Source organism: Argiope bruennichi, chromosome 10 (genome assembly GCF_947563725.1).
Source record: "Argiope bruennichi chromosome 10, qqArgBrue1.1, whole genome shotgun sequence".
NCBI lineage: Eukaryota > Metazoa > Arthropoda > Arachnida > Araneae > Araneidae > Argiope > Argiope bruennichi.
In genome coordinates, this window is record NC_079160.1 from 24,604,541 (window position 1) to 24,669,045 (window position 64,505).

Sequence of the window (64,505 nt, forward strand, 5' to 3'; positions counted from 1 at the left end):
ATTTTTTTGAAAGTAACTGACAAAAACGGGTGGTAAAAAAATTTGGTACAGAAAATTTTCGTTTTAATACTCTTTAAATACTTCTGTTTTAACAACATTTTTTTTTTTTTTTTTTTTTTTTTTTTTTTTTTTTGCATTTCTTATTATCTATTTCGATATTTCTTTTACTGATCTCTTAAATATTTATTTTTATTTTTAATATTAAATTTTTTTTAATTTTTGGACTATATCTGCTTTTTAACAACATATGGAGACCTTATCAATACGGCTGGTTTTTAACGCCTTGCTCTTTCATATATTTTCCGTTTCTCTGTGTTTCTTTTATTTCTCATTTTACCATAAACAGAACAAAATCTCTTAAAATTCAGAAAATGGAAAAGCAACAGTTTGGAATTTTAACTGCAAATGAAAATTTTCATAAGCTTTTAATTATTAATCTCTCATTTCATCATATTAAGGCAAGGTAAATTTTTGAACATTTAATAATTGCTTAGTGAAATATATAATGTTTCATTCTTCCAATAGATGGCGACAGTATAGGTGGAAATATTTGCAAGAATAGCCGAAATTTTCTTTTCGGAATGGATAGTTTTTAATTTCTCGCCAGAGAGAAAAATGGAATTTTAACTCATGGAATAATTTATTACAGTGTGATATTTTTTTTAATTCCAGGAAATTAATAATACTTTATTAGGAATTCTAAAATTAATTAAATTTATTTTCTGTGATAATTAAGAAGGAGTCTAGGATGCAAATTGTAGTACTTTTGTATATTTTCAGAGATATCAATTTTCGTCATTGAATTGAAAGTTGGATACTTATTTTTTCGGATTCGCGGGACTTTTAATTGATTATTTGCTTCATTTATATAAAAAAAAAACCTTTCCTTAAAACAAGAGTTAAGATTGTATCTTTTTGAAATGTAAGATTTCAAACTTATGTGTCATTTACATTAAAGCAAATTCCAAACTTTTTCGTGAGGTTTAAATCTATTCACAGCTAAAACTTTAGGTTTTCTGTATAATTTAATAAATTATGATCTTCTTGAAAATCATAGTATTTTTAGTATTCTCATCTCAGATGATACTAAGGAGAACCTGAGTTTTTTTAAAATTGTATAGACTCAGTTTTTTTTTTTTTTTTCCCCAAAAGTAAATTTTATATTTTATTTATTTTTCCATTTTCAAGTTTTAATTTATAATTGTTATAAATGTTATGAAAATTGAAGTTATTTTTTATTAATTCATTTCATAAGCTGCCGCTTGTATTGGTTCGTGTTATAATTCAATAAATCATTTAACCGATAAATTAATTTCTGCAATTAATCAAATAATATATTATCATCAAGAATACATAAATCTACCAAATTTGAAAAATTTAACATATTGAGAAGTGAATGAAAAACAGAATACAAAATTTTATCTTTATAAATAAGAAACAAGGCAAGTTAAAATAAATGCAAAACAATTTGGAGAAATACAATATAAAAATAATTCCGTTAAATAATAAAATGAGAAATTATCCATTGACGTTTTAAATTTTTTTTAAAAATTTAAAACATAATTTCAGAAAAAAACATTAGAATTATTCAAAGAGCTAAATAATATCAATAGCCTTATAAAAATTAATATCACTCCTTCTGAATCTAAATATTTAAATTCATTTATATATTGCCAATTTTTTTTAATTTTTTTTTTTTTTTTTTTTTAATTTTGAAAATCCGAAAAGAAATTATGTATTTTTTAAGAAATAGGGAGATACCACTGCTATCAAATTTCAAAATATATATAGGTCCTTACAAAAGGCCATCGCTAACGTTTATACACACGCTTATCAGGTCATATTTTTTCATACTTGGCTGTGTGTGATTCTTGGTTTAAAGAAATTTAAATATAATAGCGAGTCTACGTATACCTATTGGATTTACTGTATCATCATATGCTTTTATGCCTCCTGGTGATTGCATTATTTGTTTGGAATTGATTCCACAGCCTGAATACCATTTTTGGTCCCACTTATAACTATTCACTACCTCTGGTCAATACTGCTTGATGTCAATTTTGACGGTTGTCCATCTCAATGAAATACCAGAAAAATTATGAAAACGCATCATTCATTCAGATTTGCAGGTTTTGATACAATATTGACTACACTGCAGCCAAAATTTATCGATGATTAGGCGAATAAATTTCACCTTCTGCAACAAAACTTAAGTTGATTTTTTTTTTTTCATAACTGCATTATAACATTTTGCTGCACGTTCTTCAAAATATACACATCACAGATTTTATTAACAAGTAGCAATTTTCAATTATAGTGAAAAACATATTTGTAAGCTTTGAATTTGAATACTTGCGTACTTATCAGTCTTTAAGTTTCCCTTGATTGCATACTGGGGAGGTAACCACAAATTGGCTACTCCGACCTGTTACTAAGACACACGAAAGAATCTGAAAGACAGGACCGCCGCAACGACAGGAACTAAGGTTGAGTCCTTAGGGTCATCACCGTACAAAGTACAACCCTTCTCGTGGGAAGCACGCCCCATCATCGGTAAAGGGTAGTCAACCCCACATCATCTCTATACTCACTTGGGTGGCGAGAATAAATCACCATACCGGAAGCTTTTCTTTCTCATATTTGAGGTGCCTCCTGATGGGAGGCTTTGGAGAGGTAAGTAGACAACATACAAAAAGTAATTTTGTATGTTGTTATGAATGATTTTAAAATAAGTCAGTGTTTGCCGTTCGAAGAGGGCGCACCATCCACCTTTCTGACATTTAACAGTTTTTTATGGTGTTATTTATTTTTTTAACGAGAAAATATCTTAATTAAGGACTTGTGTTCCTGCATGGAGATATCCTCAAGAAAAATTACAAGCATGGCCCCTAACATGGGCAACAAATTAAAACGTGTGACTTGAATAGTATTTTACGTAGCTATTTTCACTATGCTCGAATCACCTCGGTTAGAAATAGTGATACATCATTGGTGCATTACTTGGTGAGAAGTAGCGATTTACACATGTAACATCCACTCTGGTCAGACCAATCCAAATAGAATTTAAGATTTAAATATAGGACAGAGAGAGAAACCACTCACGTAGCATGAGGGTGGTTAAAGGTCCTTTCTCCAGATTGGTGTATTCAGTTCATGACATTCCGGTGGACAACCTGAATAATGTATCGCTACTTCTCACCGAAGTGGATAGAACATGGTAGCGAAAAGAACAATGTAAAATAGTATTCTGACCAGTCGATGTTTTTATATGTTGCCCGTGTTAGAAGCCATGTCTGTGACTTTTTTTGAGACTCAATAAATCCTCTTCAATGAGCTTCGTTGAGCAGGCGGGCCTTCTCATGCTACGTGAGCGGTTTCTCTCTCTGGCCTATATTTAAACCTTAAATTATATTTGGATTGGTCTGACCAGAGTGGGTATTACATGTGTAAATCGCTACTTCTCACCAAGTAATGCACCAATGATGTATTACTACTTCTAACCGAGGTGATTCAAGGTGTTATAGCGAAAACAGCTACATAAAATACTATTCAAGTCAGACGTTTTTATTTGTTGCCCATGTTAGAAGCCATGTCTGTGACTTTTCTTGAGACTCAATAAACCCTCTCCAATGAGCTTCGTTGAGCAGGCGGACCTTCTGGTGCTACGTGAGGGGTTTCTCTCTCTGGCCTATATTTAAACCTTAAATTATATTTGGATTGGTCTGACCAGAGTAGATATTACATGTGTAAATCGCTACTTCTCACCAAGTAATGCACCAATGATGTATTACTACTTCTAACCGAGGTGATTCAAGGTGTTATAGCGAAAACAGCTACATAAAATACTATTCAAGTCAGACGTTTTTATTTGTTGCCCATGTTAGAAGCCATGTCTGTGACTTTTCTTGAGACTCAATAAACCCTCTCCAATGAGCTTCGTTGAGCAGGCGAACCTTCTGGTGCTACGTGAGGGGTTTCTCTCTCTGGCCTATATTTAAACCTTAAATTATATTTGGATTGGTCTGACCAGAGTGGGTATTACATGTGTAAATCGCTACTTCTCACCAAGTAATGCACCAATGATGTATTACTACTTCTAACCGAGGTGATTCAAGGTGTTATAGCGAAAACAGCTACATAAAATACTATTCAAGTGACACGTTTTTATTTGTTTCCCATGTTTGGGGCCATGCTTGTAATTTTTCTCGAGACTCAATAATTCCTCTCCTATGGGCTGGCTGAGTAGGAGGCCTTCACGTGCTGCCAGAGTGGTTCTTTTTCTGAGCTATCTTAAATCTTATATTTTACTTTTGCAGATCAGGCCAGAGTGAGTATAAAAACTCAAATGTTTCACAATGAAATTAGTGAAATTTTTTCAGAATGTGATTGTTATAGAAAAGAAAAAAGCGTATCAAATGAATTCTAACATACTAAAATAAATCATCAAATAAATCTTTATTTTCTCCATATTGTATTTTTACGAATTTTTTTAAAAACAATTATTACATTATAATTAATTATATCACATTTTTGAAAAGTGACATGTTACTCAAATCCAAAATACGATCTAAAAAAATTGCAATTTTCTTGATGGAAGCCGTTTTGATCCGTTTGCTGATTTGCTCCGGCTCCCAGAACTTTAACTCGTGGGTTTTGTTTAGAGTATTCAGGCCAAAGAATATTGGGTCTCCTGTAATACGAAAATATTTCTTTAAATAACGTTTTACTAAACGTATTAACATTTTTACAAAATATATATTATATAATCAGAAGATTCTCGATTACAATAAAATCAATTTTACTAAAGAAACAATGGATTATATTTATAAAAATCCGCTAATAATACAAAGTGAAGATTCTGGATTTTAACGACATCAGTTTTACGTTTAAAAACAATAGATTAAGTTTGTAATTTTTTTAAAATAGCATCAAGTGAAGATTGTGGATAAAAAATAAGTTTTTCTACATTAGAAACAGTAGTAGATCTTGCTTATAAATATATGGCATAATGCTAAAAGGATATTCTGGATTATGTTAGAAACTTTAGATCATGTTTATAAATGTCCAATATAATGTTAAGTAAACTTTCTGGATTGCAATTTTTTTACGTTAGAAACAGCAAATTGTTACTATATATTTAAGAAAATGATAAGAGAAGATATGAATGATAACATTAAACTATTTTTAAAAAAACCCGATTGTTTACGTAATTATACATGATTTGTAAAAAAAGAAATTCTTAATTTTAAAATATATTAACAATTAATAAGAGGATCTTTAGTGCGATTTTTCTCTTACAAAATAATTTCTTCCTCTATTTTGGCATCTCTTATAAAGTATCTTTTATTGCATGTACGACTTTTGGGAATTCTATTTTGAAGTCAATTAATATGTTTTGCAAGGTTGTTGTATATCTTTTTATTAATATGTTATTTATCTTTTTTTCTTTATTATTATGTGAGAACATGATGTTGTTTAGGTTTTAGAAACCTCAAAATGCGTAGGCAACAAATTGGCGATTCATCGCTTTTGAGGCATTAATTTTTCGCTTTTAGGGTTATTAGAAAATAATGCAGAAGATTGTCACATTTGGCGATTTATCGCCAACTTAAGTTACAACTTGATTTCCAAATTATTCATTCTCTGAATTCTTATGAATTGTCAATTAATTCAAGTCATTAACCAGTTTAAACCGGTTTGAAATAATCACAAAATATTAGATTACGCATGCGTCCATATTTAGAAAAACGATGATTTTTTTTCCCCCCCATTTCAAAATCGGTTGAGCTCCAAAACTTTGTTTGCCAGCTAGAAAAATTAAACTGGTTAATGACTTAAATTACTTACGACAAATAATGACTTAAAAATAACAATGTTCTCACATGATAACTTGAAATTTGCGATAATAAATTTCATTTTTTTTATATTTATTTCTATTTAAAAATCTTTTGCTTTGGAAACAAAAAGAATGATAGAAGAATATTTCAGTTACCGCGTTTGCACGATGCTGAAGTTACAGACTGACAGACGATCAACTTCTTATTGGATTATCCTCAATATTTGATAGGCGTCTACGCCATAAATGTTAAATTTGTGCACCGAATTTTATCCTTTTTGTCTTCTTCAGTTTGTAATTATTGTATTAATTTATATTCCAACAGCCGGACGGATTTATTCAAATTTTCTCTGCATAGAGTTTACTCAAGATTTGATATAAATATGCAAATTTATAAAAACCAGAATTTCAAATATTTCAAGCTCAAAACGTTTTTGAGTTAGTTATCTTTGCTGCAGACATAATGCCAAAAATATGTTTCTCGAACTTATAGAGGTCTAAAACGTAAAGATTTGTCAAAATCCCGAGTTCGAATTTCTTGACAATTACAATACCTTTTGTCTTGATAACATTTACGAGAAAGTAAACAGTGAAGTTTTACCTCCAGAATGGATCAGAAAAGCTATCGAATAATAGAAACTGTTGAAGAACGGTTGAACCAAGTGTTTACAACACAAAATAAGTTCGAAGTTTTAAAATATATTTGAAAAAAATGGGCTCGTGAATTATTTCTTAACCAGTAGATTATGAATAATGTTCTGTCTTTATAATTAATTTTTATGTTATATGAAATTTTCAAGAAAACCATTCAGTTCAATTTTGGTCGATCCATTTATGAGCCAAATTAACCAAACTTAAAAACTTTTTTTTTAATTATGTCTTTTAAGCATATTCTTTCGTACAAGAATTAATACCCAGAACAATATTCCATAATGAATAAATTGTTCATTAAAATGTGGAAAGAATGTACGGACACGATACTTTCCGTTCTTTCTCAAATGTATTCATTTTTCATTATAGAACTTTGCTGAGTACTCCAAATCGCCCGATGGAACACAGAACATTCTTTATCACTGATGACTGCGACAGCATTGGCGGGAATTAATAAGTCCTAAGACCCACCTCTTTCCACGGTGTAAACCCTCCAGTAGGATGTGTATCCCGTTGTCGGTAAAGTTTTTAGTATGGAAGATAAATATTTATACATGATGTATGAGGTGTTATATTTATATATGTGTATATATTTATGTGATGAGGTTAGCAAAACCTTATGGCTCTTATTCCTGTTAATTTTTGAGTATCTTATTCAATTATCCTTTAAAATTTAACTATTAATTAATTGTGGTTTATCCAGCATTATTTTGAATTGGAAAAAATATTTCAACTTGATTTAAATTAGTCTAACAAGAAATACTTACCCGTCTCTTGCGAAGCTGGCCCATATATCAATGATATTCTTACTCAACGTCGCTTCATCTGGTAGGAAAGTGTATGGATGCAACAGTGGCAAACCAAATACAAATTCAACTTCAGTGCCATGCGCTACGCCCATCCATGGGAACCATACGGAATTGGTTGGCCTGTGATTCCATATATAGTAATATACATCGCCACCCATCTTAGCACATTGCTCTGCATAAAACATTTCTGGACAAACCACTGTAGCATCGCCCAAGGCCGTGTAAACTTGTGTACGAACGGTGCCGTCCTCGTTTTCTGGAAGCGACTCAGGCAAATAATGTTGAGCAATGGCATTTCGATCGTTGAATTCTGACAATATACCTTTGATCTGTCTTTTACCAAGTGTCTTGTTGATACTTGGCACCAGAGCGCCGAAAAATCCGTAAACAGTAGGATATTGAGTTGTGAGCTAAAAAAGATATAACATATATATATATGTAATGAAATTTTAACTCTAATTTCAATTTAATTAATTTTCACGATTTTATCTTAATTTAGCCCATAGTCACTTCATTCTAAAATATTCTCTTATTTCGTGATCCAATTCCACTGTCTCTACTTAATTAATTCAAGAGAAGCTTTGTTAAATTGTTGAATCAGCTAAAATCTAATTTTCCCACACTGCGCGTGAAGAGATAAAATACCGCTGATCAGGCAAATTCTTTTTTAAAATCTCCCTGTGTCTCCCCTGCCTTGTTCACGCGTGTGACGAAAATCCCTATTGAAATCTCATAATACATTAGCACTGTAAAGAAATATTTTCCCTATCAAAGTCATAGGTTATATAAGACCAGGGATAAAATGTCCAAGAGCTTTTTCCTTATTCCTTTTCTGTGTCGTTCTGTGTGCTCATCGCTTGTACGTATGCCTGCTTCTTCAAAATGAAATAAAACGACGTCACAAAATTAAAAGTATCTTCATTGTCTTCAAACTATATATATATATAGTTTGAAGACAAATGTTTACAACAAATACTATTAGAAGTCATGTAAAGTATGAGCCGGCTTTTCCATGTCTCATTTTCTTATTCAAAAGCACTTGAAATGAGATTTCTTTTTAGTTCGTATTGTTTTTAAAATCGTTTTGATGGATGTACGTTGAAAGAAATACAGAACCACTAGAAAGAAGTAGATTTACTAAAATCACAGCACTTGGAGATGCTAATAATGCAAGCGGACAATAAATATCGAAAAACAAAAATAACGTTCAACATAAATATTTAGAGAACTCACAAAAGGAAGAAATAATAAACTACTTCAATTTGTTGAATTTATCTGATTTTCTAAAAAGACGTGATGTCACATGGAATTGTGTCGAAGGTTCTTCAAATCTCTGTATTTAACCCGTAAGTGGAGACATGAATTGGCTGGCGCAGCCAGAGACATGGTGTAAAAATGACTCCATTGTTATTTTTCTTATTCGTCTTTTGCAAACAACATTTGAATTTATTTTGGAAACGCAATACATTTTATAAATCATGTAGTTACCAAAACAGTTTAAAATGTTCATGTTATAATATTCAATGCTGGAGAGATGCTATAAGAAAAACCTAAACAATCTTTTAATGAGTATTTACTTAGTTTCGATATTACGAAATTACACTAATGTTAATAACTATTAGAAATTGATAAACAAAAATGTAGAATACAATATTTTAAAATATTATTTTAAGAATATTTCTTTATTCTTTGTGCATTATTCAAATTAAATCGGTTTCAGAGATATGGAGTTAGTGCTCCATAAATAACAAGAAAAACTTTGAAAAAGAATATCTCGATTATCGTGTTCATACTTAGACTTTTGCCAACATGCTGCTGAAAGGACAACTTGAAGGTACTGAGGAGATGATTGTATTCAATGACAATATACCATGTGATAACCAGAGCTAATGAACTATGTGCAGTCATTTTGACTCCCATCTCCAGTTACTAGTTAAGAGAGATGAAATCATAATTCGTACATTTTTTTCAGAACCATCATTTTTGTCGCCAAGTTTATCTCCTATTTTTGGAGGTTGGGGTTGTGAGAGGGTCACTGATTTCGTATTGTTCTGTATTCATTAAAAACCTCAAAAAATCTCTCCTTCCATAGATGAAACTGACTTTACTGAAAAGCAATGTTAAAGATTGGAAATAGTATTATTTTTTTTATAGAACAAGAGATGTGTTTTAGCTTCTGTCATTAAAATTTCTTTTTGGTTGATGACCTCTCCGTTTAATCATCTGCTTGAGATATTGATGAAATGATTGTTATAAAAACATTGTTGAGTGGTAAAAAATAGAATTTGTGAAGATTGCGAACCTAATTGATTCTTTTAGATAAGAAAGAAAATTAGTTGATTTCCTATGATAGTTTAAGAGATATTGGGAGAACTCCTCACAAAAATTTTCAGACTTCTTTAATAAAATAAGGAAATATTTTTTTTTGAAAAATTTCTTCATCAAACAAAGTCACAATTTTGGAAGTTTCATAGGGAAAATTGATAGCTTGAATCGTTGAAACAGTAGATCAGCAGTTCTCAAAAACAGATGATTTTAGCCGATGGAATTCGATTTTCGATACAAGTTAAAATCGTGAATGCCTACCAATTAATTTTTGAATTTTAAATGAGCAATACACAAATAACTTTTGCAACACATATATGTTTATAAGTATTTTTATTAGTGACATTTTTTCTTTCATTAAAAAAATACTATTTCTTGCCTGCTAATTTTTTTTTCTGTAGGTTTGAGTCTGAATTTCGGAATTGGAGTCTCACAGGTTTGCGAACCAAATTTACCACAGATCTGCTGATATATGCAACAGCACATATTTTGACGTTTATTGCACAAAGGTCAAACATTTTTTCTGTGATTGACACATAAATTTTGAGATGTAGGTATTGGCTTGGGATCTGTCCTTCGTATTTGCTCATGATTGGAAATTGAAATCATTGTTAATATGTAGTCATCTTTCCTTTAACTTCGAAATGGGGCATAAATGTTAGGGTTTTTAAAAATTTAATTTTCTTACATCTTTTTTAGACAAGATACCGGTCTATTGTTTATTATTTTATAACATTTTAAATCGGTGATTAATCCTTACAGTGCTACAAACCGCTGCAATAATCAATGAGTGCAACTTTGTTGGGCGTCCATCCGTTACAAAATTATTCGTTATTAACTCCCTCTTGAGCAATTGAACTACAATATATTGTGCACGAAAAGAAAACCAATTATCTTTTATTTAAAAACATGTTTAATTTAATACCTAATGCACAACTTTAGCTTTACTCGTAATAAAAATGAATGCATATGTATATGTATTGGCTCACTGGCCAGATCATTTGATTTAGATATTTGGGCCATACGTACCTTAGAAGGGAGGGATGTGCACCAAGTTATCTATATTTATATTTAGAATTTTAATCAAACGTTATACAAAATTTTGACATCTTTCCGCCATAACTTTTGAAATAATTATACTATAAAAATATTTTTATAGAATCTGAAAATTTAAAAATGTATCTTTTCAGTGATAATTTATTGTATAAATATTTTTCTACATTTAGTCAATTTTTTTAAAAAAATATTTTCAGCAGCAGCAATTTGTGCATTTTCCTAGAATTATAAGAATTCTACACGAATAGTAAACAACTCACGAAAGATAACACAAAGATAAAAAAAATTATGAATTCTGAAAAAAAAATTGAAAATTACTATTAAATTTGTAAATATATTTGCTTTTATAATCCGAATTACTATCATGTTCTTAACACAAATCAATGACGGCAAAGCTGATTTCAGGAAGTCAAGCAATACATTTACTTTAATCAGGGAAGAATCTGTAAAAGATTAAAATCTACATTTAAAATACTATTAAAATGAAGAAAAAATGACAAATTTTATATTGTCTCAGGTTACATTATGAAAGTGTACCCATTTTTTATAAATTTTAAGTGATTTGAGAAAAATAATAAAAAGGTATAGTAAACGGCATAAGGCTTCCAAGTATGAATTATATATTCATTAAAATGTGAAGTTTAAAAATATCTTAACTATGATAAAGTATGCAAAGCTTAAACTCCGCATGTAGTGTTGCCGGGTAATTTTAACTAGAAGAATTATTCAAAATCTAAAAGGCTGAATTTCATATAGATTCAAATGTCAAAAGTTTTATATTAAATTATACGCAAAACTATTCAGAATTATGAAGGTTAATCTACATATATATAACTATGCTAAAGTATGAAACGGTTAAACTCAGCGGATAATCTTAACTAAAAGAATTATGCAGAATCCATTCAGAATTTTTTTGAAACCTCTTAAGAGTTTTGCGGCAAATTGAGAAATATATAAACAATTCTTACAATATAAGAACCTTCATCACGGGTATTTCCGATAAGAAGATCAGTGCAGGTGAAATTTTCTTTTTGAATAGCTTTTAGAGGATCCTGTGGCAGCAGCTCGCCACCAAATTGCGGAATATAGAGTTCACTCGACAAAGGATGCATGCTCGCAGTGACATCTGTTAGCATTTGTGGACTAACACCTGAAACAAGTCGAAATTGTCTTAAAACATTGCAGTGGTATAAGAAATGGAAGTGGTCAACACTGACAGTGCTGCAATTTTGAAACACCCTGTTTCGTGAATTAAAATAAGCGCTTGTTAATAATAGTTCCAAATGATTATGCGATTAATGACTATTAAGCATTTGCTTTTAGAAACAATGAATCTTACGTTTCTTAAACATATATAAATAAGAATGGTAAAATTTTGTTTTTAGTGTACATTTTTATGAAAATAGATGCGAACTTGCAAATATTAAGTAACCACAAATGAAGCACTCCATCCGCTATTAGGTAACCACGAAAGTCGACTCTACCCACCTAAGGCACACGGAAAAGGCTGAATGATCGATCCTCCCGACAGCACTGGTGAAAACTAAAGTCTTAAGAACCATCACCGGCCATGGTACAACCCATCCCGTAGAAGACATGTCCCTTCATCTGCTGGGGGTAGGCCACCATTTCTGTATCCCCCAGGGCAGCGAGAACTAACCATTATGCCAGAAGTTTCTCATCCTTATTTTTGAGATGCTCTAGGGTTGGGATTCTCTTGTAGTGAAAGCTTATAAGTCAGTTAACAGCTACACTACACGAGCAACTGCTTTTGTATTGTGGTCATGTTACTCGGTTGCGAACTATAAGGTCCCAAGTTCTATCCTCGCTCAAACAATCCATCACATTTAATTAGTATATTGGGTAGCCATTTCTATATGTATTTTTTTATTTTTCTATCCCATCCATTTGGAGTTTTGATGATATATTATAGTTTTTCCTCCCTTAATATTCACGCATGCTGAATTTTGACCTTTACTGTATATACACGATAGAGAGAAACCTTGCCAAATCTTTTATAAATGGAAAATTTCTTTTCATCGTGATTTCTGTTTTCATCTTTTTATATATGGAAAATTTAGATCAAAGTTTAGGTTTTTCTTTCTTTGTTGTAAATTTATCTACATATTTTGTACAACTGGGAGTTCTTCTACTAAGATGTAAGCAGAAAACTTTAGATATCTGAACACTTTACTACAAGATTCGAACTTTAATGCGCTGTTTTTTTTTTTTTTTTCATTTAATCTTTTTTATTTAAAAGAGGATTCTTGTACAACGCGGAGGATATATTTTACTTAATAAGAAATCTTACGTTTGCAAACAACATCAGATGAATTTTTGCAAGTGCAACACATGTCTCTAAATTTTAACATAGCATATTTCTTGTGAAATGTGCGTCCTCTCAGTAAGAAATCAGTTTGAATTAATTGTTTCATTACTAACAGACTTATCATCTCCCAGGAGAATCAACTCGTCCCTTTAATTTTAAAGCATGCTATTAGCGTTATTAACTTGTTTTAAGAATATATAAAATTATCTGTAAATAACAGACGACTAAAAATATTTTCCTTCTTTTCTTAAATAAAAGACGACTAAAAATACTTTCCTTCTTTTTTTTTTTAAATAACCGAAAACTAAAAATACTTCCCTCCTTTTTTTAAATAATAGAAGACTAAAAATACTTTCCTTCTTTTTTTAAATGTCCGTTTTATCTTTAAGGCTTATCTGGCCAAATTTGTTGGAAAGACGATAAGCGATCTAATGGGAAAGCAGTGGATTCTATTCAGCACATTATCAAAGGATATCTTTTGGAATATTCAAAGAGTAATGATCTGCTGGTTATCAGGAAATGGATCTGAAAATCTTAATGAAACTTTAGCTTATCAGGCACTTCGCTATCTTGATTGCTGAGACACTTTACACTTTACATCTACACTTTACATTGTTTGAGATTGGACGATGTTTAGTCATTAATTATTATGGGTTTAATTTTGATTTACTCACGTACTCTACTGTTTTATATTTTCAATTTTTTATATATTTATTATTATTTATTTTATAATTTACTACTTTATTGGGGGTGGTCCGTAGTATATAGGGGGTGGTCCGTAAATATAAATAAATCGGCTTCAGAGTCGTTTAGGCTTCTTTTGGTTGAATTTTGGATGGTATACTTCGCGACTCACCTTCTCTTTTAGGTTTGGCATGGGTGGATTTTGGATTTTCTATGCCTTTGTTCTTTTATATAATCGTTGTCTTTTTAAACTGCCACATTCGCTATTCATATATCAGCAATAATTAAATTCGCATTCGCTTTTCTAAACAAAAGTGAAAGCAGAGGGAGATTTTACTCCGAAACTTTCACGCACATTTTCTGATAAATGTACTTATGTATTGTTAATCGAAAAGAATTGGCGAGAAATAATTACGCAAGAGAATATTAGAGTGCAACGTTTGGCGGTTTATCGCCGAGATGCAATTAATATACAAATAACAAAAAGAAACTGAATTTGATTTCTTATGTTTACATCATTGCATTATTGAATTATCGCATCTATGCGTATGAAAGTATAAAATTGACAGATGGTCAATCCCTTTCCAAACTTGATATGCATCTACACTTTACATGTTGAATCGATGTATCAATTTTTATTCATCTAGCCCTAGTTGTTTTATAACTATTGTGTTCATTTATGTTTGGACAACAGGATGGATAGGTTTCTTCTGAAAGGATTTTTTTTACAGATTGATCGAAATCTACAAATTTGGTGTAGAGATTATGTTCCAAATTTCATCAGTTAAAATCAAAATGTTTTTGCGATGTCCTGTTGAGAGAGAGAGACAGACATATAGTCATTTTTTAAAGTGTTTTTTGGATTCAGGAAGATCTGAAACACGGCAATTTGTCAGAATCTCGACTTCGAGTTTTTTTTTTTTTTTTGATGTTTGGAATACTTTCTCTTTGTATAGTTCGTATAAGAGAAAGTGAAAAGAAATTGTTAGCCTAATCTTACGTCTTATTTATTGAAAAAGTGAATTGTTAGCCAATTCTTACGCTTATTTATTGAAAAAGTGAATTGTTGGCCTATTCTTACAGGAGGATTCACCACGCTGTATGAGAAATAGTTATAATTTTTCGTTACTTGATAGGAAATCATGTTATATAACAATCCAATGTATTAAATTACTGTTCTTTGATATTTATGAGAAAAAGAAACACTTCTTGTTGTGTGCAGCCGACCACCCCGCCCCACTGAATGAAACAGTATCGACATATTTTGTTTGTTGTGGTTGACTGCTGTTTTAACCATAATCCGTCCATAACACTAGCCGTTCTTCCCCAACTGAAATCCTCTTCGATTCGGTTGACCTCCGCCCACAAAGTGGTCAATCTTTGACCTTCCTTCTCATCTTTCCATACACCTATCAACCTGTTAAAAGAGGAGTAGGACATAACTTTAAGAAAGTCTCCTCAAAATTCTCAATATTCCTCCAAAATCTCTTCAATGACAAAAGAAAGGCAAACAATTTGAAATTTTCAATTAGATGGTAAGTCAGCCATCTGACTCTCTGACCCGCCACGAAGGCACGCGGATTAAACCATAAAACTGAATGACCGGATCGCCGCAACAGCAACACTGGCGGGAACTGTGGTTGAGTCCTAATGGCCACCACCGGCCACGGTACAATCCTCCCCGAAAAAAGTACGCCCCTTCATCGATGGGAGGAGTTAGATCCCCCACCTATTTGGGTACCCTCCAATGTGGCGAGATCCAACCACCATGCCGGAAGCATCTCATTCCCATTTCGAGGTGCCCTGGGGGGCACCTCGATCAATTAGATGGTGAAAAAACTGTCAAGCTTTAACGCCGTGTCTTTCAATGTTTTGAGATTTTCTTACGTCATCAGTACTGTACTTAAGTCATTATTTTCAATTTTTACATTCTTTGTAAATTGTTTTCTATTTTTACATTCTCCCCACAAAAATCTTTTTAAATTTTTAAAAGAAATTGGTTTATATCATCTTATTTAAAGCTTCGTTACCATTTTTTATTCTCGTTTCTAATTTCAAGAGACATTGCCAAGTATTTTTTAATCGGTTTCTAATTTTACATAAAGACACGCTTTTTCTATTCTAACCATATGTCTGGCGCCGTATAGTCATCTATGCCTCTTGCGCCTTTAAATCCCACAATCCATCCAATCCATCCGAGACCTCTATGCATTCTTTTAAACAATTATAAGCTGAAAAAGAAACACTAATAAGAAAATAAAGCATATACTCTTCAGATATTTCAAAACTTTCTCAGGGTTATATGAGAATCCACTGCTTTAAATTACTACTTATTAATATTTATGAGAGAAAGAAACATTAATGAGGAAAACAAACTACATACTCCTCAGACATTTCAACACTTCATCGGGGTTCGTTTGGATGGTGTGTGTTCTATTGGCGCAGTACAGACGTTCTGCAACCTTCTGACTGATATCCAAGTTCGTTTTAATGCTGTCTTTGTCTGGGTAAGCCGGAGATCCACTTTCCATGATGACTCTTTGGAACAGGCCTTCGGCGAGAGGAGAGGTGGTCAGTATGCCAGCAGCAGTGGATCCGGCTCCTTGACCAGCGAGTGTAATTCTGGATGAGTCACCACCGAAAGCTTCAATGTTTTTATTGACCCATTTTAGGCCTTCCAGTATATCGTATAGTCCTGTAAAAAAAGAGGGGAAAAATGAAATCTCCAGCATTACGAACTATTTTATAATTTTGAATCACACACATGAGGATTATGTTCTTATACCAATATTTATAAATTCATTTCAGAACAAAATATCGATCTCTGGAATGACTATAGAGCCGCGGTGGCCTGGCGGTAAGGTCTCGGCATCGGAAACGGAGGGTTTCAGGTTCGAGATCCGATTCCACCGAAAAGCTGTTGTGTAAGGTGGTCTGTTGCACGTTAAATCAGTCCTGACCAAATGTCCTCCCGCTGGTGTGGAGAGGGGTGTGCCAGCTCAGGTGTCGTCCTCGTCATCTGACCGCGATTCAAAATGACGAGGTCCGTCCCAAAATAGCCCTAGTGCTGCTTCAAATGGGACGTTAATATAACTAAACTAAACTAACTGAACTGGAGTGAATATAGAATTTTTACTCAATTAAATGTGCGATTTTTGGCGATTTTCCTTCGATCAATCGCTGTATGCAGTTAATATACGAAAAACAGAAAACTGAATATGCATTTTGGATTTCTTTTTTTTTTCAATCGATTGAAACTTGAATTTGATATAGACCTAGCATTTCAGTCTCAAGATTATATATCAGTTTTCATTTATTTACTTTATTGCGTGATTGAGTTATCGCTTTTAAAAACATGAAAAAGTACAGACCGATAAATAGTGAACCCCTTGATGGAATCCGGCTCCAAATTTGAGCCGGATTTCCAATTTTAACTTATGTTCCAAAGTTTGCTCAAAATTGGATTTTAAAAAATCTACAAATGTGCAGTAAAGACCAGGATGCCAAATTTCGTCATCTCAAAGTGTCTTGAGTAATCGTATTCACATATAGACAAACATAATTCCAAAAATATTTTTGGGGGGATTCAAGAAAGTGTAGTGAAAGCTTATAAGCCAGTTAACAGCTATGCTACCCGAGCAATTGCTTTTGTATCATGGTCATGTTACTGGACTGCGAACCACAAGGTCCCAGGTTTTATTCTCACTGATACCAATCCGTCACAAAGGTCTAAAACGAGGAGATTCGTTACAATATGGAGTTTTCTGAATTGAAAAACTTTCATTCTTATGTTATTATTTTAAGAAAAAAAGCTTCTAATAAATTTCTTCTTTCATCCACAAATATATATATATATATGTGTAACAAAGCTTAACATGAAGTTATAAAATAAAATATATACTCACATGAGGTGACACAACCCCCCCCCTCAAAGTTTTTAATTAGTTAGTTATGCTGATTAGTTATGCTAAACACCATTCATGTTATTCATCATTTTAGTAGAACAGAAACAAAAAATGGAGGAAAAATTTAAAAAGGTTATATTAAAAATAGGTAAATAAAAATCACATGATCTTTATTGAAATTTAAAAAATCACGTAATCGCCTTACTTCAGTCAAAAGTTGCTTCAGTCTCGTTAATAAAGACAATTTACATGTTAAATACAACAAATTTTTGTTTGTGTATCAAATTAACATTTCTGATTTTTTTCTGCTAAGCAAAGTTTATAAAGTAATATTGTAATCTCCAGAAAATTCTATCATATAACTTTGATAAATCTCCATATTTTAGATCTCCACGAGTGTTCCAAACATTTATTTGGGAATTATATATAATAGCAAATACGATAAATGAAAAACGAAACAAGCTAGATGGGAGAAAATTTTATATTTGCAATAAAATGTGTTTTATCATGTTTTAAATGAAATTCTTGTACCAGAAATTTCTATATTCGTCCTCCAGTATGCATGTTAGTATGTTTAGTTTAAAACCCAACATGCGAGTAGATGAGCATTGACGTATTTTTCTTTTATCAGAGAATACAAATATTTGTCAGATTTTGAGTTATATTCCAAAACAAGTATATTTAATGTCGACTTGTCTGTCTGTGTTTATGAGTTGTTGTTGTTTCTTGTGACACTTACCATAGATAAGCCCGTTGTTACGAAGACAGCGATTTTAAGCCAGTGGAGGAGCTTCTCTTGTTTTAATAGCAGCGCCATCTAGGGCCAGGAGAACGACTTAGCTACACACACGTCACAGCTCTTTTTACGGGGCTCTTTTTACTCTTTATTCACAGATCATAATTTAGACCTGAATCAGAGAAAGATCACCCCTGATCCAGTACCCCCCATCGGTATTACTCTCAACAAGGAGGACTTTGTGACCAGGACAGATTTATACGCGCGTCAGCCACCAAGCATGCGGGGAATCCTCGGCCGGCGAGGTTGGAACTCGCAACCTAACGGACGCGAATCCAACGCTCTACCAACCAGGCTATCTCAGCCCTTATGTGAATGTGTGTTTATCTGAATGCAATAACTAAACGACACAACAATAGTGAATTTTAGCACAAGAGTTTTGTTCTGAAACAGTAGGTTTTTGTCTAATTGCAGCTTAAATCCATCAAAACAAAGATTGCTAATTTCCCTGCAAAAAAAACAATCCGAAAGTACGCTAACACGGTAACTAAAAAGTTAGATAAATGAAGCATGGTATAATGAAATTTATTATTCAATTACATTCACAATAACTAAATTAATCGAATTTACACTCTTTGACCAAAAAGTAAGAAAATATAAAAACTCAGAAATTAATTTCTGTTTTCCATTAACTGTTAGAAAATATGAGCATGATTCTGCAATTTGATTCAGACTCAGTGGACGTGTTTTATTTCTACAAAGTTGATGCAAGCATTATACGCTAAAGGAAACAGTGTGTTTCATAACTGCGATCTAAAATCCGCCTTTCAGGTAGAATATAGAAGTCGTCAAAGAGGTTTTTCCAGTACTTTGATGGCGAATATGATAAACATGATTTACGGCTCAGAGGGTCATATATTGCATAAAATCGGGAGCAATAAATATTGACATGATGATGGTATTTTTTTAGTCTCATGGAATATTCTATCTTGATTTTATGATGTTTGACAAGCTATTTTTAAAAGTTGCCTGGTAAGATTTCTTTTTTTAACAATGACTTGGTTATAAGTTCTCGCAATCTATTGTCAATTCTTCTTTAAAACAGGTGTTAAACATCTTTTTTTATTGCTACTCATTATGTTTATTTCGAAGAAAAACGTATATATGTATAAAGAAAACTTTCTCATTTTTTAAATTTTTGATAAGCAATCTGAAGAGAACAAAACAGAGTAACAAAAAACAAATTCAAGAAATTTAAAAGAGTCAACTTGTTTTATGTGAGTTAATTAGAAGTTTAGCCTTTTAAGTGAATCAAAATATTCTTCGTTCATCTAACGCAGAAATAAATGGACAAGAATTTTTAATTTTTTTAAAAGAATTAATAGAAATATTTAAACGAAAAAGTAATTCCTAATAAAAAGAAAGAGCATAAAAAGTACAATATTTAAATGATTCATATTTCTGTTGCCTATATTTTGAAATTTCAAAATTAATTCTGTGTGACTTATTAATTTATTTTTAAAGCATTTATTTTATTTTTGAAATGAGAAATGAAATTTTTAATTAATATATTTTCAACGCGTATCACAAATTTTAATTTCGTATAAAAATGTTTAATTAATTTTTATGTGTTTCTGATTCTTATTAATATAGATTAACACATTTGAATTCGATAAATAAAAATTTATCTAATACGTTTAAATGGTTTTCTTTTTCAAATAATCATTTCCTACTTTAAAAAAAAAACACTACAATCTATTATTAAAATATGAGAGATAATAAAAATAAATAATCATAACTTTATATTTTCCGATTTTAAAACATAAAATCTTTAATGAATAACTCATACTAGATTTTCCTTTTCCTTTTGTTTAACAAGGAATTATTCACAGATATGAATCATTCACTTTTGATGAGAAGAAAATAGAATTGTGTTCTTGAAAATTCTTCCGACTTTCCTCATCAGAATTACTTTTTTGAACTAAGTCATAAATATTCTGATTAAACGAAAAAAAGTTTATAACAGGAACTTTCTTTGATTTAACATGTCAATCAAAATTCTCGATTCTTATTTCTCTACGTCGTACATTATTTGCTGAGAACTCTTTTCTTTTCTGAATGACACGGGCAATCTTTATCACTTGATTAGCAGTACGTCATTTGCAATTCATCATTAAGATAATTAAGTTACATTTAAATGCAGATTAGAAAATGTATTTTTTGACTGAAATAAATGTTTTCATTAGATTAGACAAAAACGTAAGAATGAGTACTGAAAGTACCTCTGTCCTTGAAGTTCACTTCAGTTCTGAAATGTTTTAATTTATGAAAATATAAATTAGAATTTTGAAGTCTATCAAGAAAAGACTTTTGCTTATTTCAAACACTTTTTAGTTGGATTTAGTTTTTAATTATCTCTAATTAATATTGTCGACTTTGAGATAAATTTAATAAAAAGAATCCCCTTAATTGCACTTGAAGTTAAGTTTAAAAAGTAATAAATAGTGTTCTTAAAATATGTTTTGAATTCAAACGCCATATTGAAATTTGTTAATGGAAATTTATCATTTTTTTTCTTCTGAAATTAAATTAGTTTCTTTATCTAATATAAGTTATACAAATAGATATAAACTCAATATATGTTTTGAATATATATAAAACAATAAGATGCCTGAAAATGCAATAAAATAATTGATTATACAAAGAATTTTTTATCTTTTTTTATGAATGCAGAACATGAACAACTATATTGAAAAAAGAAATGTTAACATTTAGTTTCTTCTACTTTCCATTATGGTATAAATAACAAGACCATATATTCCTGTTAGCGATACAGTTCCAAATTTTGACTTCTTATACAGTATCTTGGAATCATTCTGAATTGTGACTCTAGTTAAATAGCACTACCTATTTTGATTATATATATCAAAATAAGTTTCTTAAAAAATTTAGATAAAAATATTAATTGCGAATTCCCAACTCTTGTTATACGCATAAATCTTATGTATAAAACAAAAGTTTAACGAATTTAAAGTTTCAGATTATTTAGGACAATTCTAAATTTTTAGTTTTTATTTCAAACTTAAATTAATTATCCTAAAGTCCCTTGTTTTTGTATTTGAATAAAGAAAATTATTATTTATAATAAATAATTATTTATAAAAAATAATTATTTATATTTTTTTTGAGAATTAATTTCTCAGTATTTAATTCACCTAATCAATTTCATTATCAAAAATTTGCGTAGTAAGTCAATGTAGATGTTTATTCAAATTGACAAAGCAGTAGCAAATTGTATAATATGTAATGTTCGTCTTTCACTAATTAAAATTTTTTTAAATAACTATTATTTAATTTAATTAAGAATTAAAAGGTTATTATTTTACTAATTTCCAATACTATTTTATTTAATAAACCATTTATAATGTTTTTATAATAAAATTATGCAGAATCTATAAAGCTCTCAGTTGTTATATGCAATTATTAACTGAACTGATAAGGTAAAACATGTCTAAAATATCAGATGTCATTAGATTTGATTGCAGAGAAAACAAAACAGTTGGGATAAATAAGTAATATTAGAATTCTAATTCTGCAAATAGATTGATTCAATAGGCTATTTGTTTTGACTATTTGAGTTTCTTTTTTTATCAGTTTACTGGCAGTATTTTCTAGTATTTTTCTAGATTATTGGCAGTTTTGGTTGTGCTTAGTTTGATCTAATCTCTTACATAAAACTAGGTACTAAAACTTTCATATGAATGCCGCTATCTCGTAGTAAATTTTTTAAAAAATGACTGCAATGCTCCATATTATTTATAACGATGAATTATTAAGAATACTAAATAGTAAAATGTATAAAATAATAGAAAATAAATTTCTTTGATCAATGTATTAAAACATAGAAAGCTTCTTTATTCCTAAAAATGAATATGAAACAAAGTAATAAAAATGTTTGAAGCTAAAAGTAATCTTATAGCAAATTTACAATATAATGCAGATCACAACACAAGAAATCAATTCCTAAATATTCACAAAAAAATTTAAATATGCCATTAAATGGGATTAAAATTCCAATTTTCTGAATTAATTTATATCGGTTATGGGCATCTTTTCGATTTTATTTTGAAATTTGTATATGTAATAAAAATATTTTCGATTTTTCAATAAGTTAATAAGAACTTTTTTCTGAACATTTATCATTGTTTCATTCAACTTTTGTAAAAATCTATTTCTTCCAACAAATATAACAATTGTATTTAGAATATTCTTATTTATTATATGCTGCTTTTTAATATATGTTATTTAAATAAATGTTTAATATGTATATTTATTTAATATACATTATTTATTAATATACAAATTTTATAATCATTTGTATTTAGTAAATCCTCATTTTATGTGTAGAGAAAAATAGGTTTGGTTTGGCTATAATAACGTCTCTTTTGAAGCAACACTAGGGCTATTTTGGGACGGACCTCGTCATTTTGAACCGCGGTTAGATAACGAGGACAACACCTGAGCTGGCACCCCCTCTCCACACCACACCACACCACACCAGCGGGAGGATGTTTGGTCATGACGGATTTAACGTGCAACAGACCCCCTTACACGACGGTTCTTCGGTGGAATCGGGTCACGAACCTGAAACCTTTTGGTTCCGTAGTCGAGACCTTACCACCAGGCCACCTCGGCCTTAGCATAGAGAAAAATATAGAAATGCAGAGGTTAAGATAACTGCAGAAAAAAATATAACATAATTTATATAAAATATGCTTTTAGTAGCACACTAAAAGAAAAATAATTTTTTTTTATCAATAAGAACAGAAATTAACAAAATCGTAAAAGCACGATCGTAAAACAAAATCGTAAAAGCACGAGACATTGAAGTTAATATCATTATAAAATTAGCCATAAGGAACATTATAAGGACGATAGTCACCGGTATTCATTATTAAAGCTAAAAGGATATTATAAATCTGATTGAAATTTTGATTCACTTAAAGAATTTCTATTATAACCTTAATCTTGTATCATTTTATTTCTAACTCTATGCTTTTGATTAAAAAATCTAATTGATAGTACGCTAATAAAAATGCATTTCTAAAAATATCTATTTTTAATTCTTAAAAAATTTTATTATTATTTTTATACGAAATATAATAAGAATATGCGCTTACCAATGTTACCAGGCGCATCTTCAGTGCCAGATGTCAAAAACCCGAAAGATCCCACTCGGTAATTAACAGTCACTACAACTACATCACCGTGAGCAGCTAAACCTGCCGCATTGTAGTCACTCTGTCTAATTGATCCAAATCTGAATCCACCCCCGTGGATGAAGTAGATCACTGCCTTCTTATTGGTGGAACTAGCGTGTTCTGGAACCCAAATATTGAGGTACAGGCAGTCTTCGTCCTTGTATGGCGAGGCATCATACCAAGGAAATGGGTACATGGATTTTTGCCAGCATGCTGGAGGTTGGTTAAAAGCATAGTACAAATCTGGAAGATATCTGCGGGGAACGGGTTTCTTGAAGCGCAATGATCCAGTGGGTGCTTCAGCATAAGGTACTGCCAAAAACTGGTTTACAATCCTTTCGCCAGCATAAACGGTTTGTCCAACGATTTGGGTTTCGCCAACATTTACGACTGAACTGCAGTCAGCTTTCCCGAAGAAGTAAAGAGTGAAACAGGATATTAAAAGGATTCGGAAAGCACCCGTTGATTGACTCTAGAAAAGAAAAGTAAAGTGTTCAGTTGCTTAATTTCCACTTAAAAGTCATTGACAAAAGCCAAAATATTTTAAAGATAATACCTCATTAAAATATTCACGAATAAATACATATTGTCACAAATTTGTAATATTGACTCCAGGTTACTTATTATATAATCAATAACGTGGTAAGAAAAATAATTTTAATAAGGGTTGCTGATTGAAACCAAGTCAACGACCTCAGGTCTTAAAGACAAACTTGGTGACCATCAAAAATGAAGGATCTCGAACATTCGAGAATCTTTACGCTAGCTCCTTCAGTATTCGACGTCTGTTCTAAAATATTCACTGGAGTTATCCTGTCATAGGAACTGTAAAAATCGGAATCGAGTTTAGGAAAGTCAGGAGTCAGCTGTCGAATCAAAAGAAACAGTAGCTGAGTGAAATCTCACTTTGAAATGTTGATCATTAGCGAAATATCTCTCTGAGTGCTTTGTGTTGTTATGGTTGTTTATTAACGATCTGCTGATCGCATGTTGTTGATTTCTGCAAATGCTGTTTTGCATATACTTCATCTGTTTTTTTTTGTTTGTTTGTTTTTTACCAATGTCTTGCGTTTTTGTGTTGAATAAAGTGTCATTATGAATTATAGAGCTTATTAGACTTCACTCCTCATACGTAACGAGTAAATTTTGATTTTTTTTCTTAACAATATTCTAGTTTATTAGCAAAACCAGAGAGTTTTAAAATTAACATTCACAAATTCATTAAAATATTCACGAAGAAATGCATATTGTTACGATATTGTAGCATTGCATCTCTGCAAAATAAGTCTCCTGGTAAGGAAGACAGTTTTACAGATATAATAATGGCTGCTAAATGGATTAACTTTTGTGCTAAAAACGAAGGACCTATAATATTCGAGAATCTTAATAACAGCTCCATTAAGACTCGATATTTGTTCTAGAATACCATTAAGATTTGTAAATATCTCAAAAGACCATTTGCAAATCTCAAGGATCTTTGAAGTAAGAAAAACCCAAGTCATGACTGCAATAATGAAGGGAGGGATTAACTGAATGAATGATTACACCATGTATCACTTTCACAAAGAATTGACTGTATTTGCAAGTGAATCTTAATTATCGATGAAAAAATATCAAAAATGAATCCAAAATAGAGACTATACTTGGTTTGATCGACATGAATATATTATAAAGCACGTGACACTAATATATTTATTGATTCAGTGATGAGTCATATTTATATTGATGATAGGCTGTACATCAAACATTTTTGAAAAAAGTGGAATATTTTTATTTCATTATCTTACCTTTAGCATATGTACCCTCGTGTTTGGTTGCATAATACGCATATTCTAATTTGAGCCTATCTAGTATTTCAAGAAAATTTTACAAATAATTAAAACAAAATTATTAAATCGTTATCTTTCATCCGCCCGTTCAAGCACATAAAATCTTTTTTTTTCCTTCGTTCTACATTTTTCTTTGATCGATTCTGTGATATTAAACATAATGATAATATTTTAAAAATAAATAACAAATTTTTAAAAACGAATATTTAAGAAACAGTGAATAATTTATAAAATCAAATAACGCCAAACTTAAAAATAAAATCTTTTGATAAAACATTATAACACTGATAATATTACTTTTAAAAACGAAAATTATTTCTATAACGAAAAACAAATAATATATACTAACTGTACCAGTATACCGATGAAGTTGTTGCAAAACTAGAAAATAAAATCTATTAAAAAAGTACTACAAAATAACAATAAAATGGAAGTAAAGAGAAATCCTGAAACTGATTGTAATAAAACACAAGACAGCATAAAAACAGGGTATTGGAAACTGCACGAATAACCGCAAATGGTTTTTATAGAAAACGATAACTTTGATGTGTTTATTTTTGTTTTGGCTGATACGCATTAAATTTTGCTTTTCAATATTTTTAACTGTATTATCCTGGTAGCAAGAATGTAGCAACAATGAGATATTGAATAAAACGTTTAAAAAGATTTATTTTGAGGAGTTAGAAGTAAAATTGCATTTAAAACCAGTTGAGTGCTCTCCTCAAAACCTTCTTGCATACTCTCTAATAAACTTGGCTTGCCAGAGAACGCCTTACATAGCATTGGCGAACAATAGTTACGAAATATTAACCAGTTGAGTGCTCTCCTCAAAACTTTCTTGCATACTCTCTAATAAACTTGGCTTGCCAGAGAATGCCTTGCATAACATTGGCGAACAATAGTTACGAAATATTAACCAGTTGAGTGCTCTCCTCAAAACTTTCTTGCATACTCTCTAATAAACTTGGCTTACCAGAGAACGCCTTACATAGCATTGGCGAACAATAGTTACGAAATATTAACCAGTTGAGTGCTCTCCTCAAAACTTTCTTGCATACTCTCTAATAAACTTGGCTTGCCAGAGAACGCCTTGCATAGCATTGGCGAAAAATAGTTACGAAATATTAACCTTTGGTGTGAATTTAGCATTTTTACTGAATCTATCGTATCTTCCTCGAAGAGTTTATTTGTTTTTTTCCCAATTGATTGAAACAAAAATTCGATAGAAAATACACTTGTAATCACAAATTCCCAAACCAAATTTGATATATTTAAATCATTGTGTTTTTGAATTGTCATGCTTATATGTTTTTGAAAGTACAGACCGACAGACAAAGGGTTTTGTTGGATTTTGCTCAAAATTTGACAGGTAAATTTGTGTACAGAATTCTACAAATTTGATTTAAAAATTGTATACCAAATTTCATTCTTCTAACTCAACGCGTTTCTGATTTATCTTAATGATAGACAGATGGACGGATGGACATTTTCCAGGAATATGTTTTTCGTACTCAGGGAGATCTAAAACGTGGAGACTAGACAAAATCCTGAATTCGAATTTTTTGATGATTTCTGTTACTTTCTCTATACTTCGTATACGAAAAAGTAAAAATTACCCATAGTTCAATTTGCTAATATGATAATAATAAATATGCTTTATAGCTCAATTGATATAATTTATAAGATCTCCATTGATTTTTTTCATAAATAGAGAAAGAAATATTTAAAACAAAACTGCAAATAATAATGTTTTTCAAAATTGCAAATTAAATTAATTTCGATTTTTCTGAAAAATAAACTAATTTTAACGAAATGTTTTGTTACAAAATTTTTTCTACAAATGCCGCCAATCAATCGTAATAATGCAGCGCATTTAATCACTAGTTCAACAGCTTGCTTGCTGTCTAATCCTCTAATCATTTTACTTGTCGGCAACTCCGACTACTCTCACACACGAATTCCACAGCTTGAGAGTGCCTGAGTCTTTTAAAGTACCGGGAGGCGGGGCTAGAATCTTCCAGACCAATCAGGTAGTATCTGGGTGTATCTCGGTTCCTACTCGATGGATCGTGAAAATTCTCGAACTTTCCAGTATTATCCATTTTGTCACCAAATTCATCGCCAAGTCGCCAAATGGTCGCCAAGCTCAGCACGCACAGGACAGATCTTACAACTGTTTTAAAGGTTTTTCCCACGATGACGCTATTCGTGCCGGGTAGCAAAATTACAGATTTGTAACAGTATATTATAAATAAAATTTTATTTAATACTGAAAAACGTAACATATTATTATTATTATTGCATTTATAATGAAATTTATTTTTGTAACGAGAACAAAGAGACATTGATTCCTTAAAAGACAAAAATTAATTTTTTTCAAAGTGTCTTTTAAAAACACACTTCTATTAGAGCGTTCAAATAAGGAATTTTTTTTAAATTTTTAATTTCTAATCTTTAATAGATAATTAATATAGATATTTTGTAATATTAAAATAGTTTTTTGATTCCATGTTTGATATTACCAATTATTTTAAACAAAATTTAATTAAATTTATCTATGACCAATAAATAAGTTCTGAAATTATTAAAGAGTGCAGTGTTATTAAAAATATAGAAGAGTACAGAACTTCAAAACTCTAGAGCATTATGAAATAAATAAAAAAAGATAGATTTCGAATTTACACCGGTACAAAGTTGTAGCAAGTCAAATCAAATAAAAGTCCTAAATTTTCCGATGCTCTTTCTGTGTTATCGTACGCTTATTTCCTCATAAGGGTTTTTTTTTACTTATGATATGCGAGTTCACTTGAGATTGAAAATTAAAAAATATATATTTTCAAATAAGAATTACATTGTAATTTTATTCAATTTAGAAATCTGATAAATTATATGTATGTTGTATTTCACATCATGCAGATTAGAACAAATGTGAAATCTTTTTTTAAATGAACAAATAAATTATTCAATAATTCAAAAGCTGCTTTATACATTGAAAAAGTATTATATCAAGCTTGAAAAAATATTCAATATTCATTGGATTCTGATTTATAAATGTTTTTTTTTTTTTTTTTTTGTAAGAACGATTTAAACCAAATTTCGAATTTGAGAAAATGGCATTAAGCATAAGTAAGTAAACTGTAATGTAACAAAATAAAATAAAATAATCAATGTAACTTCACAAAGAATGAAGAGTGATACATAACCCAGTCAATTTATTAAAAAAAAAAAATATTTCGAGATTAAGAATATGAAATAAAAAAAGTAGTCAATTGTTTTTAACAAAAATCATTTTTTTTTCAACATGGTCAATTGTTTTAAAATGAGACAAAAATTTTATAATAGATTTTCTCGATTGGCATTAAAAAAAAAATCTAACAACATCCAAAATTTCCATATCTACGAACAATTTGACAAAATCTTATTCCCCTTTTGTCATAAAATTAAGATTTTTGGAATTTTTACGTAGATCATCATTATTTATTTAACTCCGTTTCAGCAATTTATTGACTCTGCAGTTAATACCAATCTCCTTTTTAACGGCGCAGTAAATTTTCCATTAAAGACGTTTATGGCGAAGTAATTTTATCACCTACTGTCGCCTTATTGAGTGGTTGACAAATATGTCTTCAAAATTAATAGAATTCTACTGATAAGATCTGCAGATTTTAACCATTATTGTTATTGAACGATTAAAATTAATAAAATTTTACTGATAAGATCTACCGGTGATTTTAACTACTTTTGATTCTAGAAGAGATAAAATTAATTCGATTTTACTGATAAGATCTGAGAGAGATTTTAACTGCCATTGTTTACTGAACAGCTAAAACTAACTAAATATCGGGACACAGTTTTGCGATGGTAAATCATACTCACACACACACATATTTTTACAGAGCTCGTAGTGCAGTAATTAAATAAAAAATGGTGGAATTGGATCAGGAAGTAAAGGGCCATTTTAGAATTAAGTTAGTATCGGTTAAATTAAGATAAACATTTGGAAAGTAATTAAGATTTAATTTAGATTTAGAGATATGTACATGAATTTGCTATATCTTTTAACCCTTTCTAGGGCCGTGGGAAGTATGCTTCCCAACAAATTTTCCAATCTTTGTATGAAATTATGTAGGTGGCATAAGTCCTGACACATTTTTTTAGTAAATCAGAAACTTAGATGATTCAGTTTTTTATCTCAGACAAAATGATGTGTCTTGATTTGTTACTTAATTATTAATTAACCAAATTAATTAATGAATCAAATTAAATTGATCTAATAAGCCAAATGAATCTCTTTTCTTATTCTAAGTTTGAGCCTAAAAATATTTTAACATAATATGACTAGAAAAAAAATGGCCCTTTAAAGGGTTAAGCACTTTTTCGTAAATACAATAATTCGAAAATGGGAAGAATTTTAGGAACGGAAGGAAATGTGAGGATGCAGTGCTATCATCAGAATTCTAGAATTTTATCAAATTTGAGAATACTATCAACAAAAAGTCTGTATTTCTATCTAATCACATTGTCAATGTGAAGAATTGCATCGAGATAAGTACAGAATATGTACAACTTTTCATAAAATTTTTGATCTGCTCAAAATGTTGGGTCAAATCCACTTATAGATTGGTTGTATAATTCTTTTTATTCATGTGAAAATGATGACTGAAACACTCAACAGGTTATGTTAATGAAACTGGGTATGTCATCTTGACTTAGATTTTAGAATTGTATCAAATTTTATTAGCAATAGACGAAAAAGAAGAAATACAAAGTAATATTTCACGTAAGTTTCCCCATAATGTGTAAGTAAACGAGAATTTCGAAAGGAAAATTCTCCCAATGGTTTAACAGTGCGAGAATTTTCCGACAAGCTCATAATTACATAGTTACGCCTTTTTTTTAGTATAAAAAAGTAGACAAATACTACTCCGAACTAGTCTAAGCTGTATGTAATTTAACGATCAATCGCTGCAAAGCAGTCTGTTTAACACATACTGACACGGAATGACGGCATTTTCACATAGACTCTTGTGAAATCTGTAGTTTAGAAATCGGCATTAGTGCAGCGAGCACCAACCTATAGATTGGAAAACACTCGTTCTGCTACCTTTGGATGCTAATTCGATATGAATTCAATTATGTCAGCAAATAAAGATATCAAATTGCGATGTGGATTGTGTTCTTTAAAGGTACAATTTTACAATATTGTTACGAAATTCCCGGGGTTCGTTTGGATAGTGGGGGTTATATGGTGTGAAGAACGCTCAATCCCCAGGCGGCAGTAGAAAATAAAACAACGACGTTTATGTACGTGACGAGCAGAGCGTGACGTGCAGCATACAACAGCATACAAAACAGCATAAACCGCAGCATACAACAGATTCTATTGAAGACAGTAGCACACAGCTTAGTTCAGTACTAGCTTCACTCCGTCTCTGCTCCGCTTAAATCAGGAAGACCAGTTCTTTACCGTCGACCCCGACTACTCTGCCCTAGCAGCTGCAGCCGCCTCCTTTTATAGATCCCAGGAGGCGGGGCTAGAAGCCTCTGAACCAATCAGGAACGTTCGAGGCGTATCTCAGTTCCTACTGGACGGATCGGGAAAATTCTCAATGTTTCGCGTATAAGCTATTTTTGCGCCAAAGTCGCCAAATGGTCGCCAAGTTTGTCGCCAAGCTCTGGAACCCTCGACGCGACCATGGACTTCGTCCAGTACAGATGACTGTAAAACATTCTTTCCGAGGGTAGAACCAACTATGCTGGGAAGCAGCTTTACAGATTCGTAACAATATATTCAATTCAGAAAAAATCATGTTTCTGAGTGTATGAAGCAAGCAATGACCTGATAGTAAAATCATTATTTGTGAATACAACTGCGGTGACATCAATTTTTGTATTCTAGTTACTGCTACTGTCTTAAAAGCAAGAAAATAAATCAAACCTGAAAATTGCTTATTAACTTATTCTTTAGCGAAATACACCTCTTATTGCCCCATATTTTACATTTCACTAAAACAAATGTCAAATTATTTCATTCAATTCTCCCCAAGGGCATTCATTCTCTTTCTTAAATAAGAAATAAAAAAAAGTCTATGTGTAAATTACAAAACTGGTAATTGAAATTATGGTATAAAAGATTATTGTATTACGTCAAAATTGATTGAAAAAAAATGAAATGTTTGGATGTATAAATAAATATAGGAGTTTTCAAAGTAATGGAAAGACATAAAAATTAAAAATCAATCACAAAAAAATTAGTTTCAAATCAAGATTTAAAACATTTTTCTATATATGCAAAAAAGTACATCAATTTGATGAAAAGAATATACAAAACTATTGGTCAAATAATATACAAACGTATTCTAAACAATTAAACAATAAAAAATTATGCATTCAGATATTAAAATTATGGCAAAAGCATTGTTGTATATACAAAGAATGTGTTAAGAAGAAAAAATAATTTAAATATAGAAAATTGGAAGTTCGTTTTTTCTAAATACAACTCCCCCCCCCCCCCATCCTTCATTCACAGATTGGAATGAAATCTTTCCCACATTTTTCTTAGCATTTAGAATGATTAACTACACTTTTAACAAGCTTCGTTAAAGGATTGAAATGGGGATTGAAAGATTTATGTCCAACAGTGAAAGATTTGAATGTACACACATTCGATTTCATGCCAAACTCTGTGAATAAATTGATGATTCGCGTTGGATAGTCACATGCGTGTTCCGAATATGATTATTTAAATATGCTAAGATTATTTCTTGTGTTATTATTTCACCGTGATGTAGCATATGCTCTTTACCAAAGCTCTCCATATTTGTGTGTAAAAGTGAACTAACTAAAAGTTTGCACAGAAAATGCTTCAAGTAATAATTTCAAGTGCGACCAAAAGAAATTCCATGGACAGGTTATTAGGTACGCAAAATAAATCTTAAACCTACCCTTTTTCTTCCTACCATTATTTGTAAGAAATTTATAACGATTTTCAACCAGTACAGTTGTTTTGAATCATCCTGCATTTCAATACAATCCCTAAATCAATAATTTGAATTACCTGCAATAGTATTTTACTATCAAACACTGAATTAATTTAACTTATTTGATTAATTTTGTTCAAATGAAACTGATTCTACAGACAAAATTATTATTGCATCAGAATATATAAAGAGATTCAAAATCAAATTCAGTTTTAACTCATCTCTTTGTTGGGTCATTTCTAATATTTTTCAACCTTTATTTCATTTCTGACTCAAATGCTTCAAATTTCTTTTCATAATTTCGATAATTATTTTGTTTTATCATTCAATAATTTCAATACTATTTTGTTTAAATTATGGAAAGTCTCATAGAAGAATCTTAGTCAGTTTTGATTTAATGTTTTATCCAATGTTGGTTCTGAATCAGTTGACAATTCGTTTTATCCGATAGCGTGTCTGAATAAAGTCTATGTGTATGTGTAAAGTCTATGTGTAAATTACAAAACTGGTAATTGAAATTACGGTATAAAAGTATTAAATTGTAATAAATTGACATTCATTTTAAACAACAACGTTCCTAAATTAATTGTTATTTGGTTTTAATTGGCGATGATTTCGATTTAACTGAATTTTCAGTTTAACAGACGTCGAAACTGAATAAATTTGCATTCCGTTTTAGGCAATATCATTTCTGAATTAATTGGCATTTTAACCAATTGCACTTTTGAAAGGATTGACAGTCCTATTTAATCGATATTAAACTTTAATTAATTGGTATTCCAATCACCCACCTCGATACCGAATAAATCTATGTATTAAATTACAATTTTGCAGACATCGATTCTGAATTAATTTTAATTTATAAATCTAAACATAAGCAATTTCGCTTTTGTTATGTGGATTTTTATTTTGCTATCTCTAAGTCTTCGAGACACCGAGATTACGGTGCAGCAAATATTGCTTGAGATTCTAAGTCAATTATTTAAGAATGGCAATGCGAATCCTCCTTTAAATTCTTTCGTGAATGAATATTTAAAATTTATTTCTTATACCATGTTCCATCCCAGAATGGTTTTAATATTTTATTTTCTTATATTCCTGCTCCTGTTGATATCGAGGGAAATGAGAAAGTCTCTGGCTGTTGTAAAATCTGCAAATGAATTTTATATGCAGCCTCTTCCTTTTGTTAATGTGCGAATATGTATTCGTGACATGTGGATGAATACGTAGATTTTTCAAAATTCATAGATGACAAAACCCAATGGCATTTAATTATAGAAAATAAATTATATAATGTAAAATTCTTGATTATACCATAGATAATCACTCTAAACCGTAGATATAATGTTACCTTAACGCATTTAATAATTTGGAATTCAAGGCTAACTCACGAATATTTAATTTTCTCAGAGTTTCCACTATCTTGCAATCGTTGTAGGAGTATTTTAGTATTTTAACAATAAGACATATTTTAACAGATTGTTAAGTCTTGCACTTTAAGAAGAAGAGGGCATTTATTTAACTTGCTATTTTATTTTAATTACATATACTGTCTTAGCTTCTAATCATTCCTGGTTAAACCAAGCTAACCAGCCTGGTTTTATTCTTTATTATTATTGTTTTAATTTTACATTCTGAACGGAATTATAGTCTGAATTTAACCTACAAAAGAATATTGCTACGAAATAGTACCCACATCATCATCATATTTATGAATGAATGAATGTTAATGAAGTTCGTCTCATCATAATTCATGAATAATGACAGGTGGAGCTTGAAGAAGAGCCACATTAGATGAGTGACATTAAAATGAATCGTAAGAATAAAATGAGCGTTGAAATAACGAAGTGATACTGAGCTGAAAGAAACGATCTCACAGTATGGGATGATGTGCTATTTGAAATATTACAATAAAAATATTAATAAACATTTATTTACAAGAAAGTAATAAACTAATTCACATTTATATATAATTTTAATATGATCAGCTTAAATTATCTGTTTGTTGGATTTTATGGATAGAACGAATATTTCATTGCCTTAGATGATTAGTTTGCTAATTTTCGTTGATTTAGATGGGTATTTTTTTTTACTTAGATTATGCGTTGCTATGTATTTTTTTAATAATTCTTTTTAATAAAATAAGCCTAGATAATTAGGATGAGGATTTTGTTTTTATTTTAAAAAAGATTTGTTTACAATGGGAGTTTCACATTAAAAGATAGTGCGCCTTATTTTCCTTTTATTACTATCCAATATTTGCAATGTATATATGAAGAATAAAACTTATTCCAATAGTATTTTTATCATTCTTTTCAGCCGTTATTTATAGTTCTTTTCTTTTTAAAATACTAAAAATTTTTCAAAGCTCTCAGTCATTTACATTAAAATATGTTTCGTTTTTTTTTTTTAATTTTTTAGGCCATAATCTTGAATGCAGATGATTTTATAGCTAATATTTATACAGTAATCATCCTTTGAGACCATTTAGTTCACCAGAATTATTGGCCGAGTTTAATTTCGATTCATTTTCAAATGCATTGACGGATTATTATGGTTCCTTCTGAGACCTAATTATAAGCCTCAAATTATGACAGATATTACAAACATATTATTTTAACAGAATTACATCTTTTATTCCTATTCTAATAAGAATCAATACGTATATAACCATTCTAAAGAAGTCTGGCCTTATGTTATCACAGAGCAATTACAAATTATCTAGAAATAGTTAATCTATTTTATAACGTTCACAATATTGTACAACTTAACTTTCTTACTGTTCTTATAAATTTTGAAAATATTAAACAGGGTCTTTTCTTCTTAGATTTAGATAATGTAAAAAGTTACACACTTAAATATTTGATGAAATACTGACATAAACTTGTATTGCATTGCAACAATGAAATCTGTCATTAAAAATCAACTAAAATTTTTAAAACACTTAATCTAGTATTATTAAAATGACAGTTAATTTAGTATTATTGAAAATATGATATTTTAATTTTTAATCTAGAGCAAAATGTGGTTTTGTGTAATAATATTTTCTGACGAAACACATCACAACAAACGAACAAAAAATCGAATAAAACACAAGAATCTAGAATACATTTAAAATTATTGACATTCTGATTAAATTTTTAAAACAATTTCATTTCAGCTCTACGCATCTACCCATGCATTTATGTCTAATAAATTTGGTAATTCTAGGACAAACTATCTTTCCTGAACAGCGCCAACATCCACAACATCCACGCAAGCACATTCTCTTTTTCATAAGCAGATGTAATGTAAAATAAAATATCACAAAATAAAAGAATTTTATACATATCGTAAAGCATTAAACCGATTTCAAATTTTTAAAATTTCAGAACAAATATTAACTTTAAATTAAATATGCAAAAAGTTTTCCCACTCATTTTATTTCATTTTTCTTTCTAAAAACTAGCTGCTTGTTGTAAAAATATCTGCCAATAAGAACAAGAATGAAATTGAAGAAAACACGTTTTATACAAGTAATAAAGTATCTATTTTCAGTCAGTTCGATTAATAAGTTATTATTAGTATTAACGGAGATAAATATTAATAATTAGTCGCCTCAGATAACCAGCTGGTTCGTCAAGAATATTGCTTATATTGGTCTTCAAATAAATCGTTTGGATATAATTTTATGTCTATGATTCCACCAAATGATTTGATATTAAAGTCGTGTTATTTTAACTATCTTACCCTAATTTTTTATTTACTTTTTATCACCTTAAACCTTTCATATACCCGAATTTTCATATTCACAAAATAATGGCTGACATCTCTATAACGTAAATAATTCGATCTGATTTAAAAATTAGCGTTGTATACATGATAACTCAAAAATCATAACTTACCATAACTATATTGCGGTCATATAAAAATCATATGTTCACATCGATGTTATTTCAATACTTTAGTGTTTTTAGCGAAATTTAAACTAGTAAACTATTAAACTCTTACCATTGTGAATGGTTCTGATTGAGGTAATGTAAGACTGTGAAGTAAAACTTTTAGAACCCACGCTGGCTATAAAATACCTCGAGTCATGGTCATAACTTTGATGGTCTTTTTCTTCAACATGAAGTTATTCGTCCAATTGAAAATCCGATTTGGCGTTGTTTTTACACCTGGTAAAAAGCTTTTGTTTACAGCTGGATTACAAGTCGTAACATTCGATCTATTTTCTGCTTATCTTCTCAGTGGTCACATCAAAGAATTTTTTTTATTGTTCTTCTCTTTCACAGAAATTTATAAAGGAGATATTAACTTTGTTTTCTCCCTATATTTGAAATTAATTAAGTGAAATTTGTTTTTGTTTCTTGTATTTTATTATTTTAAAGGTAAATGAATATTTTGAATATATATTTGTCTAATTATAAATCTAAGGGAATAATATTTATATATACAAATCTTAACAATGCTTGTATTTGCAATGAATAGATTTGTTTTTATATTTATCTCCTGGCATATATGAAATATATAAATCAACTAGCCGCCTTTGGCGACCAGCCGGTTCGCCAATCTTAATGTTCGTTAAAATTTTAATAATTAAATATTTTATGCAATGCCTACTTTAATAGCTTCTTCATCAAAATATTTTAAAACTTCAAATTTTGATATATAATTCACTCATAATATTATAAACGCCTTCAGTCATAACGTAATATGTATCTCTCTCATTTTCTGTTAGTTCCCATAGAATTTATACTATAAATTCAAGTGGAAAGGATTAATCTGCAATTAATATAATAATATGTTTTACTGAAACAAAGTATTTTTTTGTAATATGATTACTGAAAACAGTCACTGAGCGTTTAAACTTTATGGGCACTAAAGAATACCTTTCCTAATTTATGTAATATTTAAAGAATTTCTCAACAAAATATTCTCAGATTCATCATGACCAGAACGATTAATTAACAATGTTTAATTTTAAATGCATCAAACACTAAGAAAATAAAACGAATCGTTTAAAATAATCGGTTGAAAACAGGTTAAAAAAAACTACTTAAAAAACGATGTTCTTAAAACTATAAGCGTATACAAAAAATATATAACTAACATAAATACAATTTAATTACAAAAACATGCAACTAACCTAAAAATAGTTTAAATCATCCGTTGATAAGGGTTGTCATGTCAACAATCAGAACACAATGCGCATGCGTGAATTTTCAACGCCAGTTACGGAACGCAAATGCGTGAGTTTTTCTACGCCAGTTGGGGTAACGCTATGCAGATTAGAAATTTTTAATTCCCTTTATTCTGTTTTATTTTAATTCAAAGGTACTTAAGAATGGATCTGAAAGATCGATTAATTACCGATGTTTAATTTTAAATGCATCAAACATTAAGAAAATAAATAGAATCGTTTCAAATAATCAGCCGAAAAATCTTAAGCCTAGCCTCATGACTGTTGGGGAAAAAAACTGAAGCCGTACTCATTTGGCGGTGGGGAAAATGAAAAGATTTTTTTGGCGGGAAAGTTAGTTTTTAATTAATAATTAAAATTCTAATTAAAAATTAAAAAAAAGGGCTGTCCTATCTTTTAAGTTAGATCAAACTGCACAAGGTGTGCAAATTTGATTAAAATCGGTTAAGTAGTTTAGGAGTCCATTGCGGACAAACAACGTGACACGTAATTTATATATATTAAGATAGTTGCTTATTGTAATACAAAATAGATATATTTAATACCAGGAAATGACAGATATGCTTATATGCCTCCTAGAATTTAGGATTTAGGCATTCATATTTCATCCCTGGCAGAATGTAATTGACGCAATAATCTTTTTCTTATATTTGTCAAATTATAAAAGTGAGGAAATAACATTTTAATATGCAAATGTTAAAAATGGTTGGATTCTATTAGTTTAAAGGAACATGAATATTCTGAATATGTGTTTGTCTAATTATAAAAATAAGGAAATAACATTTCAATATATAAACATTAATAATGCTTGGATTTGCAGCTATTAATATCGGTTTTATGTGTATCTCTTAGAGTATGTAAAACATATACACTAAGAGATGTATATTTGCTGTATAAAACAAATATAAATTATATTAGTAAATAAAGTCTATTCTTATGATCTAATATTCCTTCCAGAATTTTGGACTCAGTTATTCATATTTCACCTGTGGAAGAATGTAGCGTTAGCAGAAATGTTAATTAGCTTTTTTTAGTAATTTTTTTAGTTGCTTTCTGATTAACCTTTAACTGGGGACGTGTGGTCTGTGAGACCGCTAGCGATGGATTTTCTGTCACCTCTATTCTATTTTTATCTCAATTGAATGGATTGACCCTGTAGATTCCTGTTTTGTGTCCTTCAATACACGTGCACTTTTTCAACCGATTTCAGCGGATGCTTTTAAAAATAATTCAGTTATCTCTTCGAGCGCGGTCTCTAAGACTGCATCTCCCTGTTAGTGTCCCAGTGATAAACAAGGCTTAGCAGATGGCGCTAAAACTTGGGCCCCGAAATATCATCCAGTTTACTGATTCTTTTATGAAGCAGTGCTCCAGACACTTTTTAAATAAAGCATAAAGTGATTTTAGTGATAAGGATAATTATACTGAAGAGTTTTTCGAAGAAAATTCACAATTAACTGATTTTGATATGTATGTTGAAACAGAATTATTTTTTCTAGTGATAATGTATTTTGAAAAATATATAAAATATATTAATATACCAAGAGATATATATACAGAATTTATAGGTTAATTTTTATACTAGTTCTTAACTTGTATGTTTCAAATGCCCTAGAGAACCGTGCTATGAAAGTCACACAAGCCGATAAAAAAGGACCAATTTTACCCATTGTCACTTTTTTTTTTATTTTTCATATAAATGTTGAATTTTGCATTATATTGTCTTCTATATACCTTCATACACTGTAAAAATAAATACGATTTAAAAAGTACAAAGTAATATGCTTTTTCTAGAATATTATTTATTGAAACATGTAATTTGAGGAGAAAATGTATGTTCCAACGTATTTCCTTGTTTCAGAGATAATATATTTTGAAAAAATTCTAAAACATATCTATATATCAAGAAAAATATTTGCAAAATAAATTGGTAGTTTTTTATACTAATACATTCATTGGAAAATTTAATTTGAGTGTAAATGAAATGCGGCCTCGTAGACCGCACCTCCCCAGTTAAGGGTTAAAATCAGATTTTTAACTTTTGTAAGGAAAAAATGTTCACCTTCAAATTCTAATATAAAAAATTCCTCTAAATAGAACTTTGATCTAAGATTTTGAAATTTTATAAAAATTTGTCACAATCCTGGATTTGAAAATCTGTCCTTACAGGATTTAGAACAATCAAAGGATTGACAACCTTATGTTCTCCACAGAGCATTCTTATAGTTTAGAAATTATAAAAGACAATTTCAGAAGAGATAATCATCTGATTTATGTTGAGGAAAGTTTTTATCACATGTCTAATGCCAAGTGTTACACACACACATACACACACACACACACACACACACACACACACACACACACACACACACACACACACACACACACACACACACACACACACACATATATATATATATATATATATATATATATATATATATATATATATATATATATATATATATATATATATATATATATATATATATATATATATATGAAATCTTATTTTCTTGAAAATCTTATTATCTCTTTATATATACAGAGAGATAGAGAGAGAAAGAGAATCATTTACTTTTGAACTTCGTTCTTTTATAGACTTTATATAAAAGCATTGATGTATATCCTGATACAATATATTGCGCATTGCTAATGACTTCTAATCCATTTACCTGAGAAATGAGAGCTGCCAGCCCTGTTATCTTTCCTTTGAATAATTCACCAATCACTTTCTCGTGATTAAGTGGTTTCGCTGCTCCTTCGTTTGCTTATGAATAGAAGGATATATTGTCAAAGAAAGCCCCAACCCTTGTTTAGCTATATTGAGCGATCACCTGAAGCAGATGACCTGTAAATCTGCCGTTTTGAAATGATCTCTCTTTGAAAGGTTATTGTGCGTCTTCTTTTTTCTCGTATAAGAAACATATAATGAAAAAGAATAGTAAACGTCAAAAAATTCTTTCGAGAGAATTTGACAATTCTTCACATTTTAGAACCTCTTTGAGTACAAAAAAAAAACTTATTTTTAAAATGTTGTCTATATGAGGATAACTCAAAAATGCTTGATGAGCTAAAGTGATGAAAATTAGCACATGCGTTTTGCACCAAATTCATAGATTTTCATTAAATTATGAACAAAATCCGTTCAAAAGTCTGTTTGTTCGACTGTCCGAATACAAGTTAATATAACAACCTCAAATCGAAAAATGCTAGATGGATGCACATATACACAGATAGATTGATACATAGATTTAATATTTAAAGTTTAGATAAGTATCAAATTTTGAACCAAATCTTTTAACAGAGAATTTGTCTTTCTTTCCACTATGGCGGTAAGCTGGCCGGATGACATAAACCGGATAAGCCGGAGCTCTATGAATTCATTTCTTGGTCCACTAATACCTGAAAACAAAGTTTTACATCAAATCTTACTGTTATAATACGTATTTTCTTTTATATTGACTACTAAACCCACGATTTATCTCAATGTGAATGCATCCGCGACCCGTAGAATTACAGAAACATTCAACAGTAACGTGTCGAGTTAAAATAGAAGGCTCTGCACTGGCAATTTATATATGCTTATATACTGCACTGCACATTTCGAGAATTTATTAGAGAAAAAGTAAGTGAAAGGAAATAAACTCTTCACCTTTTAACATAAATTTTGTAATGCCCAACTTAAATGCAGGAAATATAAGCAAAACATGGACATAAACTGTAGTCCTAGTTCTTAAGAAAATTGGCTCGAATTGATTTTATTTTGCGTTGATAAATGATTACACTTATATAAAAAGATATCCCTAAGATAAGAGTCAAAACTTACAGTTTTTAGATTTTGAAAAAGTCCTTTAGATGATTTAATAGACGTCTTGTCTTCCTCATTTAATTACGATAAAAGAAAACTAGGCCGGATTGTACGGAAGCTGGATAGCCGCGAACCGGATATATATATATATATATATATATATATATATATATATATATATATATATATATATATATATATATATATATATATATATATATATATAATAGGAATAATATAATTATATGTATTTAATAATTGGGGTTATAACTAATCCAAAAATTATGCAATTATACATGAGAAAAAAAATTCTATCTCGACATTTTAAACAAGGAGTAAAAATTATCATCAGTATATAAAAATAAATTTACCACAGCCATAATTAACAAAAAAATTTCAAGTTAAACAAAAATGTCATGATATGAATAATAATCTACTGTATATTGTTTTCCTTTCTAAATTTCATAAACATCCAATAAAATTTTTACAAATCTTTAGCGGAATTAATACTTGCATGTACAAAATGATTTCTTCAACATCATATAGAAAAAGAAAACTTCACCTGGATAATATGAAACAATAACAAGTTATTGAATTCTTCCAAAACAATAAAATTTATATAAAAGAAACTTCGGATTTTCTAAATCTCTCCACAAATATTCTGTCAGACAAATTGCTAGATGTTTCAATGAATTATTTTTATATCTTAAACATTTATTAACTTATTGGAATGTTCTTACCATCTACTGCATTTACAATAACTTTATCTGCAAGAGAGAAACATTTTCCAACAAATAAAAAACACTCCACTGGGAAATAAATATTTATCTCTAATGGTCAGCTATTTGTACACTTTTTCAAAAGAACTGTTGTACTAGTGTTTATCCTCAAATATTTCAAATCTTTTAGCAATACTATTTACACTACAGATTAAAAGCCTATAACAAATACGTTTTCTGGAATTTTGATATATCTTACAAAATCTATAAAAACGCTATTATAAATCTAGAATTATATATTTAGAATTAATGTAACATACAGTGAGATAAATTCAGCCACAAAACAAATCCAGCATTAAACTTATTAAAACCTCAAGATCTATGATTTTTTTATTAAAGAATTTAAGATGCAAATTCAGGTTTGCTTATTATAACGATATTAGCGGAATTAATTATTACAGAATTGCAGTATTATTAACAATATTCCTTTAGACAATATTGTTATGAATATATAAAATTACTTCCATGTGCAGTTAGTCTCACAGTAAAAAAGGGAGATTTGTAGACATGAATGCTGAAAGGATTCCAGATCTGTGGTTCCCGACATTGGTTTCTATATGGTAAACTGACTATGAATTTATAGATAAAAATAAAGGTTCTGAAAAATGCAAGAATTATGATGATATCTGTAGTAGGAACTGAGATCTAGAAGATTCCATACTCATTGGGAAACTGAAAAACATACCAAGAGACGATTGGAGTGTTCATCACTCACTGTATCTGTACTCTTAAAGTTATTGCGTTATTACTGTCGTTTAGTAAAAATTTGTGTATGCGTTGTAGATTTCTTTAAGTACTGCCTTTGTCAATACTTTGATTATATTTTGCTACTTGGTTCCATTTTTCCTTGTAGAATAAAACATCGATGTTCAGTATAGAGTTTGTTGGGCTTCTTGTGTAATACACTAGCCAAACTATTTCACCGTAAGAATATTAATGATAAAAAAAAGAAACTGAATATATTTGTTGTAGTTGTTGGGGAGTTAGGGGAGGTTATAATCAAATCTATCTTATCAGTAGCTAAAATATCCCTGTAGTCTCTTTTATCATGTAATGAGCTAGTTATTCAATTTCATAAGATTTTTTTTTCTTGTAGAGTTGGGTTCATGTCCCATTTGCAAGTATAGATTAATTGATATCAAAAACTTGATTTTACCAGATATTTTAATCTGATACTTTTGTACCTGATACAGCTGGTAACCGATTTTTTATCCCATCTGAATCAAACCGGGTTCTCGGTGGGCATTGATTCCGGCATTTGCTGATACTGGTATAGATATGATTTCAATTTGATATTTCGCATCTTCAGAAGAAGTTTTGACGATGTGTCGATGGTTTTCACAGTGACTGACGGATGAATGAGAAGAGAAAAGGAAAGGCTTTGCTGATATAGTTAGTATAGGAGAAGACAGAAATTCCTGAGTGGCATGAGTACGGTTAAGGAAGGCAGCCTTGATGGGGAAGTGAAATAATTATAGACCAACATGTTCATATCGTCATCAAGACAGAGCAACGAACTGTACAACATCAATCAGTATCAGTGCAGTCTAAAGATTTATATCAAGAATCTGATACTTTTTAACTACTTGATATAATGAATCAGGTTGGTACAGTATCATCTTTCTCTATTTTCTAGATATTTTGTGGCCACATATATAGGTTTATACAGACGTGTTCATATGACCTTAAGAACATCTTGCATGAATGTGTTTTCATTGATGGCTTCCTTGTTTTCTTTTACATTCGATTAAAAAAACTAAAAACAACATCGGCAATTGATAGCGTGATAAAAATATCATTTACTAGTTTGGCAAAGTCGTTCTTTGGTATTTTCCACTGCCAGTTTGAACTTTGATACTATACAAGAACTCTATTCCATCTGGTTTTCATGTCTCTAAAAAATGAATTTAAAGGTCAGTAAAATATGCAATAGATGAGGAGCAATCTTCGGAGTCTGCATTCTTTATCGATCGTTTTATTATACCTGATTATCGAGTAAAGTATTTTATTACATCGATTGTCAGGTGAAATAAAACTTAAAATCCATAAAGAATTAATAAGACGAGGATATAAACCTCATTGTTGTTTTTGGATATGTTTTTTTTTACAGAATTTCCCCCAAAAATATTTGAAATTATCTACTCTTTTACTAATGCATTCAATTAATTTTTTATTATGAGCGGTATCATTAACCAGTCCTTTTAACCATACTATGATTTGACCTTAATTAGTTTTAGTCAAGAAGCAACTAGGCACCTCTTTCATTTTTTTTTTTTTTTGCACTAAACATAAAAATCAAAATTGTTTAGACATTAAATTTGGTAAATATCATATATAAAATGCGCAAAATATTGATGATGATGATGTTGTTGTGTCCGCGTTACCACCGAAAGGGGGTGGAGTAGATTTTGAGAGTAAAGATCCCGGAGCACCCGAGGGCAGAATTCTGACTTCTAGCTTATATGAAGATGAAACTCCCACATTCGCTTTCACAACCCCTTTTTACAGGGGGGCACATTCACACACCTCACAGATGGAACACAGATGAAGAACAACCATGCCCGAATCGGGATTCGAGCCCGGGAAGCCCAGATCACAGGGAAGATGCGCTACCCCTATGCAAGGATGCCGGCTGCGCGAAATATTTTCATTGTAATTGTAAGATGCATTCACTAGAATAGCATAAATTGAGCTGCTTGTCAAAGTATAAGCAACAAAATTTCATCCACTTATTAAAGGCCTCTCTTTCCATTAATCTAGTATAACTGTCAATCTAGCCATCATTTTAATTTTGGAGGAATATCCAGTATTGTCTTTACACTCATTTCTATGTTTACCTAGAATGTTATCATCGGGGTCTCTACGAAAAATTACAGAATGAAAACATTTGAGTACCAAGACTTCTCTAACTTTGAGTACCAAAACTTCTTTCATTTATACCAGCTAATATTGTTACTGAATAGGGCCCACAGAATCCGGCTCTATTATCCGGGTTCCTGTTACAACTTCCTTTTCTTCGGATGCTACCCTTTTCTGTTTTGTTACTTTATCTGATGAAATTCAGATGTTATTTGCCAAAACAAAGCTATTATTAGTCTTTATCATGAAGTTGTTGTTTGTCTCGCTCCCAAATCTTTCTCAAATTCCTGTTGAGATATCCCACAACTATCTATCTCTCCTAGTATTTTGTTTCCTTCCAATGATGCTGAAGTGAATTCCAACCAAAATGCTTTGGCTATGAGTCCTGTAACAACCCGTTCTAGACGTATGGAACGCCCACAAGAAAGACTAAAAAAAATTAAAAACTCTTATAGTAGTTATTCATTCGTTGATTCGAATGCTTCTTCATTCATTGATATGCTTTATTAATTTAATAATTAGTTAAAAAGGGAATATATAATAATATTTGCAATGAGTTATGAGCTTTACTATGCATTTAGAAACACTGTGTATTTAAATAAGTACTTATGGCAAAATCCAATTAAGTGCGTCATTGGGAAAATAGATTTAGATCCTGTTTGACGTTTCAACGTGCTTATCTTGTTAATTTTTAAATTGACAAGATACGTGCTTATCTTGTTTCAGCGTGCTTATCTTATTAAATTGTTATAATAAGTCAACCATCTAACTCTCCGACCCGCCCGAAGGCACACGGATTTAAACCATAAAACTGAATGACCGGACCGCCGCAACAGCAACATTGGCGGGAGCTGTGGTTGAGTCCTAAGGGCCGTCACCGGCCACGGTACAATCCTCCCCGAAGGAAGTACGTCCCGTCATCGATGGGAGGAGCCAGATCCCCCACCTATTAGTGTACCCTCCAATGTGGCGAGATCCAACCACCATGCCGGAAGCATCTCAACCTCATTTCGAGGTGCCCCCCGGGGGGTAAAATTGTTATAATAAAAAAAACGGGACAAAAAGATGAATTCAGATGTACTAACAACATTTTACTTTAGATTCCTTTTAAAACACTATTTTTGGCTAAACTCAAAGGTTTCAAATATTTAGGAAATAATTAATATTTAAGAGCAATCAATATTTCATATGACATTTGCTTAAACTTGAAAAACTTTAACAGATCGCTTTAATCATATACTTTGCTTAGCATTTGCAAAAGTGACATTTATACAAGCAGATTTCTATTGTCAATCAATTGAAAATATTTCTTCAGTGTGATAACAGATTATTTAAATACGTTTATTTCCTATAAAAAAGAGTGCAAATTCAATCGAAGTTTGTTAAATATGCATTGATCTTTTGAAACAATCCTTCGCTAATGAATATATAAATCATCCGCTTTGACATAACAGGTCAAGATCACATTTAAAACGAAAGAAAAAAACTTTCCCTTTCGTCGTCCTTGATTCCGATCTTTGCATAACAATGTAAAAAGAAAAGTTAATGAGATTACTGAAAGAAAGAGGTTGATTCATTTAAAAATAGTAGAGAAAGATACAATGCTTGTAAGTTATATTGCTTAAAAAAATGTAAAATAATAGATGTATAATTTTTTCGCCAAACATCGCTATTTCCTTTTTCGCATTCTCCTTTTTCCCCTCAACATCATTTTATTATATCTTTTTAATGGAAGATAAAAAATGTCTAATATTTTAAAAAAGAACCGTTTCTCAGAAAATAATTCCTTTTTCATATATATCGGGAAGACAGCAGCAAATTAATGATGTAAACAATCGATCACATTTTTATTAACTTCAGGTTTGGATGTATTTCTTTTCCTTCGAGTTATAAAAATGACATTTAATTGCTTTATAGTATATTTACGTAAATTAAATAGTAAAATGTAGAAATTTTTACTTTAATCAAAATTATTTTATTATTTAAAAAATATTATAAAACAGACAACTTGTCTTAGTTTAAAATAATATGATAACTCAAAGAAATAATGGATAGATTTTTTATTTTTTTTTTATTTTCCGAAAGTATAAGACAATACTTTAATTCATTACTATTTTTAAATATTCTTCCTTAAGTCGCATTTAATAAAAAGATGCCTGTGTTTATAATTTTTGCACATAATAAATTAATATAACTCAAAGTGAGTAATTTTCATGAGCAAAAATTAGACTCACATTTTCTTTTATCAAATTCTAAGGAGTGTTGTATGTGTCCACCTTGTGTGACACATACAACACTCTATATAGTCTTCTGAAGGAGGGTCATCAGTTTTTTTTTTAATTTTTAAATTTAATTTAGGAAGAAATTTAAGCTGAAGCCATAAATGTAAATGTAAATGCTGCTTTTTCATAAAAACTTCAATTATTTTGTAACGATTTGAAGTTTAAAATCTTCTTTTACCTCACTTTGTGCTTTTTTCTGAGCCAATTTATATTTCGCAGATAAGCGGATTAAAATATTTTTAGTAGGTCTACACGCCATGTAACATGCTATAACACAATTTATAAGACCATGATACTCAGGAAAATTATTGAAAATAAAAAAATACATTTAAATGCCAAATAGAAAATTAAATAAAAGAACCCCTTGCAACACGATGATGAGATCAACAACTTGCCCAGGTTATTTTTAATATTGCATTTCTGCATTTTTAATATTACAGTTTCATTGTATACTTTCTATGAAAAAAAATCGCGACAATTCCCCAATCTTAATCACTGGATCAATTTCAACACATTTTATTTCATTTGGAAATTTGTGATGTTTAGATGCAAAACCAATAGTCTTCCAACTTACTCTGACCTCCATTTACTAGAGATAGCTGATGATAAAACTTAATACAACCCCCAGCCTGACAGTTGGACCGATTTCGTCAATTACTTTCTCCACTTCGCGCACATAGCTAAGCACACGTCATATTCTATGCAATTCTTTAATTTAAAACAATGCTTTAATTTGATGTGATAAAATATAATTCACAAAGATGGTGGATTTTACTAAATAAACAGTAAATACCGCAAATGAACAGCTAGTCACCGAAGGCAGCTAGTAAAGAATAAAATATATTATGAGATGCAATATGAATTAGAAATGCCTCCATGTGATTGCAATTATTGAAACAAATAGAAAAAGAGCAAATTTTCATCTCATGCACTTAGTTATGTATTCAGAATATTTTTTGTTATTTTTGCGCAGGTATAATTGCTTTTAACAATTTAAAACTATGCTTTCAATTGCTATGATAAAAAATAATTCACAAAGACGATAGATTTCACTAAACGTATTCTATTAATATCGTAAATGAGCAACTGGTCACCGAAGGCGAATACTAAGGAATAAAATATATTCTGAAATGCATTTAAAGGAAAAGTGAATACAATACTTCAAACAGATAGAAAAGAGTAAATTTGCAATACATCGCATTGAAGCATTGTAAGTTGCAACACTCTCCGTATGCACTTGTTTCCACGGCCTGCATACAAATTCCAGCCGTCGAACATTGGCCGCAATAATAGAAATTTGAGTTGTTTTCTATAGAAAAACTGATTAACTTCCTCCGTTATATATATATATATATTGTTACGAACCTATAATATTGCTACCCGGCACGAATAGAGTCATCGCAAGAAAGACCGTTGTACGATCGGTCCTGTACGTGCTGAGATCAATGAACTTAGAGCTTGGCGACAGACTTGGCGAGCATTTGGCGGCTTGGCGATAAATTTGGCGAGTTTGGCGACTAAATGGATAATACCGGAAAGTTCGAGAACTTTCAAGATCCGTCCACTAACAACCGAGATGCAGCCAGGTACGCCCTGATTGGTCAGAAGATTCTAGCCCCGCCTCCCGGAACTATAAAAGACGGGCACTCAGAAGCTACGAAGTTGTTGTTGTTGTGTGGATCGTCCGAGTTGTCGTGTATATCGTCGTGGTGTCGTGTGTATCGGAAGAAGTCGTGTGGATCGTAAAAAGAGGCGGTGTGTGGTGAGAGTCGGAGTCGCCGACACGTAGAGGTCTTGGAGGATTAGACAGCAAGAAAGCTGCTGAACTAATGAACTATTAGAGATTAAATGCGCTGCGTCATTGAGATTAATTGACGGTATTTGTAGCAGAAGAAAATTTTTGTAACAATATATATATATATATATATATATATATATATGTACAGCTTGGATATAAAATATTACAGTTAGTAACCATTTATTTTATTTTGTTTGTTTTAAAACTATAAATAAACGCCACAAACAGATTCAGAAAGGGATAAACAAACCCCACAAAAGCTTATATAAAGAATGGTTAAACCTTTCTAACATAAAGAATAGCAATAATCTTTATTTTGAAGTTTTTTTAAAATAAATGTTTGACATTTTTTATTAATGCTTAATTTTTATTTGCTTTAATATTTTGATTAATAGAACTTTTAAAATTTACAACCTCGAATAAGTTAATTTCCAAGAAGGTTTGTAAAAGGAGAAATTAAAAAGATATAAAGAGACCGTAAACTGTAAGAGTTGAAGTCTAAAAACTCCTACAACAGCAACTATACAACAACTGTTTCTTAATTTAATCAGCAACTGCATCCTTTTTATCATCAAATTTTTCTACTTTTTTATATTAAAATGCATATACAATAAATATCCTTGTATGAAGTATTAATTTTCAAGGCACAGAAGTCCAGGTACTTTCTCAGATATTTTAAAAATATATATTTACTCAAATATTTCCAGGATATTTCTAGTATTGAAGATATTGATGTTTAAAGTGGATACAGGGAGCATTTTGAATGTCTGCCTTTTGACCAACTAGGGTTTAAAATAATATAATATAATATAAATCAGCAGTTCAAGTGCAAGAGCACACACAAATTTAATAAATTGTCGTTTTTAGTATTTCATGATTAGAACAATCTGCAAACAAACAGTCACTCAGAGAATAGATTTGGATCAAGATTTGATACAGATCGAAACGCGTATCAAATTTCATCATTTTAGTTTCTCAAGTTTTTGCAATACTGCATTTGCGTACATGCAAACGGCCAAAGAGTTTCCCTGTTGGATTATTTCGCACAAAATTTAATGGAAACCTACTATTTTTGTATAAAGACGAAACACCATATTTCATGGGAATTAGTTGTGTTTTTCATTTATTGTGTCCATAGACAGATAGAGTTTCAAAAATTAATTTTTCATATTAATTATTAAGTTCTCATTTTGTAAATTAATAAATAAAGAAAAATAATTTTAATTGAAAAAACATAATAATTAGATATTTTAAAAAATTAATTAAAAATAATATTATAAATAAATAAATTCAAATAAATTTAATATATACTTCCTTTTAATAAAAATAATTGCACAACATTACTTTGCATTCACTGATTGAATTCATATTTTAATACTGGTTGAATTTATGTTCAAAATTTTTAAACAAATGAGAAATGTTAATTTTTTTTGCTAAATATAGAATGCATCTCTCCAGTAAATTAAGGTCATAATCACAAATGTAAATTTACTTAATCATTTTTCTCTTATAGACACTTTGTAATCAACGTGTGAATGGATTTATGTGGCGAAAATAATTCAAGATAAAAAATAGTTTACTTTCAATGTCCAAATTATAAAAATAAATTTGAATTATAGACAGTATTATTTCGTAAAATTAATAGAATATTCATGGGACAAGGAAAAATATTCGATTCATCTATCAATTTGAAATACTCAAATTAATTTCTCTACATATTGCATATATACAGCTGACATTTTAACTAATACATCGTTATGTAAAATCTTTGAGAGAATAGGAGGCCATAAAAGAACAAAATTTCAACAAATTAAACATTCAGAAATTAGTAGCGATATCTAAGACCGAAAGTCTACTGTTTCTACACATCAAATCTTATTCTTCATTAAATTATAAATTAAATCAATTAGAACTACCACTGAATTATAAATTCAGCAGTAGTTCTAGTTGATTTAAGTTGTAGTTTATATTTAAAAAATTGAAATTTGTATTCGATTTTTTGAAACGGTAATTCTATGCTTTTATTTATTGTAAATACAAATTAATGTTTTTCAATGCAGTGTTAACGCAATCATTTTTTCCCGCAATGCAAGTACAGACGATTATATTCCCAAAACAATTTAACAAGTAAAAAAACAAAGACATATGATGTAACTGAAGATAGTTAAAGTGTCAAAAGTTTTTGCACAATCGATCTTTCTTAGTGCACTTTCAAAGAAAAGGTGTTTTTATATGCTCTTCAAAATTTAAGCGTTAATTAGTTTATATGTAATTGCTTCTATAGGGCGTCAAAAGTATTTGCAGACAGTATTGTCTCAATTTGCTTTCAATGAAAAAAAAAAAAAATATTTTCTACATAAAGTAAAATTATTTTTATTTAATCAATTTTTTCATGAGATTGATTTTTAAGCTTAATAATTCGATTTTCTCATTGACTTACTACTTGGGGAAACTGCTTTGCTATTGTTATATAATATTTTATTATTTTTTTGATTTTACAGTGCGTCATCTCTATTTTCCTGAAAGAGTTATTTCTTTAAATGAATTTTCAAAGATAAAAAGCTTAAATATTATGCATTTCAATCATATACATTTTAATATTTGAAAGAGTTGTGTAATAAAATGGAACAAAACGCACTTTACACGAAACAGCACATTTTATTTTTAACACTGATAAATGAAAGATAGTAATATTTAATGGTATTTTAATTCTAAAATTTTTATTCACCAAAATAAGATCACTTTTAGTGTTTAATAAATTAAAAAGGAGGAATTATCAAAAATATTTATTTTTTTAAATTAAACAGAGTTAAATTTCTCATTTTTTTAAGAAAATTTTTTTAAGGAATAATGGTTCACAATTCAAATCGTTTTAATAGTGTATCATACTCAAAATACATTTTGAAGATAAATTTTTAAAGATAAACTTTAAAAATTCAAATTATAATTAAACTTAGATCTAGGCAATGATATACTACAAAATTTTTTTGGAAGGAATAAAAATTCTAGGAATTTATAGGAATAAAAATTCTTTTGAAAAAAAAACTTATTCATGGCCAATGTTTGTATATATATAGATATATGGAATATGGAAAATATATGGAATTGATATATGGAATATATATATATATATATATATATATATATATATATATATATATATATATATATATATATATATATATATATATATATATATATATATATATATATATATATATATATATATATATATATATTATTGTTAAGCAGTTCCTTGGCCGAAGAGAGAGAAGACATTTTGAATTTTTAAACTCCGCTTTTATTCCATCCCTGGGATATAATTTATTTACAAGCAAGAAGCGACGATATACGTCAATATACAACATGACATAAGAGTGAAAGAGAAAAGAGTGATAGAAATGTTTCCCCCCGGCGATTATATACTGTGAGATTCTGATAAAGATTTCTTTACACGCGCCGATTTAGATAAGGTGAAATTAGGTATCTTTTAAAAGAATTTGTTTAGGTTGACAGAATTTTATCCCTTCACTCGGAGCATAAGAAACACTGATTTAAGCATTTTTGAAGAGCTTCTGTAGTATTAATTAAATAAAAAAAGGTGGAAAAGGATCAGGAAATAAGATAAGATTTTAGAGTTAAATTAAGATAAAAATTAGGATTTCATTTAGATTTAGAGATATCATTACATGTATATAGATATAAATAGATAAATATAGATAGATAGATAGATATAGTTATAGATATATAAATATAGATATACATTAATTCGCGCATTATTTATAAATTTGATATTATGTTAAAATATTAAATGTTCTTACTTGTAAAAAACTTTTATTATAAGAATAATTATTTTAAATGGTTTGTTATATCTTATCTTTTTATGATATCCTTAATTTCTCACCTGAATTAATTTTTTTTAATAAAAAATCAAGCAAAAGGATAAAAACTTGATTTTAATGAAAGTATTCTAAGAAAATTTTAATTTTTATCACATTAATACTATATTTTAACCTTTAATAAAAACACAGAAATTTCTTTCTTCTGATATTTTTTCTGAGTATTAATTTATATACAATACTAATTGCCTTGGAAGACCAGCTGATTCGCATAACTTAATTATCGCTATTTTTTTTTTAATATATATTTTATGAAACTTGACCTAAATAGGTTCTTCAGCAAAATATTTTTAAACTTGAAATTTTGATAGCTATATCACTCGTATTATTTTTAGAGGTCCTTCATAGTTATGTTGATTTTACTATTTATTTCCTTTATTTTTTGTCAGTCTTCTAAAATTCCTAAGAAAATAGATACGTTCTGTTATTTATAGCCGTATAACAATGTAAATTAACGTCTAACCAATATACAATTTTTTTAAATGTCAAACTGGCATTTTTTTTTGTATGTTAATAGCATTGTAAATAAAAAGTTTAAATCTTTTACAGATTCTTTTCAAAATAGTAAATACATTGCTTGTTTTCTTGAAATCTGCTTTGCCACAAATGATTTGTTGCCAAAATTTAATTTCACTACTTTGCACGTTTTATGGTTTTTTTAGTTTATATAAATAGTAATTCGGATCGGATTGTAGATAGAAAATTTAAAAAATATCTGCAACTTTAATTGCGATTTTTATCAATAACTTTGGTGTCTTACCAGAATTCTTATGTTTTTATATTTTAGTTCATGATATTTTAGTAATCGTTTCAAAATTCTTATGTATATTGTATTCTTTACAAAAAAATATGCATAATAAATATACATCTTAAATTGATAAAGCACAGGAAAAATATCTGTAGTCCAAAAAATTACATAATTGGAAAGATAATATTTGAAATTGTAAGAAGATATAAAATTCATTTTTGTATTGTCATATTTTCGGAAGTTATCGCGGAAAAATTCCAAACTTTTGCTTACGTTTAAGTTAGAATTCCCCCCCAAAAATCGTTCCGAGGTATACATTTCCACCCTCATATGTGCTGTTTGGTAGCTCCAAATCAAATGATCTATCTGCAAGTGCTAACATACAGACACGCACACTATCATAAACTAAAATATTATAATATTTTTATTTATAATAAAATTTATTATAAATAAAAATTGTTTAATTTTTTTTCCTATTATTGCACTTGTAAAAAGATATATAAAAATGTATTAATCTTTATTATTTTTCTACTTTGTAGTTTTTTAATAAATTTCATAATTTACGATTATAACTATAGTGAAATATAAAAGTTAATTTTTCTAAAATAAATTTCATGTTGATTCCATAAATCTGAAATCAATAACTATTTAAATTAATGTATAAACTTTTCAGCCGGTAAGAATAGAGAAAAATTTCTTTGCATATCTTACCACCAGAGGGGACAACGAAAGCATTACCTTGCCTATTCTTCAATTTCGACAAAACAATCAATTTTCAGAACTGAAATCTACTAATTGCATTTTAGACATATGCAAGACTGTACAGGAAAGATTTTACTGTATCATTTTTCTTTGTCGTTTTACAAAAAATAAAATGTTTAAGAATTTATGATGTGATGCAATTTTTTCCTAATTATTTAAAGTATCTGAATATGGGTACGATATCTGTTATGTATGCGTCTGTTCGTGATACTTTATGTATTTATTCCCTCTCTTTTAGTAAAACAGTATCTAAGGTGTATATACACACTTGAAACTTCAAAAATCGTTCAAAATATCGAATATTTTTTATTGCTTCAAAATGTTCTCTAATCCTTTAGCTTTCAAACGACGCCAAGATGTTGTCAATATTCGAAATACTTCTCGAGTTATAATTATTTTTCTTGAGATGCTTTCATTAAAAACTCTAGTTACGGATTTTTTAAAACACCTTTTATGAAGAATGACATTTTCCCACTATGTTGCTTCATTCAAACAATCATAACTAAACAAAAAATTGACCAAATGCAGTTATTTATATATCAAAATAATCTGTATGAAATAGCGGATGTTTTGTGCCTCAATCAAAATTATATTTATGGAAATAAATTTTTAATAGCTTTTTAAAAGTTAAAATTACAGAAAAACTCTCGCTTTTTCTACTCATCGTTGATGAAAAAATTGTTTTAAAAAAACTATATATTTTTATAACTTGATTGAGGCAGACAACATGAAAATTAATATGAGGCATCATTTCCAACTAGAATGGTGTGACTGTACAAATTAGAATTTAAGATATCACGTTTCAAAAAATAGGCTAATTAGTTCATTAAATATTATTTAATTAATTAATAAGTAGTGTAATATGTTTTTTCTCACTGAAATGAATTTAAACATATATTAATGGCATACTGTGAAAAAACTGGAGTTTTAAAGTTAAAATTTAAAAAAAAATCTTCTAGTGTGTACGTACACCTTAAAGTGAATGATTCTAAAGAAACTTATTTTGTACGATTGTGATGGTGAGAATGCAGTTTTAGATGAAACAGATACAGATGAAAAATGGTATGTTTCAGAAAAAAAAGAACATAATTCGGAATCAGCTTTGAAAGGGCAGCACGGGATTCTGAAGGTGGAAATAATCATGCGAATCCTGCCAGCATTAGCCTATCCATCAAAAGAAAAGCAGAAATGTCATCAACTCTTGGATTTTTCATTAAAAAAAGCATTCAAGAAAACGGAACGAGAACCTCATAATATATCTTGTCACATTCTCGAATCATAGCATTACCCAAATGTCTAATTAATATATTGGAAATCGTATATTTTATACGTGCAAAATTAAGAATTGTATATCGGGAAAATATATATTCATTCCATTCGTGTATGATTTGGCATTTTATAAACCAAATTTCGAATGGCTCATAAAAGTCTAATACATTTTCTATTTATTATTCTTTTTATTACAGTTGGGGAATTAAATATTTTTTTCTCATTTGCAGCACGTGTTTATAAACTAATATTTGTACGTATATGTATTTTTGTAATTCCATGTTCCTTTCATTGTCTTTTAATATTTTGCTTCATCCATTTTGTGTTTCAGACACGTTTTTTTTTTTTGTCTAATTTTCGGCGTTGTGAATAAACTCTATTTGGTTTTGGAATAATTGTTTTTTTCTTATTATAGTATTTAGTAATTTTATTTTCGTTCCAAATTTTTATAAAATTCATTTATATTTTACAGAGTGTCATTGTTATCTGTACTACTGTTACCTGTATTTGTACACTGGCGGGGAAAAAATCGCAACACAAAAAAGGACTTGTGCTAGATAAACAAAATTAAGTAGGCATGTTTATACATCTGAAACATGAAATCGATTCAAATTTCGCACTTTACTAGCGCCACTCAGAATTTGCATATCAGGTTTGCTTTAAATGCGTGCTGTAAAGTACGTGAGAGTCATTTATCTTTGAAATCTGACGTATTGAGTTGATGTTAACCAAGAATGCCTTTACGAAAAACGAAGAAGCCATTATCAACAGCTCTCCGACTTTGAACGAGGTCGTGTAATAGGACTACGAGAAGGTGGATTTTCTTCCGGCGATATAGCGGAAAGACTTAGCTGGAATGTATCCCTTGTGAATGATTGTTGGGAGCAGTGGTTAAGGGATAGTACTGCCTCAAGAAGACCGGGTTCTGCGCTGCCAAGTGGTACTACTGAGAGGGAAGACCGCCATATTCGGCGTATGACTGTGGCGCATCGTACTGCGTCTGCGACAGAAGTTCGAGCTGCAGTTGGTACCACAGTGACACAACGAACTGTGAGAAATCGGTTACTTCAAGGACATCCCCGGCCCAGGCGGCCTGTAGCATGAATTCCACTGACTCCAAGCCATTGTCGTTTGCGACACCAGTGGTGTCGAGCCAGAGCTCATTGGAGGACGGAGTGGAGATCTGTTGTGTTTTCTGATGAAAGCATGTTTTGCCTTGGAGCCAGTGATGGCCATGTATTGGTAGGGAGGAGGCCAGGAGAACACTGCAGTTTCCTATGACCACAGGAGCAGTCTCGTGGTTATCCCAAACACACTGACTGCAAATTTATACGTCAGTTTGGTAATTCAACCTGTTGAACTGCCATTCATGAACAGCATTCAAGGGGGAGTTTTCCAACAGGATAACGCTCATCCTCATACCGCTGTTGTAATGCACCGTGCTCTATACAGTGTCTACATGTAACCTTGACCTGCAAGATCACCATATCTGTCTCCAGTTGAGCATGTATGGGATATCATAGGACGACAACTCCAGCATCATCCACAGCCAGCAATGACCATCCCAGTATTGACAGAACCAGTACAACAAGCAGAGAATTCCATACGACAAAGTGACATTCAGCACCTGTATGACATAATGCATGAACTTTTGTAGGCTTGCATTCAAAATTTTGGAGGATACGCAGATTATTAGTGTAACAACATTTCACATTTGAAATGCATTTTCTTGAGCTTAAATTAACTTGTGATCTTCAAAATTTAATCAAATAAACATGATAACTAGACAAATACATTGTCCGCATTTCATTACTCTACAATAATTTTTTTTTTAGTGTTGGAATTTTTTTTACCGTCAGTGTATTATTGTATTTGTTATATTTCTATATATTTATTTAAAAATTAATTTTGTTCTGTTGCATTTTAAGCATTTTTAATTTTGCTAACCTTGATTAAATATTGATTGATATGTTTTATTATATATATGTGGTGCCAGGTATCTCACTTCCCGCCACTAAGCAGCGCCTCTGGAGGAAACGAGAGCGGCATGCAGTTGACGCCTAGAAGAAGCGAGGTGATTACGACGTGGTTAAAAAGACGAGGACGAAATATTACGACGTATTGTTAAAAGACGAACTTGCATGTTAGCTCTGAACTTGATTATCCACTCCAACTGTAAATTGGTCGTCTGCAATATGTTCATCATTAGCGTAATTTTATTGTCATTCATTAAATTCTAAAATATCAACTAACTCGAACTTCTTATTGCTTGGCCATCCCCCCCCCCATATATTTATTGTTATCTGCCTTTTTCTTAGCTCAAATTGAAACTGTACCAAGGGGGAGGGTCAATTAATAATCTAAAACCAAATAATTGAACCTAAGTGTTGAATGAATGAATAGATGCATTGAATATGTTGCAATGTTTACTTTCTAACTTTATTATTGAAAGCATCTTTGAAGAGTGCAATAAATATATATTTTTTGTGAAAACTAATTACACGCTTCAAAGGGCTCCAGAGACGCGAATGAAGATAAATAAAAACTATTTCAGATTTATTTTATTTGGCTGGTGTTTATTATGGTTTCGAGTTAATTAGTCTTGAAAATTCGTGGAAAACAATTTTAAAGCAGTCATGAGCTTGACAGATTGTTCATTTTAATTGCGAATTTTATGTCTTGGTGATATGTATATTGGATTGGTTTGGTTTAGTTTGGTTTAGTTATATTAACGTCCCGTTTGAAGCAACACTAGGGCTATTTTGGGACGGACCTCTTAATTTTGAACCGCGGTCAGATGACGAGGACGACACCTGAGCTGGCACCCCCCTCTCCACACCGCACCACACCAGCGGGAGGACGTTTGGTCATGACGGATTTAACGTGCAACAGACCCCCTTACACGACGGTTCTTCGGTGGAATCGGGTCTCTAACCTGAAACCCTCCGGTTCCGAAGCCGAGACCTTACCACTAGGCCACCGTGGCCCCATGTGTATTGGAAGTGAACAAAAAAAAGAAAAGAATTGATCGCTCGCTTCCCATATGAAATATTTTTGAGATGTTTAGTGATACACAAGCATTATTCTCTTTGTGACAACGTTACAATTAATGAACAATTAGCAGGATATCGAGGAAAATGATGAAATTCTATATCATGATAAATTCTCCTATGTTTTACACATGCAGTTTGTAAATATATACTATCGGGGGATTATGTTTCAGTAAGTAACAAACCACAGGATGCTGTAGAAAAGGTTGGCAAAACCTATTAATAACTGAAAGAAGTGATTAGATACAGAGACTTTTCAATACTAAGTATTACTACAGCTTAATAGTTCAACATCTGGTTGAAGAAAACTGTTGATTGTTTGCATTTTAAAAAATAAAACTCAAATTTTTATTGAAATCAAGCTAATAAAAAATCTCGAATTTAATACAAGTTTATTTTTTGGTTTTAAAAAAATGTGTTTTTTTTTTCTTTCCTACATTCCAATGCATTATAAAAATGTCAATTTAAGTTTCAGCTATGACGGCGACGCAGAAATTGATGATGATGAAGGGATTAGATAAAAAAAAGCAGTGATTATTATGTTTTTATAACCTTACCAAAGGAGGTGTGGCCAGAGTGGACATATTTTGCGCTTCTTAGGATGTTTCCAAGAACAGCAAGTGAAGGTCTCTTGATGATTGAGTAGCTACTAGGTTGAATAGCTACAATCAACAGGTGCATTATTTATTCGCCAAACAGTAAAGACAAATTACTTGGAAGGAAGTACTTGTGACAGCTGACAAAAGTTGTTGAGAAAGATTGCTCCAGCGGAGAGCGCAAAATCTTTACAATGAAAAATAGACGATGAAAAAATGAGCAAAACGTCACTACGAAATGAATGGAGAAAAAAAAAACAGAGAAAATTCTGCCAAAATGATAAAAGCATTAAAATAACATTTACAAATTTTAGCTAAGAGATTTGCCAGAAATTTATATGTTTGGAGCATTCTACTGACATTTATTGAAACTGTAACTGCAGTGAAATGAATACGAAACAAGCATATTGCTTTTTAAACTGAAATTTCAATTATCTCTGTATTGGTTTCATACTTTTATATTACAAAAATAAATATTTGGATTGAAATATTTATAGTTTATTCTATTTTTAGATCATTTAGCTAATTTTTGGTAGTCCTATATGTTTTATGTCTATATTTTTTTCCATTCTTTTGTAAATAAAAATTATGATTGCGCTTAAATTTAAGTGATTGCACTTATGCATTTAAGTTTCTAAAATCACTAAAATTTAAATTACTATTGAGAAAAAATAACTGTGCTAAATTTCAGAGCTTTTGTTTAACAGAAAATGAGTGAAAAATCGATCACATAAATTTTTCTTTTCAAGAATGAAATATTTCAAGCTATGCAAACGCATTTAAAAACTTCTGAACTGAGATTAATATATGTGAATTGAAAGCCATGGATTCTATAAAACATATAAGATAAAAGAATTTATACGACACATTATCGAATGTGATTTGTCCGAGAGTAAAGAATTTTTGTGGCTGTATTTTTTTCTGCAAACACTGATATTTTTGAAAATATTCATTATAATGGTATGATTCAAGATGTGATATTGATTTTTATCTACGATTCTTTTTTTCTCGATAGCTCATAACAGATATTAATATTTTCTCTTCATTTTAGATTTTCAAGGTCAGCTTTATTTATAGCATGAATTGTTCCTTATTTTCGTTTTTTCTGTTAGACAACATAGCAATTTTTTCGTTCTAGGTTTCGAATTTTCATGAAAAAGAGTCAGTCACGTTTCTGTATGGCCCTTTTTTGAGAAAATAAATTCATATTGAATTTTCCATCCTTCCAATGATTGTTTTCCTACAAAAGATTTATAGCATTGAATGGTCTTATCTAAAGATAAAATCCAAATCTGAAATTGAAATTGAATACTTTTAAAATTCCTTTTTGCAAACAGAATTTCAAGTGTACAAATATATTTATTCATCCCGTACATTGGTCAGTATGAAAGTTATTCTACTCTGACTTTATTCTTTTCAGAAATATAACTAGTTTCGATATCAATTCATGAAAGATTAAAAATTTTTCTAACCATTCAAGGTATTTTATTAAATTCTTATTATTAAACATTATATTAAACATTATATAACTCTTACAGACTTTATGAACAATAACTGCGAGCATTAATTTATTCATGTGACCCATTTGGGAAATTATGATTGATTTTACTTTATATGTAAACATTGTTCTGCTAATTCTAAAGCATTCATCTTAGTGATAAATATAATAAAACGTCGGTAAACGAAGATAATTCGTTCCCAAATCTTATTCGTAATGTGAAACATCTCGTTTCCATAGAATCAATGTAAAAAAGGATAATACATTATATTTGAAAAATAATCAAACAAATTTATGAAAATTAAAATGAAATCTATGATCGCAAATTATCATGTGAGAGCATTATTATTTTTTTTTATTTTTTTCAAGTCATTATTTGTCTTAATTAATTTAAGTCGTTAACCAGTTTAAACCGGTTTCTCTCTCTCTCTCTCTCTCTCTTTCCCTATATATATATATATATATTGTAAGCTCAATAATCTATAATTCCATTGAATTCATACTCTTCTGCCTTTACGAATAACAAGGTAAAAATTTCATTAAATGTATTCCATATTAAAAGTTTAATAACCATGAAAGCGAAGTGAAACAGCTGTTGCCAAAGGCGATTAAAGAAAAAAAAAAGAATTTTTTTCCAAAGAAAGAATGAGTAAAAACATTTAATTCAATTATGTTTTGATTTGTTGTTGCTTTTGCAATCGAAATTCAATTTATTTTTATAAAATCATGCGCTTTTCGATCATTACGTTTAAAAAAAATAAAACTGTTTCTTTCCATGTACTTCTCTTGTAGAATAGGCATTCTTTCAGTTACACCGTTAATCAGTTACTCGCAAAACCCTTTCAATTAACTATCATTAAATTGAATTTGCTGTACAAGCTGTCTCAAACATATTTATTATTAATAATAATTTGTTCGTAGTACTAAATTATCTCATTTTCTTTAGACAGCTTAATAGCTTTTGAGATATCTTGATGATTAATAAAATGTTAGCTTTACATGAATTATGATATTAGTATTATAATGATATTTAATTCAGCTGCAGTCATTAGATAATCTCTGCCTCCAACTACAAGATAAATATCTGCAGACGATTCAGATTCATTTTTCCGATGTCAATCGATAATAATTCGGAAATCACGGACTTGATATCTGGGAATTTTCTTTGTTTGCCTTTCATGTGAATCTAAGAGGTAAATTGTTATTTCCTAAAGATTTAGTTGATATCATATTTTTTTTCTGATTACACAAGACGAATCTGAGTTGATTTGGCTAACTATGAGTCACGTAAAAAAAATCCTTTTTCAAGTATCTATTTTATTGTTTACACAAAAAAGCGCCAGTAAAGGAAAGGAAGGATTGAGATGAATTGACGCATATACATTATAACTGTTATCCCAGCAGAATAAACTTAATAGAGTATAGGAAAGAATTTTCAGTTTCAAAAACGTAGCTTAAAAAACCAACGGGAGTTGTCTCCCCAAAACTTTCTCGCATACTCTCTAATAAACTTGCCATGCCAGAGAACACCTTACATGGCATTGGCTTATAATAGTTACGAAATATTAACTTTTAGCGTGATTTTAGCAATTTTGCTCAATCTATCGTGTCATCCGTGGAGAGTTGTTAAGAGATTAATCCCTGGCATGCATTAATAGTATCTAAAAATCAAATTTGGGTTTTAGACAAGTTTTTTCTAACCGATTGAAGCAAAAATTTGTTGTTGTTTATAATGGCACTTGCCATGGACAAGCTCGCAGACGAAGTCAGTGATTTTAAGCGAGGGAGCGTCTCTTGTTTTAGTAGCGCCAACTAGGGCCAAGAGTAGCTCTTAGCTACTCACGCATCACATTCGCTTGCACAACCCCTTTTTACAGGGGGGCACATTCACACATCTCACAGATAGAACAGGAAGAACAACCATGCCCGAACCGGGACTCGAAGCCAGGACGCCCAGGTCAAGGGGAACACGCGCTACCCCTATGCCAGGATGCTGGCGAAGCAAACATTTGATACACATGAACTAACTCTAAGAAACAATTGAGAAGTCACGCCAACAGGACAATTTGATGCATACTAGCACCACTTCAGCAACATATTACAGTGGAGGGGTTGCTTATTCAGCCCATACACATTGTTTACAAGGCTCAATGATGGAACATATCAGGTATTCTCGGAAAAGATTTCCAAGAGCTACGTTTCGGAAAGCATTTATCTTCAGAGAATGTCCAGCAGCACTTGCTGCCTTGAGTTTTTCTATATTTCACTGACATAATGTTTTCTATCGAAGTCGTGCTTAACATTTGAGCCAACTTGTCCCTTCATAAAAGAGCCTCATTTGAAATTTTTTCGGCAAATTATTCAAAATTTCTTCTGAATATATATTTATATATCTATTAAATATACTTATATAACTAAATATATTTATCTTAATATATTTATATATACTTATATAGCTATTGAATATATCTATTTATATATCGGGCAGTTTAAACAAACTGCAGTACCAAAATCTTTTTTTCCATAAGAGCTGGTGTTGATACTGGACAACGAGACAATTATTGTTCCATTTGTCACTTGAAAGAAATAGTTGAGTAGTTTCATTTCCCTGCTTATACCTCTTAGTATATTCTGACAATTTGATTAAATAGCGTGTATCGAACCTTTAATTACAAAACTAGATAGAGAATAGAGATAGGATATAGAAAAAACAAAGGAAATAAATTCGTTGATTTATGAGAACAAGTGCATCGACATAAATGGGCAAGACTACACGGCTATTAGGAAAAATAATAAATCAAATCTTTCCCCTCTTTGAAACTATATGCCAGAAAGAGCCAAGACTGGCCATACAATTTCATGTAAGAAATATGGAAAATTGTTGAAGCTTGGAATAATTTAGCTTTGATAAACTGATACCAACTAGGCCAACTAATATCTTGTAACTAACCACCAAAGTTTAGTTTAAGTAACTATGGGAATGTTATTACATGCTTTGCTATTACGAAAAATGAAAAGTATATAGATATTTTGCCACCACTATCTTGAATTTTTAATTAGCATCACTGTTGTTTGTATTTAATGTAAAGGTGTAAATTATGACATTGGAATATGAATTATATAACGGTAGGTTTTTCAGTTGAATTCATAACTTATTTCACGTTAATTTTTTTTCAGGTACACTGCTATAATTTGAGAGAAATAATATCTTCTATCTCAGAATATCCAAGGCAAAACAATTTCACATTTGTTTTTAAAATATATCAGCTGATATAGTTTATTATTAATTGAATTTTTTGATATAATATCCGAAATATTTTGGTTAAGGAAAGAAAAAGTTTATATATTCTTTAGGGGTTTTTTCTTCGCAAAAAATGTTAAATGACCAGTGATAATAGTAATTGCTGCATTTACTTTTTAACAAAATCGAAAAATAAACAAAGTTCTTATCACAAAGCACATGCTGATATTTCACTCACAAGCGCATGAAGAAAATTATTATCACGTTTCTTAAACGAGATTTATTAAATTATAGAATAATAATAATAGGAAAATGCCTAGTTTCTTA

General features: G+C 30.2%; 1 protein-coding gene across 2 annotated transcripts; it reads right to left on the bottom strand.

The window, feature by feature from the left end:
• Positions 1 to 4,436: 4,436 nt before the first annotated feature.
• LOC129988894 (acetylcholinesterase-1-like) lies at positions 4,437 to 36,487 on the bottom strand. Of its 2 annotated transcripts, none has more exons than XM_056097178.1 (6): positions 36,392 to 36,487; positions 23,512 to 24,064; positions 16,074 to 16,385; positions 11,646 to 11,827; positions 7,255 to 7,706; positions 4,437 to 4,690 (listed from the first exon to the last, which is right to left on the bottom strand). In XM_056097178.1, the coding sequence occupies exons 1-6, from the start codon at positions 36,392 to 36,394 to the stop codon at positions 4,546 to 4,548; spliced, it is 1,647 nt and encodes a 548-aa protein (XP_055953153.1). In that variant the 5' UTR covers positions 36,395 to 36,487; the 3' UTR covers positions 4,437 to 4,545. The 2 variants fall into 2 exon arrangements, with proteins under 2 accessions (XP_055953153.1, XP_055953152.1); XM_056097177.1 differs by having other exon boundaries at positions 36,286 to 36,462.
• Positions 36,488 to 64,505: the final 28,018 nt, after the last annotated feature.

Excerpts from the sequence above, each read along its gene's own strand:
- LOC129988894 (XM_056097178.1), bottom strand. Across the intron at positions 16,386-23,511 it reads AGATGCGCCTGGTAACATTG|GACTATACGATATACTGGAA; the intron begins GTAAGCGCATAT and ends CTTTTTTTACAG. Across the intron at positions 7,707-11,645 it reads GTGATGAAGGTTCTTATATT|CTCACAACTCAATATCCTAC; the intron begins GTAAGAATTGTT and ends TATCTTTTTTAG.